The sequence below is a fragment of the Nyctereutes procyonoides genome, unplaced genomic scaffold (genome assembly GCF_905146905.1).
Source record: "Nyctereutes procyonoides isolate TBG_1078 unplaced genomic scaffold, NYPRO_anot_genome, whole genome shotgun sequence".
Lineage (NCBI taxonomy): Eukaryota > Metazoa > Chordata > Mammalia > Carnivora > Canidae > Nyctereutes > Nyctereutes procyonoides.
This window is the reverse complement of record NW_026575125.1, coordinates 37,048,927-37,121,015: the sequence shown is the minus strand read 5'-3', so window position 1 is coordinate 37,121,015 and position 72,089 is coordinate 37,048,927. Positions and strand designations below refer to the sequence as shown.

Here is a 72,089-nt window from a genome sequence, read left to right as displayed (position 1 = left end):
AGGAGATAGGGCAAATATTTTAGGAAAGATTCAAGCATATTTTGTACTGTTGGAACACCTAACTGACTAGTTACCACCTACACAGAGAAGATACACAACAAATATTGTTTGTTGACTGACAAACCACTGGCTGATCTTGGAAGAAGTGTTTTTTTTTTTTTTTTTTTTTTTTATTAAGCTTCTAAACAAAGTGAGCTAAATGCCTGTGGTAGGCAACCTCTAAAAGGGTCCCCTGTGGTCATGCCTCCTGGTATTCATGCCTGTTGTGTAATCACTTCCCCTTGAGTGTAGGCTGGCTCTAGTAGCTTGATTCTGATTAGGAATCAAAAAGTCACAGGATATTCCTTTTCAGATTGGGTTACAGAAAACTCTCCCTCTTTCTCTCAGAGAGTCCTCACCATGGAGAAGGCAAACTGTCATGTTGTCAACCGCCCAATGGATATGTCTATGTGACAAGGAATTGAAGGAGGCCCCTGGCCCACAGCCAGTGAGTACTTAAGGCCCTCAGTCCAACAGTCCCTGCAAAACTGAATCCTGCCAATAACTCTGTGAGCGAGCTTGGAGGCTGATCTTTCCCAAGATGAGACTTGCAGTCCCAGCTGGCACCTTGATTGTGGCTTTGTGACAGATCTTGAATCTGAGGATCCGGTCTAGGTGCTCCCAGAATCCCGACCCACAGAAACTGAGAGATAATAAATGCTCATGATTTCAAACCACTAAATTGTGGGGGTACTTTGTTATGCAGCCATAAATAACTAATACAGTACAGCTCTATTCTTGTAACCAACAAAGGGTGGCAATACGTAGAGGTTTCCATTTGAGAAAGTCCAATGGGGGAGAGGGGTAAAAAAAAAAAAATCTCACACGAAATCCTGTTGCCATGGCAACAAATTACTTTTTTTTTTTATGCCCAGTGTAAACATGGGCTAATAATCCTGAGGGTTCTGAGCTCACAGATTTCTTCAATTAAAAGAGGAAATCAGTGTTGAGGGAGACATAGTCAGTGGGCCTCTCACATGGCCTTTGGTCCAGGGATCATACCACAGTGGCCTTTTTGATAATCCATTGGTTGCTTTCAGGACTGAGTAATTTCTGGGGGGTAATTACTAAGTATGGGGAGTAATCTCTCTTCATCTTTGGCAAGAAAGATGGTGGTAAAGGCAGGCCAGCTAGGTCCCCCGCTTCCAGCCAAATGGCAAGGGCATCACTTGGTTTTCAGATACTTTCAGAAGGAGAAACAGTAATGGGGAAACAAACTGAACACTTTAGCATTTGTTAAACACTCCCTTCTTTTCAAGAAAAGCACTGCCATGATATTATCTTACCAGCATCTCACAATGACCTCATCAGATAGGCAAGGAAGGCACTGATTTATGTTTGGTGGAGTAAAAGGGTGATTTGTGTGTGTGTGTGTGTGTGTGTGTGTGTGTGTGTGTGTGATTCTTGCCTTGGATTTAAAAATGCCACGTGAGTGACTATCAGAGAAGTGAGTCGCCTGATATCATAAGACCACTGGGCAGCAGAAGTGGGCTGAGAACCAAATGCCCCTTTTCCCAATGCTGAACCTCTTCTTCCCCCTACCCCTCTCCTGCTGGTCAGACATCCTCCCTTGTAAACACTTCATTTTTGCTCTGGGAATATACCAGCCCTACTTCAGAGGTAGTATCCCGGAACCACCAGCACAAAGCTTATATGTCTTTTCCAAGAGTCATGGAAGGCCATTTGCACTTTCACACGTTACAAGTTGAGGTCATTCTTGTAACTTGTTTATATAGCAGCACTTCTGTCAACTTGACATGTGCAGAGTCATCTAGGACCTGAGTTCATGTTCAGATTCACAGGCCCTACCTCCCAGGGATTCTGATTAATTAGAGCTGGAATGGGACCCAAGACTTCACTTTCTTCCAAGTGCTTCCGTGGAATTCTGATGGAGGTGATACATAGCCAGCTTTAATAAATGCTGCCTAACCACCTCCTTGTCATTGGTACTGTGCTGTAGCAAAGAGCTGGAAGGCACATATGAACACACACATGAATACACCCACAGAGGAATCTCTGGCGTTACGTACTAAACTGTTTTCCAAAAGATGGTATGTTTATCACATTTTATATATCACTTCACATGTGAAATACTTCACATTCACGAAGTGTTTTTCTTCGGGGTAAGGACTATACCTTAAAGGTGCTTTTATCCTAAGCACCTAAGCACAATGCCTGGTACCTAGCTTTGATCAAATCAGATATTGGTCCAATGGCTGACTGTCCAATTTCCTCAAAGAGGGGGTAGGCCTGCATAGAGCTTGATGACGGGTCAAAGACTCATTCAGCATACAGCAGTACATCTTAACATCATTCACTCTTAGCTCCATTTAATGACTGTAAAGCACTGCTCTTATCTGGCGATTCGGGAGGGTGAAATACAAAATATAACATGGATACTGAAATAGCTTTCTAATGAGAAACATGGTTACCTTAGTCTCAGGGTCTTTCTAACCTTAAAAGTTATAAACCTCTGCGTTGCAAGGAGGCTTTATGATCTATTACATTTGTAACTCCAAGAGGAGAAGTGACATGATAAATGGAACCAACATGAGGTCTCGGATTCCCCTTTCCCAAATAACAGAGAAGATGAGCTTTGTTCCTGAATCAACGAATTACAACACATTATTTAGCCAAGAGAATTAGAATCTCCTCAAAGGCATGACACAGAGGTACATATACTCACTATGAGTAAGTATAGGCGAGATTTGGCTGGCGAGGGTTTGGCTGGCCCAACTTAAGAAAACAAAATACAGCAGAATACTGGCTTCAGTATGCCTCTGGAGCAGGCATTTTTGATGAGCTGCTAAATGAAGGTTTTCGGCTGATTTGTTTATGTGACAGCTTGCCTGTTAACAGAAAAATATTGATTCTTCTGGTTTAGCAATGAGGCTCCTAAAACATTTCATCCCTAAACTCATAAATTGGTAATAAAAAAAATTAAGCTTTCCCAAGGAGTTTGCTTGGCCTCAAATGTTTGATTGGACAAGGCACAAATATTTTTCCTGATTCTGCAGTTAAGAGCCAGACTTCCTGCTTTCTCTGGTTTGACTTATTGGATAAGCCTTTTAAAAAATGGAACTTGTACTTAGTATATTTTATTTTAACTTCAATGATGATATACATCTCAGCAGTAAATTTTTAAATAGCTGCGTAATATATGCTGAATAAATGATGAACCCAATTGTGCTTTCAGCTATCCTTCTAGAGCATCTGGAAGGTAATCAGGGTCAAGATTGAGAGACAGCAGGATAGGGAGGGAGAAAGATTTAATGTATGTCATGTTCTGACAAGTGAAGAACTCTTTATTTATGCCAAACTAGGCTTAAAAAAAAACACAAAACCATTATTTGTGGTAAAATCATGAGGGACACACTCACCACACACCAAGAAGGGTCTTGTGAAAATTTGTGTAAGTAAATGTCATCAACACATAACAAAGTTGATAAGATACAGACACAGATCATAATAGGGGCTCACATTGTACACCGTTTCCAAAGCCCTTGTCCCATCTCACTATCATGATAGTCTTTTCCTGTAAGAGTTATGATCCTTTTATTTTTTGCTTTTTAGTCTTCAACAGCTTTATTGAGGCATAATTGACATCCAATAAGCTGTGTGTATTTAAAATACATAATTTTATAAGTTTTGACATACGCATACATCTGTGAAACCATTGCCATGATCAAGACGGTGAACATATGCATCACCCCCAAAAGTTTCCTGGTGCCCCTTTATCATCTCCTTCCCACCCCTCCCACCTTGCTCCCAAACAACCTGGTGACACTTGGTATCTGCCTTCTGTCACTATAGGTGAGTTTGCACATTCTCAAATTTGCTGTGAATGGAATCATACACTATGTATTCATTTTTGTTGTTGCTGGGGCTCTTTCACTCAATGTAATTATTTTGCATCTCATCCGTGTTGCAGCATATATCAAAGTTCATTCCTTCCATTGTCAAGTAGTGTTCCATTGTATGGGTATACCACCAGGTTGATGCATTCACCTGTTGAGGACATTTGGGTCGTTTCCAATCTGGGCTTATTACAAATGAAATTGCTGTGAACCTTCACGCACAAGTCTTTGTATGAATATGTGCTTTCTTTTCTTTTGGGAAGTGCTTCCATGTGAATTGCTTGGATCATATGGTAGGTATATGCTTAATTTCTTAAGAAATTGCAAAAATGCTTTTCAACATTTTCATATCATTTATATTCTCAGCAGCAGTGTATGAAAGTTCCAGTTTCTTTTATTCACACCAAATCTTGGTATGGTCAGCCTTTATCATTTCAATTTAATTTTAATTTAATATAATAGATGCATAGTGGCATCTCATTGCGGTTTTAATTTGCATTTCCTTACTGACTAATTATGTTGAATATCTTTTCCTGTGCTTATTTGCCATCAGTATACATTTGGTGAAGTGTCTGTTAAAATTTTTTGCCCATTTATTAGGTGGTTTGTTTTGTTATCATTGAGTTTTGAGACATTTTTTTAAAAATATATTCCGAGCGCAAGTCCTGTATCAGACATATGCTTTGCAAATACTTTCTCTCAGTCTGTGATTTGTCTTTCCATTCTCTCAACAGTATCTTTCGAAGAGCAGAAGTTTTTAACTTTGTTGAAGTCCAGGTTACCAATTTTTAAATAGGTGGTGCTTTTGATATGTCTGTAAGAAATCTTTGCATCATTCAAGATCACAAAGATTTTCTCCTGTTTTCTTCTAGAAGTTTTTAGTTTTTGCTTTTATATTTAAGTCTAGGATCCTTGTTGAGTTAAATTTTGTATATGGTATGAGATATGGACTGAGGGTCTTTTGCGGGGGGCACATGGTTTTTCAATTGTTTCAGCACTTTTTGTTGAAAACTCTCTCCACTGATTACCATTACACCTTTGTTTAAAATCGGTTGCCCATATGGATATGAGTCCATTTTTGAATTCTCTATTATTTCCTTGATGTATTTGTCCATCTTGGTGCAATCCTATATTGTCATGATTTCTATAGCTTTAAAATAAGTCTTGAAATCAGGTAGTGTCTGTCCTCCAAAATTATTGTTCTTCAAGGTTGTTTTAGCCCTTCTAGGTCTTTGCATTTACATATGAATTTTAGAATTTGATTTTCATTTTCTACAAAAAAGTCCTGTTGAGACTTTGATTAGGATTATATTAACTCTATAGATCAATATAAGGGGATTCATATTTTAATTATATTAAGTCTTCTAACTCATGAACGAGGCATACCTCTCCATTTATTTAGGTCTTGTTTAGCTTCCCTCAACAATGTTTTGTAATCTTTGGTGTACAAAATCTCTCACATCTTTTGTCAGATTTATCCCTGAGTATTTCACATTTTTTGATGTGATTTTTAAATATTACTGCTTATGTAAGTTCAATTTCTGATTGTTGCTGGTATTTAGGCATACAATTGATTTTCATGTATTGATTTGTATCCTGCAATTTTGCTAAATTTATGTTTTAGTTCTAGCAACTTTTTTTGTAGATGTAATCAGATTTTTTACATAGATGATCATGCTAAGAATAAAGAGTTTCACATCTTCCCCTTCTATCTGAACACCTCTTATTTATTTTCCTTGTTTGATCATACCAACTGGACCTCCAATCCAATGTTGAATAGAAGTGGTGAGAGCAAACATCCTTGTCTTGCTGCTGATCTCAGGGGCAAAGCATTTAATCTTTCACTATTAAGAATAATGTTAGTAGTAGATTTTTTTGTACATGCTTATATTTATTTTCTGTTGCTGCATAATGAATAACCCCAAAACATAGCAACTTAAAGCAACAAACATCTATTTTTCTTGTGATTGTATATATTTATTTGAGAGAGAGAGTAAGAGAAAAAGAGAGAAAGGAGGGAGGGAGAGAGAGAGAGAGAACGAGTGGAGGGAGGGGTAGAGGAAGAGGGAGAAGTAGGTTCCCTGCTCAGCGGGGACCCTGACACGGGGCTTGATCACTGGACCCTAACATGATGACCTGAACCGAAGGCACCAGCTTAACCAACTGAGCCACCCAGTAGCCCTTGGCAACATTTATTATCTCACAATTTCCATGGGTCAGGAATCCAGACATGGCTTAGCTGGGTGCCTCTGCCTCAAAGTTTCTTATAAGACTGTGCTCAAGGTATTAGCTGTGGCTGTTGTTTCATCCAAAGTCTTCCAAGCCTACTCATGTGGTTGTTGGCAGGATTCATTTCCTCACAGGCTATTTGATCATGGATGTCAGTTCCTCTTTAGCTATTGACCTGGGGAATCTATCAGTCTTTTGCTACATGGGGCTTTCCATAGGCAGCTCAGTGTCCCTCAAAACAAGCCAATGAGAGAGCATGAGAGGCCAAGCAGGATGAAAGTCACATTCATTTTGTTAACTAATCTCAGAAGTGACATCTTATCACTTTTGCAGAATTCTATTTGTAAAAAAGTGAGTCATCACTAGGTCTGGCCCACACTGAGGGAAAGGGCTTATAGAGGAGGTAGGGAACATTGGAAGCCATGTCAGAGTCAGCCTACCACAATGCCCTCTATCAAGTTGAGGAAATCACCTTCAGTTCATAGCTTGCTGAGAGTTTTTATCAAAACTGTATGTTAGATCATGCCAAATGAATTATACTTCATGTGTTTTTTTTTTCAGTTTGTTTTTATGGAGACAAAAATTTTTATTTATTTGAGAGAGAGCAAGGGAATGTAAGAGAGTGAGAGAGAGAGAGAGAGAAAGATGGGGAGGGGTAAAGGGAGAGGGAGAGAGAATCTCAGGCAGATTCCACACTTAATGCACAGAGCCCAATGGTGGGGTTCCATCCATAAGATCATGACCTGAGCTGAAACCAAGGGTATAGGTCGCTTAACTGATTGCACTGCCCAAGCACCCCAGTATGGTGACTTTTTAAGGTTTGTTTACACTGATTTAATTTTCAAATGTTAAACTAAAACTGAATTCCTGAGATAAACATTATTTGCTCAAGATGTATTATCCTTTTTATATATTGTTTGATTCCACTTGATAAAATTTTGTTTATAATCCTTACACCTATGTTAATGCTATAGGAGAGATATTGGTCTATAGGTTTTTGTTTGTTTGTTTGTTTGTTTGTTTGTTTGTTTGTTTCATAATGTGTTTGCTGGCTTTGCGTTTGTGTTGGCTTCATGAAACCAAGTAGAGAGTAGTCATTTTCAGTTTTTGGGAAGATTTTGTGTAATATTGGTATTATTTCTTCTTTCTATCTTTTGTAGAATTTATCAGTGATGTTATTTGGGCCTAGAGTTTTCTTTGTGGAGATGTTTTTAACTACAAATTCAATTTTTCTGGTGGATGTAGACCTATTCAGGTTATCTATGTCTCGTTAAGTAAGCTTGGTAGTTTGTCTTTCTTTTTTTAAAAAGATTTTATTTATTTATTCGTGAGAGACACAGAGAGAGTGAGAGAGAAGCAGAGACACAGGCAGAGGGAGAAGCAAGCTCCATGCAGGGAGCCTGACATGGGACTCGATCCCCGGTCTCCAGGATCAGGCCCCGGGCTGAAGGCAGCACTAAACCGCTGAGCTACTCAGGCTGCCCTTGGTAGTTTGTCTTTCAAGGAATTTTTCCATTTCATATAAGTTGTCAAATTTATTAGCATCAAGTTGTCCATATACAACATTTCCTTCTTAACTTTCCAATATATCGTTTCTTACGATCTGTAATGTCACCTCTTTCATTCCCAATATTGGTAATTTGTGTTTTTGCTCTCTTTTTCTGGTGAGATGTTTATCAATTCTGTTGTTTTTTTTTTCAAATAAAGAATTATTGGTTTCATTGATTTACTTTTCTGGCATTTTGTTTTCTATTTCATTGATTTCAGCTTTGACTTTTATCAACTTCTTGTTTCTGCTTACGGTGCTTTTATTTTCTAGTTTCTTAAGAGAGAAGTTTGTCATTGATTGAGACTATCTTTTTAAAAAAAGATTGTATTTACTTATTTATTTAGAATATGAGTAGGGGGAAGGGCAGAGGGGGAGAGAGAGAGAGAGAGAGAGAGAGAGAGAGAGAGAGAAAGAATCTCAAGCAGACTCCATGCTGAGCTCAGGGCCCAACAGGGTTTCAATCTCACAACCCTGAGATCATGACCTGAGCTTAAATCAAGACTCCCTTGCTTAAGCAGCTGAGCCACCCAGGCTCCCTTGAAACTAATATAAGCATTTAGTGCTATACATTTCTTTGTAGGCACCACTCTGGCAGCAGCCCATGAATTTTCATTTTCATTTTGTACAAAATACTTTATAATTTCTCTTTTGATTTCTTCTTTGATCCATGGGTCGTTTACAAGTGTACTATTATTTAGTTTCAAAATATTTGGGGATTTTACAAATATTCCTGTTACTGGTTTTTAATTTAATTTCATTGTGGTTAGAGAATCTAATTTGTATGACTTACATACTTTTAAATTATTGACACTTGTCTTATGGCCCAGGATATGGTCTATCTTGATAAATGTTCCTTGTGCACTGGAAAGGGAGATGATTTGAAGCTCCTATTGAATGGATAGTTCTATAAATGTCAATCAAGTGAAGTTGTTTGATCACATTGTTTAAGTCTTCTCTATCCTTGCTGATTTTCCATCTACTTGTATCAATTATTGAGAGGGAAGTATTAAAATCACCTATGATTATATATTTGTCTATTTCTCCTTACAGCTTTATCAGATTTTGCTTCATGCATTTTAAAACTGTTTTATTAGGTTAATAAGTGATTAGGATTGTTATGTCCTCCTGATGCATTGATCTTGTTTTCATTATGAAATGGCCTTTTCTCTCTCTGGTAATATTCCTTGCTCCAAAATCTACTTTGTTGTTAATATAGCTACTAAAGCTTTCTTTTGACTAATGTTAGTATTACTATCTTTCATCATTCTTTTACTTTTTACCTATTGATGCTATATTTGAATTGTATTTCTATTGGTAGCATGTAAGTGGGTTTTGTTTTCTTTGTCAATCTGATAACCTGCCTTTTAACTGGATTGTTAGATCCTTTACATTGGTTCACATCTACCATCTTGCTGTCTGTTTTCTATTTATATTTTCTGTCTGTTCTTTGTTCCTATTTTCCCTCTTTTTCTGCCTTCTTTGTATTGAGTGTTTGTAAACTTTATTTTATATCCTTTGTTGACTTATTAGCTATAATTTTGTTTTATTGTATTAGTAGTTGCTTTAGAGTTCACACCAAGCATCTTTCACTGATCATAGACCACCTTCAAGTGATACTATATCACTTTACACATAGTATATAAAAATCCTACAATTGGGACACCTGGATGGTTCAGTGGTTGAGCTTCTGCCTCTGACTCAGGGTGTGATCCCAGGGTACTGGGATCAAGTCCCCCATCAGGCTTCCTTCAGGGAGCTTGCGTCTGTCCCTGCCTCTCTCTCTGTGTCTCTCATGAATAAATAAATAAAATCTTTTTAAAAATCCTACAATAGCATAATTCTATTTCTCCCCTCCCAGGTTTTATGATATAGTTGTCATATGTTTATGTTTAAAACTCTATTATACATTGGGTTGTTAAAATTTCTTTCTGTTGTTCTTAAGCAATCAGTTATCTTTTCAAGAGATTTAAATCATAAATAAAATTCTTACAAATTTACCCAGGTAGTTAACCATTTCTAGTACTTTGCAGACCTTTGTATAGATCCACATTTCTTTCTGGTATCATTTTCCTTCTGCCTGAAGACATCATTTAATATTTCTTGTATTGATAGTATGCTAGTGATTAATTCTTTCAATGTTCTATCATAAAAAGTTGTTATTTTGTCTTCAGTTTTGAAAGATGGTTTTGACTACACATAGAATTGTAGGTTGACAGGGTTTTGGGTTTTTTTTTTAGTACTTTAAAGATGTTTTCCACTGCCTTTGAGTTTGTATTGTTTATGATAGAAAATATGATGTCATCCTTACCTTTATTCCACTGTACATAATATGTCTTATTTTCTCTGGCTGCTTTGAAGTTTTTCTTTTTATCACTGATTTTGATCAATTTGATTATTATGTACTTTGGAATAATTTCCTTACTATGTTTGTGTGTTTGGGATTCGTTGAGATTCTCAGATCTCTGGCTTTATAGTTTTCATCACATTTGGAGAAGTTGTACCTGTTGCTTCTTTAAGACCTTTTTTCTGTCCCCCCCCCACCTCCTTCAAGGACTCCAATTACATACCCTTTGGTGTTGCTTGAAGTTGTTCCATAGCCCATTAATGCTCTTTTCTTTCCTTCCTGCCTTTCTTTTTTCCCTTCCTTTTTTTCCTGTCAGTCTTTCTCCTTTTTTTTAGTCCTATTTTCTCTATGTTTTTCATTTTGGATAGTTTCCATTGCTGTGTCCCAATATTCACTGGCTTTTACTCCTGCTCTTTCTAATCTTCTGGTAATCCCATTCAATATTTTGTTTTGTTTTTGTCTCAAACATGGTAGTTTTCGTGGTACTTTCCATGTTTTCTCAGGTATGGAATTTTGATTTTTTTCCTGTTTCTACATATAAAATACAGTAATAGTGGGGCACCTGAGTGGGTCAGTGGTTAAGCGTCTGCCTTTGGCTCGGGGCATGATCCCGGGGTCCTGGGAACAAGTCCCACATCAGGCTCCCCGCAGGGAGCCTGCTTCTCTCTCTGCCTATGTTGCTTCCTCTTTTTCTGTGTCTCTCATGAATAAATGAATAAAATCTTTAAGAAATAAAATACAATAATAGTAACTATTTTAGAGGTTTTAATCTGCTAATTTTAACATCTGTGTGCCAATGCTGGGTTGGATTTGATTGAGTGAGTAAGTGAGTGAGTGATTATTCTTCTCATTATGGCCGTTTTGAATTTTACTTTGTTGGGTTCTGGATATTTTTATATTCCTTTAAGTATTCTTCAGTTTTGCTCAGGGATGTAGTTACATTATTTGAAAATAGTTCAGTTATTTCAGGAAGTGTTTTTATAATTTGTTACATAGGTCTAGAGCTATTTATTACCTACTAAGGAGAAAACTTCCTGAGTACTGTACCTATGCCCCATGAATTACAACTTTTCCCAGCCTGGCTGGTGATAACATATAATCCTGGCTCAGTGTGAGTATTAGGCACAGTTATCTCTGATTCTTTCTGATGGTTCTTTCCCCAAACTCAGATAGCTTATTCACACACATGATTTGGTCAATGCTCTCTTAAGTACTTGAGTTGAACCTTTTAAAGATCTTCACAGAGCTCTCTTTGTGTGCCTCTCTCCTCTCAGGTATTCTGACCAGCTATCTCTAGTTGCCTTGGTCCCCCTGACTCTCAGATTTGTCTGCCCAACTCAGGGAGACCAGGAGGCTCTGTCTGGGTTCCCTTTTTTGCACCACAACCTGGAAACACTCTCAAACAGTAAGGTGGGGTTATAATAGGTCTCATCTCATACCTTTTCTTCTCTTGGGATCACTGTCCACTGTCTGATTTTCAGTGACTTGAACACTGGTTTCAAATATTTTGTCTGGTTTCTGTGGTCGTTTTAGCCAGGAATATAAATCTGGTCCCTCTTGCTCTACCCTGACTAGAAGTGGAAATATGATTATTCCATTTTAAAATGAAGAAATGATCTCAAGAGGACTTAGTGCTGTAGTAAATGGTAGAGCTGGAATTCGTGCCTAGTTCTTTTCACTCCTACTTCAAAAACAACATCTTAGAATAAGTATTTGTATGGCTAGAGAAACTGCAGGGGTTTCCCCCTCCCCTCCCCTTTGCAACCTATTGCTTTTAATAATTGTTCATTTATGTTTAATCCTTAGTTTGGTTTGTTTGTTTTTAGGAGTAAAGGTGAGCAACTATTTGGGACTGTGTATCTACTCTATCTCTCTTTTCAGGATGAATAATGTCCTTAAAGAGCTGCATCCTCTGATGCCTGGTATTCGTTGTGAATCAATAGAGAACCTTTCTGCCTGTGTTTGAATCTTGGATAAACGTTCTGCTTCTGTTCTTATTTCTTAGACTCACTTATAGGTCATGTACTTGCCCAGTTCAGAACCTTTGTTTCTTCCTCTGGAAGAGTACTGTTCTGTCATTCTTTCCATCAAATTGTGTCCCTCATTTCAACCCCATCCCAAGCTCTATTTCTACTAGGAAAACTTCCACACCTATGCAATTTCTACCTCTATAAAGTCATGCTAGGTTTGTTTGGACAAGATGCTCTCAAGTTCTCTTGCAACTCTGAAGAAAGTTTTGTGGGGGCTAATACTACTCTCTCCCCTTTCTAAATTACACCATTTGGCATAAATTGATTCTGGATTATATTCTAAATTTGTGTCCTATATCCTCTGCCCTGTGTCTGGCAAGTTGCCCATCATCAATAAGTTCCTAATAAATCTTGTTGAAAGAAAGGATGAGCGGCATTTTTTTCCTAGTCATTCAATGACCTAGTCATTCCTTTTTAACCAGAAAATAAGTTTCCTGAGGGCAGAGCTAATGTATTTTTGCTTATTTGGTATTACATACAGAATCTACACTATGCTAGAGGCATTGTTGAGTGTTTGTAAGGATTCTGATTCCAAGAAACCACCAGCCACCTGATCTTCCAGAATCATGGTACCAGGCTCAGGTGATAATACATAGTCTCAAAGTAAATATATGTTGAATGAACAATGAGATGGCTCTAGAATAGAGAGTTTAGCAACACATTCATGCTTACACAGAGAAACAAAGATGCAGATAGTGCAGACACACTCAAATTTTATTGTTTGTTTGATACATCTGCTGCTTTGAGGCTTATACTTAATGTGAGTCTGTTGAATGATTTACAGGTATACTCATGCACCGAGATGAAGGGCTTTATTATAAATCTCCCTCCTTGTGCTGTAGGATACTGTGCATTTTTCAATGCTGTAAACATAAATAGAAAAGTGTTTTGTCTGTGACAAGGACAAATGTCAATTGGCAAAGCCCTTAAAGATGCAGACTTTTGAATTTGAGTTCTCATTATTATACTGCCCTGATTCAAGAAGTAAGCATAAAAAATGTTTTATATTTATAAATTTTATTCCATAAACCTTTGTAATAAGGAAAAAACAATAAAAGTTATTACATAAAAGTAATACATGTAGAAAATAGTGTTAATCAAAAATAAGAAAATAAAATCCATTCGTATCTCCAACATAGATAACCACTGATAACATTTTAGAGCATATTCTCTCAGTCTTTCTATGCTCACATTTAATCCAAAAATGTAATTATACTGAACATATTATTTTTACATGCGTTTTCATTTAGTGACATGGATACTATTGAGTATATATTCATAAAAATTCTCTAGATTACTATTTCTCACTGCTCTTTAGCACTTCAATGTATGGGTCTACTGTAATTTATTTATCCAAACTCTTAATTTGGGTCATTTTTGTCATTTTCAGCATCTGTTGTCATGAAATTACAGGAATCAGTGTCCTTGCAGCTAAAGCTTTATGTACATCCCTAATTATTTCCCTAAAATAATTCCCTCAAAGTGGAATTCTTGGGTAAGGAAGTGTATAAAATTCAAAGGTTTCTGATACCAAAACTATCTCCATTCCAATTTAATCTCCTAACAATGCATGCAGTACTTTTTCAATGAGATTTCATTGGTACTTATAACCTTTATGCAGGAAAAATTTAAGGCATCCATATTTAGCAGTTGAGGAAATTAGGGTACAGAAAAATCAAGGGCGTGTAGTGTTAACAACAGAACTATAAGCCTGCTTTCTCCATTCCTTATGCTCTTGGAACAGTGCTCATTGCATCATTGCATACCAGTGGTGGTATTTGGAAAAAATGAGTCTCGAAGATTCCTTAATCAAAATTAGGATTTATTAGTCAAACACTTATTGAAAACAAAATTAAACAGGCTACAAAGCTTATAATGGTAAAAGAATGAGTCAAACCTTTAGGCTGGTCTTTGCAATTTAAGTTATTTGCCATCAGGAGGCAACAGAAAGTCACTCGCAACCCCTCCAAGAATGAAGGGTGGTTTTCCTGAGAAGCTAGTCTCTCTCTCTCTCTCTTACTCACTCACTCACTCACTCACTCACTCACTCACTCACTCACTGTCTGTCTTTGTTAGACAGGAAGTAGGATTTGTCAGTGGGCATGAATAAGGAGGGGACAGTGCCAAGGTTCTCATGAGTGCAAAGCCCACCATTTGTCCAGGGGAGACATGATTAGGGATGTATTTGACCCCACAGCCATCTAGGAAGAGCCACTTTTCGGCTATCATGTCTTCAAATTCATCTGCATTAAACTTAGTTAAGCCCTGCTTCTTGGAAGTGTGGATCTTTTGGCAGCCAGGGACCTAGAATTTGGCTCTGTGTCAGGCCTGAGTCATATGCTCCTTGTTCTAGAGCTTCATACAGATGGGCATGATGACTTGACCAGTGTGGATCCTGGCCACTGTGCCCTGAGGCTTTCCAAAGGCACCCCACATACCTGTCTACAACCTGTCAGCCCCAGCATAGGAAATTTTGTTGATAAGGATGAAATGGAAGGGGTGGAGCCACACTCAGACATGAAAACCATCTTTGCTTCATCTTTTCACCTTGTACTTGTTGGCACAAATACGGACAGCCTCCATGGCTCCAGAGGAGAGCTGCTCATATTCATCTGGCACCATGTGGCCACATAGCATGCGCTCATCCACCTTTGCCTTCTTCCACCCCAGGTCAAAGATGCAGATCTTGGCGTCAAGGACACCTCTGTAGGAGTGAGGTTTTGGATATGGCTTGTTCTTAACAATACCAGTAGCATTGGCCAGTGCATAGCCCATGGCAACACACAGAAGGAAGAGAGAAGATAGTCTCTTTTCTACTTTGCCACTTGTTGCATAATCACAAGCTATAAAACTTTGCTTTGTATACAAACTGAAATTATCAAATTATGACTTCCACTTTGATTAGTTCAAATTAAGATGGAAATTAGTTTTGTGAGACCCCTGGGAGGCTCAGGCAGTTAAATGTCTGCCTTTGGCTCAGGTCATGATCCCTGGGTGCTGGAATCCAGCCCTACTTCCAGCTCCCTGCTCAGCAGGGAGCCTGCCTCTCCCTCTCCCTCTGCTGCTCCCTCTGCTTGTGCTCTCTCTCTGTCAAATAAATAAATAAAATCTTTTTTAAAAAAGTTTTGCGTATTTCTTCATGAAATCTCAGCTCTTCTTCAAACTTTTTTTTTGACTTATAAAGGATTATCTCACTATATGCTTTGAGTTAGACTTGGAGAAGTGGGTTTCTTTTTTAAAACACAATTCTAGGGGATCCCTGGGTGGCGCAGCGGTTTGGCGCCTGCCTTTGGCCCAGGGCGCGATCCTGGAGACCCGGGATCGAATCCCACATCAGGCTCCCAGTGCATGGAGCCTGCTTCTCCCTCTGCCTATGTCTCTGCCTCTCTCTCTCTCTCTCTGTGACTATCATAAATAAATAAAAATTTAAAAAAAATTTTAAAACACGATTCTAACTCCACTATAATTTCTGGCTCTTGATCAAGTTAATATTGTGATCTTTAATTTTCTAGGATGCCACTGTGAAAGGAGAAGAAAAACCAACAGAGACATAGCTGGATGCAATTCTTCACTACCAAACAATGCTTTGGTTCTTTCCAACCTGGGAGACACTTCCTTAACCTGATACCTGCTTTTAAAATTTTAGGCCTCCTATTGCAAGGTAGATTGATTGTAAAAATGGCATAACTTTCCATGCTTCTCTGAAACCATGCCCTTTGCAACCTGATTTTGAAGCTTCTCCCATTAAAGGTGGAGTTTGTACCCCATCCTATGAAACTGGACTAGCCATATGATTTGGTTTGCCAATAAAATACAGTGGTGTTGCAGTTCCAAGACTAAGCTTCTTAAGGTCTTGTGCACTTCTATTTGCTCTCCGGGACCCTGGAGATCTATGTGAACAATGCCGGACCAGCCTTTGGGGACACAGCGATCTCGAGGAGGAGAGTGCATCTCAAGCAAGGCCAACATAGACCAACCAGTGCCTGGCTGATCCGCTTACTAACAAGTGACACAGGAGTGTTTCTAAATGCAATCATCTGAGCCTAGCCCAGATCGGAAGAGCCACCCAGCTGATCCACAGATCCATGAGCTATGGTTTTATTTTTGGGGGGTCAGGGGAAATAAATTGTTATGCAGCCATTATTTCTGACAATAGAGATCTATTCCTTTGGGTCTAAAGCAATTGAGCCAATAATGATTATTACCATTCCCCTGCCTGGGATTCAGAATGAAATAAGTCTAGAAGAGAAAAGATTCTGTTTCTGATTTGGCAGGTTTTGTGAATACAGATCAATGAAGTGGTCTGGCTGTATTTATATACACTGATGATTTACTTCCTGGTATTCTTTCTGATTCTCACTAGTAATGCTTCAGAATTAGTTGAAGAATATTTCATTGGCCTGGTGTCCAGCCACTCCCAATCATACATTATGACCACATTAAACCATTCCTTGTTCCCCAAACACACCTCAAACACAATAACACTGGCATGCCTTCACTCACACCTGATAATCTTTCCTTCCTTCTCTCTTTATCAAAATATTTTGGGTAGTCTGTGAGCCAGCTGATTTCCTTAAAGTTTCTCTCCCCTGTGAAACATTCTTAATAAAAGGTCTTTATCCTCCAGTGTAATAAATTTCTCTTTCTTCAATGCTTATTTTAATATTCATTTTGTAATGGTTCAGCTTGACTTACAGCCAAAATTCTAAAATTCTGTCAGTAATATCTAATCGTGAAGATTAAGAAAAAGTAAGGCAAGTTTCAGATAGTGTTTTAGGTATTTTTCTTATACAATATGGTTATGATTTTCTGCTTTGGGGGGAAAAGAAGCAAAAGTCATTCTAGCCACATTGAGAGTTCAGAAAGTGAATATATTTTGGCTTAAAATATGTCTTGGAATCAGAATTAACTTTGCACAAGCCGTTATGCCATAGCCAAATAATTGTTCTTATTTTTACTATTAAATTCTATTTTTTTTAAAGAAGAAAAATGGAGGAGACCTCTACTCCAGAGAGAGAAACAAGAAAGGCCTGGCCCAGTTCAGATGGAGAGGAGTAATCAGTGGGGAATCTCATCAGCATTCTGAATGCTACAGCCGGGATTCTATCCATCTTGTTAAGGGACCCAAACTCAAGCCCCTGACCCTCTTTCGTGCAAGACCAGCACAGCTAAGCCTTGATCTCACATAAGACTTGAATATCTCCTTTTCTGTAAGCCACTTATATGCCAAGAGGAAAAGGCAACAGTTTATAAACATTTGTATTGGTCATATTTTGGCCAAGAGGGCAGAGTTAGGGGAGGGATGTTTGATGCTGGTTTGTTTAAAACACATACCTAAGTAGGTTTCTTTTCCACTGTTAAAGAGCTATTCATGATAATACTTCATTTAATTGAAACTGAGCTGAGAAGTGAAATCAGTTTATGAATCAATAAGCAAAGCTAGAAGCCATTTTGCAGTGTGGAGTCATGGCCATAAGACATTCGATTCCAGTGGCTAGCATGATGTCTCAGCCATAGAATAAACTCAGAAAAGATTTCTGACTGCAAAACAAAATGGGTACAATTGAGTTAACAGAGGTTTAAATGATACTGAATGGGAACATCAATAGAAAGAATAAAGAGAAAACTGATTTTATTACGAAGTCATTGTGGATCAATAATACATAATAACATGAGCACGAGAAGCAGTCAGTGACAGAAGACATTCAATGATTCATGAGCACATTGAGTTCATGAAATAATAAGCCCACACTGTTACATACTATCTTTTTTTCTGAATCAATAGCTACGGAATTGAATAAGAAAGTGGGATCTTTTCAAAAGGTGCAATAATAAGGGTGACAGAACTGCGCAGAGTTGATTATCCAGAGGATAGCTCCAGTATGTAGCTACGTAAGAAGAAAAATGTTCAAAGGTTTAGCATGGAATAAACCCAGACATGTTCACCATGACAAATTGAGTAGACACATTGGTGGATCGTGATTAATTATCTTGTGTCAATGACTGGTTCTCTGCTCAAGTATCTCTTTTCTAAGATGGAAAAATCTTATATGCTGACTTCGTTTCCTCCTCCCGCTTCCACTGGGTCTTGAAGGGAGCAGTGTATTAACAGCGGTGCAAGCACCCCAAGCCCCATCCAACTGCAGGATTCTGACTAATGTGAGCTGAGGACAAATAGATGACCAGGATATCTAAGAAGAGGAACAGCAGTCAATGAAATCTATTTTTTGACCCTCCTCCAGACAATATCATGTTGTCTCTTTCAGCAACCAAATAAGTTTGCAAAGGGATCCATTCAAAATCTCAAAACAGGGGCAACTGGGTGGCTCAGTGTTTGAGCGACTGCCTTCAGCTCAAGTCGTGATCCTGGGGTCTGAGGATCGAGTTCTGCATTGGGCTCCCCGCAGGAAGCCTGCTTCTCCCTCTACCTATGTCTCTGCCTCTCTTTGTGTGTCTCTCATGAATAAATAAATTAAATCTTTTAAAAAAATCTCAAAACACTATCTAAAATAGTCCTTACTCTGAACAAAGGTTCTTATCATATGTTTTGTGCCAATTCCTTTAGAGTCATATTCTCTCTCTTCGTGTTTCTCTCTCTCTCTCTCTCTCTCTCTCTCTCTCTCTCTCTCTCTCACACACACACACACACACACACACACACAGAAGTGGAGGTCTCAGAAGTAAAAAATGAAACATGATTAAAAAAAACCCTCTTTATTAGCTTATTCTAAAACACGAAATAGAGATTCTAAGCCACAGAAAACTTTATCTGGGTCTTTATTCCAGAATATTTGTGTGTCCATGTGGGTTTACAGATGTGTTTCTGTATCTTCTGTTAGAGCATCTGAAGCCTCTTCCAGTCCATCTCCTCTCTCTCTCTCTGTCTCTCTCTCTCTGTCTCTGTCTCTCTCTCTCTCTCCCTAATCTTCTTTCTTTCTTATTCCAGTAACTAGGGATAAGAGAGAATGGAAGTGCATATATATATTATTTGTTCTATTTATTGAATTTTTTATGTTCTCTATTCCTCTTGTACAACTTAGAAAAGTCTAATTGATACTTATCTCTTTTAAAAACAATAAAAACCTAATTAAATTGCCTTTTTTGTATTGATTGCCAATGGTTTCTACCTCCTTCGAGCCACTGATCCTGAAAAGAAGCAAGCTTCACCTTCATTCTTAGCTTATTTTTATGAAGTCAGAGTTTTGTTTTTGTTTTGTTTTGTTTTTGTTTTTGTTTTTTGTTTTTTGTTTCAGAAGAAAAGGAAGGAAGGCTTCCAATTTTTCCTTGCAGTCAGACTTTTGGTTGTCACTGCTTCTGGACTTTAATTCTTGACTTTGCTCTGTTAACAATGAGAACTCATGTTTTTACGTCTCCATAATTTTGTGCATACATCTTTGTATACGCCTGGCCTAAATTCCAGTCCACCTCTGGCACACCTTACCTCACTCTTTTAAGTGAAGGATCCTGCTTAGGAGACATTCTTTTTTTCCCTCTCTCTCTCTCTCTTTCTCTCTCTTTTAACATTCTCATGTAGCCAAACAATTATCTTGCTTTAGAACCTCATTCACTTCCTGATTTAGGCAGAAAACAGCACGTTCTAAAATTACAGCGACTTGGGGATAGAAGGGATTAGTCAATGTATCTAATTTAACTTAGTCAGCTCCCACTTGCATTCTCACTGGTTTAAAGGATAAGGCAAGAAATAGGGCTCGTTAGTTGTTCAACTCTCTAAACATTTATAAAGCCAGGCATTGGCAGACACCAGAGGTTCAGAAATGAACATGTGGTTCTTGTCTTCAGGAAGCTCGTAATCTAGTGGGTGGAAAAGAGAAGTAAACAGTTACCAATGCTGGGAATCATTTGTGTGAGAGGGAGATACGGAGAGAGCAGGAAACCCAGGCTGGGGGGGAGGTGTTTTTAGGAACAAGATGCCTGATATGGACTCTGAAGGACGAAGCCTCAGAAATCCTCGAACTCTGGAAAGAGTCTCTCACACAGAGAGCATGCTATTTCAAATGCAGTTGCGGTCGGAGAAGTTACTATCAGAATAACTGTAAAAATGTCACCTTTATACTCAAGGTAGCGCAGCATGGTGTCTGTGTGGTTTATCGGCAATGGCAGGCTTATTACTTTTAATGTTGTGATTTTCCCAGGGTCACCGTTCTACTTTCCCTGTTATATGTGTTACATAAAAACTCTCCTTCTTCGTCTCTATTGGAAAAAGCAAAAATGCCTATGGAGGAAGTCGCTTTTTGATAACAGCGTATTTTCCATGAAGAAGATAAAACCCTTGCACATTCACTTCATTGTGCTTGGCTCCCTCCTACATCAGCTCCTTCCTTCCTTCTCCCCTTCCCCCCAACCCGTACCCAGCCGGTCCCTCCTGTTGCTCTGGTGCGGTGACCCTGGCCAGACTAGGAGGACCTATCTTGTGCTCTTGTTAAAGTTATGACTCAAAGCATAAATTGATTATTTTCTTTTTTTTAAGATTTCATTTATTTATTTGAGACAGAGAGAGCATGAATGGAGGGGGGTGGGGGAGAGGGTGAAGCAAATTCCCCACTGAGCAGAGAGCCTGCCCTAGAGGTTCCATCCCACAACCCCAGGATCAGGACCTGAGGCAAAGGCAGATGCCTAATCGACTGAGCCACTCAGGTGCCCCTAGATTGATAATTTTCTTTTTTTAAGATTTTATTTATTTATTCATGAGAGACACAGAGAGAGAGAGGCAGAGACACAGGCAGAGGGAGAAGCAGGCTCCCCACAGGGAGCCTGATGCGATACTCCATCCCAGGACCCCAGGATCACGACCTGAGCTGAAGGCAGACCCCTAACTGAGCCACCCAGGCGCCCCTAAATTAACACTTTTCTTTTTTTATTTTATTTTATTATTATGATAATTTTCTAATTATCTTTGGCTATTGGATAGTTCAGCCAAAATAAGTCTGTCTTCATTTAAGGTCATTAGAAGTGTCTGGAAAGCTAAGCTGCTTCTGGTGTCCCTGTAGCCAGAGAGCAGGGACAGCCTCGCTCTGGTCAAATCTATTCTCTACCTGGAATGTTAAGGAGCAGGAACCCATTCCAGGGGCCAGGAGAGAGAGGAGGAGTCGTGGGAACAACAGAGTGAAACAGGGACCAGAAAACTGAGCCTGACAGGCCAGAGTGCCACGTTTGCTGCAGTCTGGTTCAGAATAGAGGGACTGGCCATGGTAAGAGAGCAGAAGTGGGCACTAGGGGCACTTGACAACAGGGTGTGCTAACTTGGGCTCTCTGGTACACCACACATGCCCATGCAGGCTGCAAAAGCCAACTTGCTCTAAAGAGTGCCAGTTTTGCAGCCTCACACCGCCCCCCACCCCGCTGCCAGGGCCAGGCCTTGGCCCTCATTCAAGCATAATGGGAAGGTTTCTATAATTATCACCCCAGTGCTGGCATTTGCACACAGCTGTGTTATCGCACACACAGGTCTGCCCAGTCCCTGAGAGGGAGTTCCGAAACAAGAGGACTGCTGTCCTTGACACCACCTCCGCGGCCTCCAGAGAACCTCAGACCTCAACCCAGGCCCCACTGGGACGCTGACCCAGGGCCTGAGGGCTTTGCCTTTTTTAAATTTTTATTTTATTTTATTTTACTTTCTGTAGGGTTTGGTTTTAAAAGAAAAAAAAACCTTCAAAACTGGTGAAACCATCTAATATCTAGCCCATAGTGCCAACTGTTGCAGGCCTAAAGGTCGGATGCTGGCAGAGCAGTGCCCGTGAATTTGCCATGGCCGGTGTCTCTCCTATGTGTTCAGTGGGAGCTGAGAGAGTACAATCATTAGAGCCCTGTGTGTTCCCAGAGGTTCGATGCCTGGACATGTATTCTTTTTTCTTGGCCCAAGGAGGGAAGCTGGAGCACAAGACAATCTAGCTTTGGATGACAGTGAATGCATCCTCCAACTCTGGTGCCCTCTATCCCACTGTGAAGCCCGGGGGCCCCGACCAGAGGAGTCTTAGAAGTTTCAGAATTAGGAAAGATGTTTGAGAGTCTAACTTTCCACTCCATGTGGCTTCCCCCTGGGAGATATCCTGGAGCCATCATCTAGGAAGAAGAAGGCTCTCCTTGGCTATTTCCAGGAACCCGATCCTCATTCCTGGGAGAGGCAGCTGGATTTATATCTGAACAGCTCTGGTCCTTGGCCATTCTGGCTTTCTTGCCTCTACAATGGGAAGAAAAAAATCACACTTGGGGCCTCCATGGCTTAAAACCTATCAGGGGCTCCCAGGACCCTTGGGATCAAGCCCACATTCACAGCAGCTCTGCACCCTTGGCCTCGTCCTTGATGACAGTCTCTTATCCACCTGACAGAGAGAGAGAGACACTCAACATCAGGTTTCCATTGATCTTCTAGAACAAACCTCTCTCTCTCAGCCCTTCAGCCCTCTCACCTGTAAATTCCTCTTCTGGAAACAATGCTGCCTAGGTTGTCCTTTCTCTCCCCTGCATTCTCTACTCATCCTGCAGGTCTTTTTTCTGGGAGGCCTCTCCAGCTTCCAACCTACATGAAATCCCTTTGCTATGAGCTTTTGAAGCACTGCTGAGGGGTTAACACAATGCTTGGCACGTGGCAGAGGCTTAATAGGATTAGCTAAAGGAGTACATGAACCCAATCTTCCTGTAGCTTCTACTGTCTTGTGTTAATTCCACTCTCCCTCTTCCATATGACGGCCCTTGAAATATTCAAAGGCCATCATCCTAATCATTCCAGCATCAGTAAGAATCTGGTCCCAGCAGGATACAAATCACACACTTGGGCAGGGTAATTGGGGACAGCAGGATAGAAGGGGATTTACAAAGATGGGAGCAGGGCTGAGTGAATCTTAGGAGCACCCCAGAGCTAATAAGAGCAGGATCTTAAGCATGAAGGGTCAAGGGGAAAGAAAGCTTACCTGAGGCCAGAGAAGGCAGCTGAGCTGGAGAAGACCACCCAGCAACCCAGTAGGGAGGCAGCCAAGGGAATAAATACCCACTTCGCACTCCTCCCACCTTCTAATCTTCCCTGTGCCTCCCACTGGCAGATAAAGGGCAGGGAGCCTCCTAGGATACAGAGCTCAATGGAAAAAGGTGGAGAATAAATGAATAGGGAGAAATCAATGAAAAATACCCAGAACCATCATCCAATTCCAATAGCTACCCCAAATCTACTCTTGCCAGGCTAAACAGCTTGAGTTGTTTCTACTATTGGACCAAAGGTGGTGTCTGCTGGATTCCTTATTATCTGAGTCAGCACCACCAGGGTAGGTTCTGGATTGCCATTTGTTGCCTGTCCTGAAGCCTGTTGCCAGGAATACCACGATGCTCCACACACTCTCTGAGTGGCACAGTGGCCAGGGTAAAGGATACCAATCTCCGCCACTCTGAATGCTACCTTTGTATTAATAATGCAGGTTTAGAACCGGAGTTCCTTGCTTGTTTTTTTTTATTTATTTATTTATTTATTTATTTATTTATTTATTTATTTATTTATTTTATTTACGATAGTCATACAGAGAGAGCGAGAGAGGCAGAGACACAGGCAGAGGGAGAAGCAGGCTCCATGCACCGGGAGCCTGACGTGGGACTCGATCCCGGGTCTCCAGGATCGCGCCCTGGGCCAAAGGCAGGCGCCAAACCGCTGCGCCACCCAGGGATCCCTCCTTGCTTGTTGAATACATTTCAATTGCTTTTTAATTGGGCTTATGATCAATTAAATCCCCCAGGCTTCCTCATGCAAACTACGGTGAAATCAAGCTTTCTCCTAAATTGTACTCATGTCATTGATTTTTCTTTTAACCTAACTGCAAGATTTTACATTCATCCCTGTCAGATCTTATCTTATTTACCTCTGTCCATTGTTCCAGATTATTAAATCCTTATTTTGTTACCTAGTGGAACAGCTTTTCCTCTCCACTTTGAGTCACTAGCTAATTTCATTAGGTTGTTCTCTTTGTTTTCATCCATATTGATGATGATTGAGCAGAATACTGGATAGCTAGGTGCTGAAGACCTCCTCTCAAGTAGTATGGTGTGGTTTTTTACATTTTACCAAGTGTGAGATATAGAACACTATTTTTGCAGTGAGTTGGTGGTACAGAGCTGTTAATATGCTAATATCTATGGACTATGTCTGGAATCAGACATTCAAGTCTCTGCCACATTGATTTGACTCTGGAACACTCACATGTGTTTGTGTGTATGCATATATTTGCACATGAGTGTATATGTAGTATTGCCCAGGATAGTGTTTCACAGAGTGCATCTTGGGAAATGTTGACTGTGGAATCTAACAGACCTGAGTTTCACTCCCAGTTCCACCACTTACCAGTTTGGAGCAAGATATTTCATCTCTCTAATCCTTGGTTTTCTTATCTGTTAAGAGGGAGTAAAAGAAGATCTTACCTCAACAGTTTGTGCTGAGAATGAAATAAGATAATGCATGAATGAATCAGTAATTTTTACCACCCCCAGATAGTAAATACTCACTATGTGTTAGCCAACATTAAACAGTATTTTTATAATTATAATAATTACTAATGTTATTTTGACATTGATCCACTGGTTAGGCTCTGTACAGCAAATACATCAAAATATAATAATATAAACAAACTAAAAGATACACAGGAAGCTAGAAATATGTTCTAGTTTATGTGACTCATATGACTAATAGAGGATGAATATTCTAAATAAATGAGAAAAATTCTCACAAATAAGTAAGAAAAAAAATGACATCCTAACAGTCAGTAAGAGACATGAGCAGATAATTAATAATAGAAGATACAAGTGGTCTTAGGTTGGAAATTTTTATTTTTATTTCTTATTTTGTTTTTTAAAAGATTTTATTTTTTTTATGAGAGAGGGAGAGCAAGATCCTGCACATCCAAGCACAAGCATGAGGGGAGGGGCAGATGAAGAGAGAGAAGCAGACTCTTTGCTGTGGGGACCCTGGGGCTCAATCTCATGACCCCCAGAGATCATGACCTGAGCAGAAGTCAGACACTAACCAACTGAGCCACCTAGGTGCCCCAGAAATTTTTATTTTTATTTTTTAAATTTTTTAAGATTTTATTTATTTATTTGAGAGAAAGAGACAGAAAGAGAGCACCAATAGGGGAGAGAGGGAGAAGCAGGCTGCCTGCTGAGCAGGGAGCTCAACGTGGAGCTCGATCCCAGGACCCTGGAATTATGACCTTACCGCAAGGCAGACACTTAGCTGACTGAGCCACCAAGGTGCCCTGAAATTTTTATTTTTATTGGAAAGAATTCACTACTGGTACCTGTATAAAATGACAATGACAACAACAACAACAACAATAATAATAATGATAATGAAAATTTAGCATTTAGTATATACTGGCCACTGTCCTAAGTATATTGTAAATATTTACTCATTTAATTCTTACAACGAAAACTGTGAGGTAGATGCTTTTTAAATCATTTTTACTTTATAGATGAGAAAACTACAAAAGATTATATCATTTCTGGAACAGTGTTTGTGAAACTGAAATTTTTGATGGTATCCATTAAGAGCCTTAAAATATGCATATGTGTTGACTCTCTATAGTAGAAGCTGTGACGCATTCCCCAGATTCTCTTCAAGGCTTATTCCTCCAGCTGCTGCCATGTGATGGTCTTCATCTCTCAGGCCTCTCTAGATATTGTCTTCAGCTGGGGACATCTGCCTTGTCAACATGTGCCTTCGGACCAGCCCGTGTGCAATGACCAGATGATGTAGAAATATAAAGGCCTAGCTTCCTCACTGTGTTTAGGACAACTCTTTAGGACCATCTCTGCTGCAGAGCTTCCCATGGGGTCAAGTGAACCTTTGTTGCACCTCTACCACAACTGAACCTCTCCCTTTATCCAATCCTCCTTCTCCCCCTCTCTCTTCCAGAAGTTTTGATTCCAAGGGTAATTTCTAACAAACTTCTGCAAGGTAATCTTCATCCTAGAGTCTGCTTCCTGGAGAAGGTACATTGCAACACCCAGTAATTTGATGTCTAAGAATATATCCTATGTTAAAGCCTACTGTGATTGTAAATAATTATACATGAGCCCTAGTGGATGGTAAAACCACAAGAGGAAGGAACCTAGTCCCTGAATCAATGCATGAAAAGTTTCATCCACCACTTTCAGCTTGGATCTCCCAGCCATAGAAAGCCGGAAAGAGCTTTGCTCTCATCCTTTCTACAACAACAACAAAAAGGTAAACAAACTACAAAGAAATGGCTTTTTATTGAACACAAGAGAAAACTGAGGTCAGAGGGCAAACAACTATCCTGAAATCTAGAGAGAGAGAGGTGATGGTAGGGAAGAACAGAATGTTAGCATTTAGTTACCTGGCACAGAGCCTGCCAGAAGCCACATAAGCTGAGAAGAAGATTTAGCTAGATTAAAAAAAAAATCAAATTGCAAAAGGCTGAGTGTGTGCTAGTGTGGGAGAATAAAACCCCTTAGCTGAAAACATAGAAAAGTTCATATCTTGCAGGATTTTCCTACTGAGACCCACAGGCCCTCACAGGGTGGGGTAGGGGGGAGTTCTAAGAAAGTTTCCCCCTTCCCCGTGGTGCTGACTGGTGGAAGAGAACATCTGCCACTGCTAAAACTCCACCTAGACTCCATGCCTGTCTCTCATAAGAAACAAAAACAATCTGCTAGGGGCAAAGGAAACTGTAGCCTTATGGCACTGGTGGAAACCAGGGATTATCTGGGAGAAAGAAATGCAGGGAAAAAACCCTAAATTTCTGCTCCGGGGATAAGATAGGAATCCATAAGTGGCCCAGAATTATGTTTGGAAGAAGGGCAGGGATACTTGTGAAGGCTACAACCCCTAACCCAGGTTTATAGCACCTGCTCAAGACTGAAGCTAAAGCAGAACATCAGAGAATGCCACCCCCCTCCACTGCCAACAACATGCTAACTAGTGCCAAGTGAAAATAATAGTGGAATAGAACTGGGGAGCTACAGAATAAAAACTGTCTTTGAGGAGCATGACAGTGAGAAGACCCAAACCAAGTGGAAAGCAAATTTCAAACTCAACCCATCTCCCAATTATGTTATTACAACCTTTCATACTAAAAGCATGGTAGATGGAATAGCATGCTCATTTCCAAGCACTAAAAAATGTATACCATAGTATCTACTGTCTGACATAACATGTCCAGCTTTCATCAAAAAAAAAAATGGAAAGGCAAACAAAAAGTCAAAGAAGAACACAGTCTGAAGAGACAAAGCGATTTTCAGAAACAGCTCTAGTTATGTCACAGATACTGGAACTAGTAGGGAATTTACTATGATTAACATGTTAAAGGCTCTAATTGAAAAGGTATACAAGGATAGTTGATTTCATCAGAGAGATGAAGACAATAAGAAGAAAGAAAATGGAAATGCTAGAACTGAGAAGCACAGTAACAAAGATGAAGGATGTGTTCAAGGGGGCACATCAGTAAACTCAACACACAGCCAAGGATATAATCAGTGACCTTGATAATAACAGATCAGTAGAGATTATCCTACCTGAAATACAAAGAAAGAAAAAAAGAGCAGGAAGAAAAACTGAAGATCCAAGAGATATGGGACAATACCAAATGATTTAACATATTTGTAATGAAATTTCAGAAGGAGAAGAGAGAATAGGGCAGAAGAAATATTTAAAGAAATAGTGAAATAGTGGCTGAGAATTTTCCAAAATTGGTGACAGACATCAAATTATAGATCCAAGAGGCTCAGAGAACACCAAGCTAGGAAAAAACAATACCTAGGTGTATTGGTTTCCAGTGGTTGCTATAAGAAATCACCACAAACCTGGTGGCTTAAAACAACAGTGATGATTTTGTCTATTATAGCTCTGGAAGCCAGAAGTCTAAGATCAGTATCATGGGCAAGAATCAAATCAAGGCATACTTTCTTTTGAGGCTATAGGGTGAATCTAGTCCTTGACTTTTTCAGCTATGGGTCGCTGCTAACATTCCTTGGCTTAGGGCTGAATCACTCTAATCTTGAAGACCAGCATTTTCAAATCCCTCTGTTCTCTCCTCACATTGTCTTTTTTTTCTGTATGTGTATCAAAAGCACAAGGGATGGGAGGATGAATTAAAAATATACTGTTATATGGTTCTGACATGACATGTGAAGCAGTGTAATAGTCTTTGAAGGCAAACTCAGATTGTAAACCAACAAACATGTTTTTAAAGAGATATAAATAATAATTCAATAGAAGAGATAAAATGTACTCATAAGAATGTTAAATTATACCTAGAGAAAGCAGAAATGAGGAAATAAAAAAGAATATATAGAGCAAATAGAAAACAGCTAAAAAGATAGTAGATTTTAATTCAACCATGTATAATCTCATTTAGTGTGAATTGTCTAACATACCAGCTAAAAGAGATTTTCATATTGGATTAAAAAAATCAGGACTCAACTATGTACTGTCTACAGGAAACCCATGTTAAATATAAAGCCATACGTAAGTTAAAAATAAATGAATGGAGTAATGCATACTGTGAGTGGAAACTGGAGTAGTTATGTTAATTACAGCAAAAGTAAACTTTAGAAAAAGAAATATTATCAGGATAAAGAAGGATATTAGAGGGACCCCTGGGTGGTGTAGTCGGTTAAGCGTCTGAGTCTTGATTTCAGCTCAGGTCAAGATCAGGGTCATGAGATCAAGCACCACATTAGGCTCCGTGCTCAGTGTGGAGTCTGCTTGAAATTCTCTCTCCCTCTCCCTCCCTCTCTATTCCCCCACCCTGCACTCGCCCTCTCACAAATAAATAGGTAATTTTTTTTTAAAGAGGGCCATTACATCATGGTAAAGAGGTCAGTTCTTGAAATAATCCTATAGGTGTGTGTGAGTGTGTGTGTGTGTGTGTGTGTGTGTGTGTGTGTATCTAACAATAAAGCTTCAAAATATATGAGGAATAAAAAGGAGAGATCTGAAAGGACAAACAGATCCACAATTCTGACTGGGATATACTGATTGATATTTTGACTACAAAATATCAGTACTACTACAGATGATCTGGACGACTCTATTAACCAACTTGACCTAGTTGACATTTATGGAATGTGCCAAACAACAACAGCAGAATATGCATTTTTTTTCTAAGTGCACAGGGCACATTTTCCAACATATATTACATCCTGGGCCATAACATAAGTTATGATATTTTAAATCAAAGTCATACAAAGTATGCTCTTGGACCATACCAGAATGAAACTAGAAATCAGTAATGAAAAGCTATTTATAAAAATGTCAAATATTTGGAAACTAAACAACACATTTCTAAATAATTTATGGGTCCAAAAGGAAGTCTCAGTGGAAGTTAAAAGTATTTTGGCTTAAATGAAAATGAAAATGCAGCATTTAAAAATTTGGCTGATTTTAGAGCTTGGGCAGAAAATCACCCTAAAGCATCTTGTAGTAAAAGAAAGTAAGGACGTTCTAAAACAGAAATTAATTAATAAATAAAAGTAAATAGAAAAGAAATTTTAAAAGTTGGAAGCATGTCAAAAAGATACCGGAGCCAACCTGAAAGCGTTCCCAATGATCAAAGCTGGAATGATTTGAGTAACAAAATAAATAACATTAATTTTGGATTATAAACCCAGAGAGCAAATAAATATCCATGATTTCACACTGATATAAATAATTGAATAAAAAATAAGTGGGGAAGAACGGAAAAACTTGTTATAATACAATTCCACAGAATACAAGTCAAAGGAATGAGAGAAATAGAAAATCAGCATTGGAGCTCCACAGTAATAATTTCTTCCAGCAGAGCCCTGATGGATGCAAAAATTAATGGGAAAAACTTTGAGGAGACACAAAATATTTGCATGGCCTCAAAGTATCTCCTCCTAAATATTTATTAATTATGGTGGTGGCTTTAGCACATGTCCACAGAGTCCTGGCTACTCCTTCCTCCAGAAAATCCAGCTTACTTGGGTTGAACATGGGCTGGTCTTGGTGACTTGCTTCCAAGGAATAGAGTATGGAATGGAAAAAAATCATAACTTTATGGTGGAGAAACTGGCAAACACTGCTTAAGCAAGAAGACTGAGGCTAACATAATCAGGGATAAGTCATGTGGGTATTTTGTACCCCCTTAATATGATGTGGTAAGAAGGTATTCTTCTCTGAAATCCATAACTCCAATCCAATCACAGGAACACATCAGACTAACCTCAGTTGCTGGACATTTGACAAACCACTTGTCTTCAAAAGTGCCAAGGTCATGAGAAGCAAGGGAAGGCTGAGAAACTACCACAGATGAGAGGAAACTAAAGAGACATGACAATTGAATTCAGCGTGGTATTCTGTGTTAGACCCCGGAACAGAAAATGAATATTGGTGGGAAAACCAGTGAAATGATTTAAGTCTGTAGTTTTGTTACTAAGGCTATAGCAATGTTAATTCCAGAGCATTCCCTAAATGCACTGTGATTATGTAAGATGTTAACATTAGGAAGAGCTGGGGAATGGGTATCTGAGAGCTCTTTGTACCGTCTTTGCGATTCCTCTGTGAGCCTAAAATTACTTCAAAATAAAAGATTTTTAAGTTCTCCCCATACTAAGTACTCCCACACTGGACTTGTGTGTAAGAAATCAAATTCTATTGTGCTAAGCCTTGGAAATTTTGAGGGTTTTTCTTAATTGAAATTAGTGTCATCCTAATATACGGCTGATCATAATTATCAGATGGAATCTTTCAAATTAATTCTATTCCACGAACACATATTTGACCACTCAATCAAGAAGAGATTGCATATTTGTTATAAGTTGTTGTAAGAGATCCAGAAAAAGTTGACCAGCTGCTCTCTTTTTGTAATTAGTTCTCCAAAATTAAACTCGAAATTATTCTCTACTTTGTCCCATGTTTGTTATTTTTATCATTACAGCTATAAGTACAACAAGATGCTTGAGATGAGAGTAACTAGAGAACTCCGAACTTGAGTGGGACCTTGAAGGACAGGGAAGACCTAGCATCATAAATTCAGATGCCCTCGGGGGCCAAGCAGGTAATAGGCATGTTTGAATGGGGCCTGCTAGGAACCACTGAATGCATGTGGAGCTATTTCGGTCTACAATTTTTATGCGGACTGAGTGAACGAGGTCTAAGGGTAAGAGACTACACCTAGTGATATAGATCCTATGGGAGGAGAAAACAGGATGTCTTTCAGGTAGGAGGCATCTCCAGGTGCAAGGTAGGTACAAGCAGAGCAGGTTCAGAGGATGACGGCAACAATATAAGGACAGAAGGCAGCATGCCTAGGGCATTAGGCCCAGATGGGATTTTGGTGGTCATGAAGCTAAGGAGTATGCAGTGTGACTCTATGTGGCCTAGAGGGTCACAGAACTCTCCTGAAATTTGGGGAGAGGAGCTTCTAAAACCTACCTCCCAGATCTGTTTAATTTGATCTACATATGGTATTTCCCTGTAATAATTTATTTGAATAAATAGTTTCATATCAAAGAATAGATTTGGAAAACATTGATCCAAGAGCCCTAAGTCTTTTCATATTATGAAGAGGCCCAAGATGTTGAAGTGACTTGTCCAAGATTCCAAAGTTATGTGGATTTCCTTAGATTTGACCTGCACCTCAGTCCTCTTTCCACTAAACTGCCTTATTATGGAGGTCTGGATAGTCCTTGACCAAATTTGCTCCTTGGAAGAACCTCACATTTTATTTTATTATTTTATTTTATTTTATTTTATTTTATTTTATTTTATTTTATTTTTTCTCTCTGAGCTTCATGTTAGGTGCTGCTCTGGAATCAAGGATTTAAGAAGGAAAATATGACTTTGAATTAATTTCATCCATTCCCTAGGTGAAGAAAACATCTGAAAGCAGGTTTTAACAAAAAGTAAAGAGCAATGGGCAGGAAGAGAGACAGTCAGGAACAAAAAAAAACAATAATAGTAATGCCTTGTATCTATTGACTAGTTGCTATGTGTTCAGCACTGTCCCAAGCACCTTACAAATATTTTCTCATTTACCCTCACACCAGCTCCAGTCGGTAATTAGTATTACCCCCATTTAAAGGAATGAAAATAACACCTAATTAAAAAGGTTAAGTAATTTTCCCAAAATCTAATTATATAATTATTAATATTTTATTGGAATCTCTTTAATAGCAGCCAAGCATGAATAATTCTATGCATTCCCCTTCACTGTTTCTGTCTAGAGCTGTATTTGCTGCTATGAGAAATCTAGTCTTCTGTTGATGGGATAGTTGCTCCCAGCAGCTCCCAGCCCACCCTCCTTCAGATAGGCTTTAAAAAATGGGCTCTTCCTGAGTCCACTAAAAAGGGGTGAGCAGATGTAGGTAAAAATGTGCCTGTAGAGCTAGCATCTCAACGTCAAGGCAGTAGGACACAATAGCAGTGAGAATGAGGGAGCCCAGCTGTAGTCTGCCTCCATCAAATGACTCAGATAGTTTTCAGATGTGGTGGGTGGGATGAAGCTCAAAGCTTGTTGGACTTCAAACATTTCCCCCTCTGTTTAATACATCCTGTGTGTTCTCCAGGGGAAATGCAATCCCTTATGCTTCTGTGATTCAACACAGTTGTTTCTTTTAAGTATATTTGAAATCCCAGAGGTCCCTTGGGCAAATCCTTTTAAGTGAGAAAGCTACATTTTACTGAATCAGATAACTCAATTTTGAGTTCCAAGAAACTTGGGATGTGATTTGAAACTTCCAACCATTAAAGTATGAGCTGGCGCAAAAGGTGGAAAAGCACATCTCATCTTTGCTTGTCTGACAGCAGAAGCTGAGAATATTCCCTCACCTACCATTTCAACATATAGGAGGGCAGGGAGGGGGAAATATAGAGCAGGAAAAGCAAATTCCCACACAACCAGGGTAGAGGACTTAATTCCTGCTCTTTCCCTTTCATCCACTGGAGAAGGAAGTCACAGGATTACAACATTATGGTTGCAGCTTGATAGCGTCTGGACCACTGCTTCCCATGGTACTCTAGCAGTGGTTACTGTTTGAGTTTGAATCCAGTCTCTGCAACTTTCAAACTATGTGACTTCTGGATCCACTTAATCTCTACGTGCTTCAGTTTTCTCACATCTAAAATGAAAGTAATAGGGGGAGCCTGGGTGTCTTCGATGGGTAAGCATCTGCCTTCAGCTCAGGTCATGATCTCCAGGTCCTGGGATCAAGCCCCACATTGGGCTCCCAGCTCAACAGGGATCTGCTTTGCCCTCTCCTTCTGCTTCTCCCCCTGCTTGTGCTCTCAAATGAATACATATAAAAGTCTTTAAAAATGAAAATAATAATAGTTCCAACCTCATTACGCTGTTGAGAGTATTCAATGAGTTAATCACATAAAGAGCATAGAACCATGCCTGTCACCTTGTAAGCACTCAGTAAAGGTTAATGGTATTAAAGCTATGGTGATCTATTCCTAAGAGGTTCAGAAGGCCCAGAAGAATCCTAAGGTTCTAGAGTGCTAGACATGATTTTGGCTCCCAGCCACTCTCCAAATCACGGAGAAGGGAGATGCTAGTTTGCAATTAGACTGGCACTTTAGAGGACATTAAGAATGGTCTGACCCATTATGACCACTAGTATGGTCTCAGCCCTATTCCTCCAGGATCATTGTAGAGTCTTCTGGTACTACTTTCAGACTCTAAATATAGACACTAAAAGAAGAAATGCTGAAACACGAAGTGACACTGTAATTCAAACCACATGGTCAGTGTGGGTAAAAAGCTAGCGATGGTTGAGCGGGATGGTGATACACCCCAGGTAATGCTAATGGAAATTGCACCTGAGGAAGATATAGATGCTGAATGTGGATCACTGGTCGTGGTTCTAACTAAGATTCTGGGGGCAGAAGAGGCCCTGCATTGGATTTCCGGTCAGGGAAGGGAAGTCACACAGTATTTAATAAACACTTTCTAAACACTTACCATGCATTGGGTATGTTTTAAGACAATTATTTACACAAATATTTATTGAGCACCTGCTACCTACCAGCTTACTTCTAGGCTCTAGGTATACAGCAGTGGGTAAAATAAGCCAAAATCCCTACCCAAATGCGAATTATATTTTAGTGGAAGAGACAGACTACTAATAAGGTAAATAGCTAATATATTGAGTATGATAGATAGCAATCATAGTTAAGGTAAAAAAAATATATAAATTAAGCAGGAAATGGAGATAGAGTCAAAGATGGAGTAATGATCGCCTTTTAGATAGACCCAAAAGAAGGAGTATGCCATATGGGTATTTATAGAAGGAATAGTCTATGCCAAGGAAAGAGCAGATGCAAAGGCCCCAAGGCAGAAGTATGCCTGGGATGGTTAGAGAACGACAAGAAAGCTTTGGAGTCTCCAGTGGTAGGAGATGAGGTTAGAGATGTGGTGACTGACCAAATCATGTTGGGCCTTGAACATTATTGTAAGGACTTTGACTTTTACTGTGTGAGCTAGGAAGCCGCTGTAGGGGTATAAGCAAAGGAATGATATGTTCTGCCTATATTTGATGGGATTACTTTGGCTGCTGTTTTTAGAATCAAAATGAAGGAGACAAGGACAGAAGTAGACAGAACAGTTAGGAGGCTATGCAGCAATCTAAGTGAGACATAACGATTGCATGGGTCAGAGTCATACTAGTAAATTTGGTAAGAACTGGTCAGATTCCATATCTATTTTGGAAAAAGATCAAACAGGATTTTCTGATGAATTTGTTGTATAGCATGAGAATGAGAGGAGTCTTCAAGGATGCCTTCAAGATTTCTGGCCTGAATGACTGGAAGATAAGAATTGTCATTAACTGATTTTGGTGGTGTGAGGGAGACTTCAAGAGGAAGAGGTTTGGAGAAGATCAAGAACTTGGTCAATTTGCACATGACATGCCTATTAACACCCAGATGGAGATGTCAAGTGGGCCCTTGGCTGTATACATCTGAAGCTCAGCAGAAGGTCTGGGGTGAAGATATAACTTAGGGAGCTGTGAGCATACAGAGTCTAGAAATCTAGGAGATTGAATGAGTTCATCAAGATAGTAAGTGTACCCAGAAAAGGGAAAACGTTCAAAGATGAAGTCCTGGGACTCAGTGGGATAAGAAGGAAGTAGAAAGGGATGGAGAAGCAACTAATAAAGTAGGAAGCAAGCAGGAGGGTATGGTGTCCTGGAAGCCAAGTGAAGGAAGTGTCTCAACAGGAAGAGTGATCAATTCAGTAAAATGCTGCTGATCTATCAAGTGAAATGCAATCATAGAGTGGACCACTGGGTTTAGCAATATTGAGACCATCCAAGCTGTGTAGTTTTAGGGAGGAATGAGGAAGAACGACCTGGAAGAGATAATGAGAAGGAAGGTACTACCTCACATCTAGACTCAATGATATGAAAGGTCTGGGAGAGAAAACAGCTACTCTTTGAGGAGGCTGCAAGGAAAGCAGGGGTCTCTGAGGAAAGGTCAATTTCAGTTAGAGCAAAAAAGTGAAGACAATAGCCAAGGAAGTGTGAGGGATTATGAGGAATTTGGCTGCTGATTGATATATGCTTGACAGAAAGTTCCTGTTCTTTCAGGAGATAGGACAGAAGGAGGGGAGATGGTTACAGAAAAAGCAATGCTTAGAGTCATAAGAGACTAGAGGCCAGGGAATAGGGGATTGCTGGAAGCCTGAGATTTCTTCCAGTGACTGACATGGACAGGAATATAGGACATGATATTCCAAAGCAGACTGTGCTATTAAGTGTTGGGCAGTTTGAGAACAGTGATGGGAACACATAGAATCTGGTAGCCATTCCTTGGCTTCTACTGGTGGAGGATGAAATCTGCATAAAGGAATCTTTGCTCTTCCTAGCCTGTGGGCTTCCTCTTTCTGATGGAGGACTAGGAACTAAAGGAGGGGTGACCTTACATTGAACTTACAGGAAATCACTTGACCTCTGATGATAGTCACTTGCCCAGCCAATGCAAGAAATATTCTTTCAGGGTTGAGTGTAGCCATCGCAGCCTCCAGCATATACCTCTCCACTCTAGCTGGGGAGGGGTTGTCATCACCATTGGCACTCTGGGTAACCACTTTTGTCACCCACTCCCAGGGTTCTGTGACCAAAAGTCAACCCAGAACCACTCCCTCGATCACTGGATCATTCTTAATTTATAGGAACATTTCCTGTGGTTGTTCTCTGCTAGCTTTGTTCCAAACGTGTCCAAATGTATTTTCATGTGGCTGAAAGTGTTTAAACATTCTGACATTTCAATCATGTAATACGGCTGAATGAACTTCCATAGTATTTGGCACAGCAGTGTTGCTTAATTCTTTTCTAACCGTGATCACCAAGCAAGAACCTAAGAAGTGGCAGGTATTCTCCAGGGAGGTACAGATGGCATATGTCTGCTCATGATTGCAGAGCATTGTTGATGCAAAGATGTTCTCTTGAGTCCAGTGGCAAACGGTGGGCATTATTTTGCCTGAAAATCAGAAGAGACTCAGAATTTTGAGAATTCTGAAGTCTTGAGTACCCTCATACAAGTTTTTTTTTTATTTTCCCTAAGATGTTGCCAAATGCTTTTCAGCTAATTCTCCTTCCTTGTGCTTCAGCCCTATCATCAATGTACTGACAACATATCAACGTATAAAGTAACTGATCCAAATTATATTAGAGAACTTACATGTGTCTACCACTTCCTAATTTAGTGATTAAAGGCCTGGAAGTATATTTTCTGATTTGGTAATATGGCAAGATATCATCATCTTCATTTTACAGATGAGCAAATGTCTCTCTAACTCCTCAGGTGGGATTTATTTTCACCAAACTATGCCATTTATTTGCTCATTCATTCATTTATTCAGTATACCTTCATTTAGCCCTAGTAAGGGCTCTTCAGTATTTTCACAGCCAAGACTTCTGCCTAAGATTTGAACATTTGAACATTTTAAACAAACAGCTACTGAATTCTTACTATATGTGATACTCCTTCAATAACTATTTTTAGGAGGATACAAAGATAGCTAGAATATAGACTCTGCCCCAAAGGAGCTCGAAGTCACATTTACAATATTTACTCTGAACTTCTCAGAGGAAACCCAAGCTGAGATGTATATCGGTCCAACAACTTTTCTTGGTGTCTGTATTGCTTAAGGTAACCCTAGATGCTGCAACATACAAATCCCAACATATATAATGCTCCAAAAATAATAGACATTTATTTCTTGCTTGGGTGAAGTCCAAAATGGGTGCTCCAGCTGGTGGGCAGCAATCTTCCAAGTAGTGATTCAGGGACTCAGGCTTTTTCCATGATGTTAGATCCATCTTCAGCACATAACTTCCAAGCTTGTTGGGCTCATTTGCATCAAGTCAGTAGAATGGGAAACAACATGGAGGGTAGCATGTGGGAGGTTCTTATGGGCCTGATGTGCCAGTGGTACACAACAGTTTGCAATTCATTCTATCGGCTAAGACTCAGTCACATGGCCACACCTAACCTCAAGAGAGGCTTGAAAATGTGATCTAGTTGTGTGTTCAGGAAGATAAGAAAAAAGGTTTGATGAGCAGCTGCCATCCTCTGCCATTTAGTGTGTGTGTGTGTGTGTGTATGTGTGTGTGTGTGTGCGTGCAGCTTTGGACATGGGTTTATCTGGAGCAAGATGGATCTAAGTAGGGTGGCAGAAAGCTAGGCAGGTGAGCTCCCCAGTAGGCTTCCAAGGTGTTCTGAGAGAGATGAGTTCTGGTCCTTTCCAAGGTGTATCTCTTCCTCATGAGGGGGATTCACCTTTGAGCTTTAGCTGCGAGTTCTTGCCCCTGGTGCATTCATTCTTCTGACGTTCTTGTCTACCCATACGATTAATCCAATGATCTCCTGCCCTCTAGCTTTGGTACTACTTCTGGCTCCTGAAGGCTTTTACAGAAAGGACTTTCCTTGACTCTTCTGATCTTGGATCACATGCTGTCTTATCCTTCAGATCAGCCTAAGCCTATGGGCCTGAGGGACGGAAAGAAATGCTTAAATTGTGTCCTGTCATATGTTCGTTAACAGGCATAGTCAGTTGGTTGATCACACAAGAGTTTTTCTCAAGTTCTAACAACCTATTACTGTCTCCAGGAAAACCACTTCCTGTTTCTATATTCTAGTTCTTTGGGGGTGGGGTGGGGTTTGAATGACATTTTACACATCATGGCTATCTTGAGGGCACACAGTGGTTTCCCAATAAATGCTGCCAACATCCTAGCTTTCAGTAAAAGTGATTCTGAAGTCCTCTGCAAATTCCAAAATACCAACCAAGGGTTCCTTATTGCTGAGTCTGTGGGCACTTCCAAGTTCTGGCTGAGGTGAAAAAAACAACTTCCTCATACTTTTTACTTTGTAATTGGATGTTAAAATAGAAATTTCCGCTGAGACACTAATAGATACTAATACCAAAGGGACTTGTGAGATAAAGTTTCCTATAGGATTTGTGGAAAGAAGTGGTGAAAACCCAAAATTATGAGTTTTGTGACTCACTCACAACTGGGGAGGGGGGAAGGGTTGAGGATTAAGAGTTTAGATGTTTTTTTAGACGTGATTTATTTGAGGAAGCTCTGTTGAGGTGGCCAGGAATGACTTCTCTCTTTACCTCAGATCATGAGAGAGGGACTTCACAGAAACCATTTGGCAGGGCAATATGTGTTGCCCATGGTTGGAGGGGAGATACAGTAGATTAATATCTACATCATACCTGGAATGGATAGACTAACTGCTCTAGTGGGTGGCTACACTGGGTGGACAATGACCAAAAGTTCTGGAATCTACTGGAGAAAAGGATGCATAAGCGTTTCCTGTGAAAGAGATTTGTGTGTGTGTGTGTGTGTGTGTGTGTGTGTGTGTGTGTGTGATTGAGAGAGAGAGAAAGAGAGAGAAGCATCAGTAGGATCAATTTAGGAACTATGCAGCAGGGCTCACTTAAAACAGTGAAAAAAAATCTTTGGAGAATAAAGCTAACAGTAAACCCAAGGGGACAGCCAGCAGCCAAGAAAACAGCAGAGATGAGACAGGAGACAGTCCATCACCTGGAACAAGAGAACTGCAGGTGAGAGAGCCCCAGCATTTGGTGAGGGGGGGGAGACACTCTAGTTACAGAAGGCCTGTCTCCCTGCTGCCCCCAACTACATACTTTTCCCTCCTCAAACACTGGGTGCAGGACTGAGGAAGCAGGTGAATAACTGGGAGAAGAAAAAAGAAAAAAGCACCATTTCTTCTCCAGATCAAAAGCTGATTACGTCTCTCCCCACCCTATGCCTGCTCCAGGCTTCCTACCAGCACCAGGTCAGGTTCAAAATTTTGATCATCACACAGACCTGGAAATTTAGGTTACTTATAATTACCAAAAAAAATGTATCTTGGACCAGAAGTGACCATAAGAATTTTTATTACCTAAGTACTCCAGAAAAGAAATGGGACTCCCCAGGATTTTGTCGAGGGGCTGGGGAAGGAGTTATCCTTCTGAATAAATGTAAAGGAGCAGTAGGAGACAAAAAATATATATAAAGTTACCTTGTACTTAGGTGGCCACGGGGTGACAGCCCCTTTGGAATACATTGGGAATGTTTGTGATCCCCCTCCATGACACATATCCTAGAAGGAGGCAGGTGATTGCTTTCTTTTATGGACATATTAAGTACCTCTCCATGTGCAATTGTATCCCTTTTCTTCACCCTGACCTCACAGGAAAGGGAGAAACCCTCATTTCCATTACCTGCATTTATTATTATTTTGCACACAATGCTAAAAAGGCATCATCTTGGAGTCTGTTTCTAAATTTTGAGATGCTTAATTAATAAATGCATGTAAGTTTTAGGTGCATTTTTTTTCCTGCTTACACACACGGCCACAAATTTATTGTTTCAAAATTGTGCTTCGCTCCAGCATTTAGCCAGAGTTGTGAGCATATTAGCATTGCACTCTGAAATGACATAATCATTTCAGCATCAGGCTCCGTTTCAAAAGATACTTCAGATGCCAGGAGGTCTCCAAGGGATTGATTTCTTCCCTCTCCTTATTTACTTATTTTCTTTCTTGGTATTGCAGTAAAATTCAAGGCTGAGGAAGAGCTAGCTCTCTGAATCCCAGGCTGGGAGTAAATAATTCAGCACAGTGTGGCACAGAAAATGCTTCCCTCTAACTCATTTTTTAAAAACTTGTGTCTGTGTGGATTCAAGATCATGCTGAGTGCTCTGATGTAGAGCAGGGCAGATGTCCTGGCAGAGTCGAGAGATACAAACTCAGTGAGGTGTAAGTCATGGGATGATTGACTGTTCTGAAACTTGATGGAAAATGACACCACTTTGAACCTTTTGTTTTCCAGTGGAGTAAGGGCTCTTAGGTGTCCTTTGCAGCCAGGTCAGAGCAACAAAGAGACATACAATGCAAAGCAGGGGGAATGTTGTCTGGCAACTTTCCTTACCTACTGTGTTCCTCTTTTGCTTTTGGATTGACAGCGCAGAGTCCTGGGTGCAAATCATTGGTTAACTTCCAGCTGATATGTTAGCTTCACTGATTACCCCACCAATCTGGCAATATGTCTTCCCCACAACCTTAAAAAATTATAAAAATTCACTCCTGTGTTTAACCACCAATTCCACTGCCCAATATGGTACTTCTCCAACAGTGCTATACATCCTGGCTTGATTTTGTACGCGATCAACTAGAATTCTGTTTGGACGCCGGGACACCTGCACCCCGACGTTTGTAGCAGCAATGTCCACAATAGCCAAACTGTGGAAGGAGCCTCGGTGTCCATTGAAAGATGAATGGATAAAGAAGATGTGGTTTATGTATACGATGGAATATTCCTCAGCCATTAGAAACGACAAATACCCACCATTTGCTTCGACGTGGATGGAACTGGAGGGTATTATGCTGAGTGAAGTAAGACAATCGGAGAAGGACAAACATTATATGGTCTCATTCATTTGGGGAATATAAAAACTAGTGAAAGGGAATAAAGGGAAATGAGAGAAAATGAGTGAGAAATATCAATAAAAAATAAATTTATATATAAAAAAATCTGTTTGGACATAGCAGTTTAGGGCACTGTATTAAGTGGGTAGGGACCACAGAGCTGATGAGGAACATCCTGGAAATGACAATATAGCAGGTGTTGTTGAGGCCCCACCCACACTCGGTTCATTGCACTCAAAATGGCTTCCAACTGCCAGCATTTCCATCTCTGGGTCAGGAGGCCATGTCCCAAACCATGATGGCCACTCTGCCTGTGCGTGTGGCAGGCCGGAAGTGTCAGAAGTTAACATTCCCCAAGAGAAGCCCTCAACCAATGATGCTCAGGAGTCACTGGACCAATGTTCCAAGTCCTTTGCCTTCCAAGTGGGATGCTCCTGAGATGTGCATATTACCCTGGTTGCCAGAATTTACCCCAGCAATTAAGTGCCAGTTGCTCACTGTGAGAGCTGGATTGCTAATACCTCCTTTCTTGGTTTTTCTCCCTCACTTCACTCTTTCTCTGTTGGGGTTGCTCGGACATCCAGAATAAAGTCTGAGTCTGCTTTTCAGGAACCCTAACCAAAACCAAAAGGCCAGTCATAACCCACTTAAAACCTGAAAAGGTCTTCAAACTCAATATCGAATATCCGAGTATATTAGGATGATTCTTTTACACAAACATATCCTAGGAATGAAGGAGTGACACAGCCTGATACAACTCTCATGTGTCTGTCTTTGCCCACTTTGCTCGGGGCCACTGCAGTGTGGACAGAAATGGAAGATGTTCTAAGTTCTACACCATCCTTCAAACTCATTTCTGTGCCTCCAACTTCTCCCTCCCATCTGCATTGGATCATACTGGCAGGCCAGTTCTCTTCACACCCCATTTTCAACTATTGCTCCCTGTTCAGAAATCTATAGCAGCCTCCCAGTCGGACAGCCACAAAGCAAAATGTCTCGACCTCATCCTAAGCCTCCCTCGTATTCTGGGGAGAGAAGCTGGCTGTTTATTGTGTCAACCCACTTCCTGCTGGTCTGTGGGGTGGCAGTGTCTGCATTCGGCCACTGAAGGCCACAGCTCCTATTGGACACCCTCCTATAGTGACGGCGGTGACTCTAGCTCTCTCTTCAGGTTACCTAACCACTCTGTCACCTCTGAGCCTCTGGGCTACCTTCTCATACTGGAGTACTTCACTGTCACTTGTTAGTTCTCTTTGGTAAGCTCTCTCCAGTTATCATTTTGACTGTGCCATCTTTTCTACCAGCAGCACCAGTGCTGATGGAGAAATCAGGAGTTCTGGGTTCCAGACTTGCCTCTGTCGTTTTCTGTCTTGTGTGACTTTGGATCATAGTTATCTGAGTGTCTTTAAGTTCTCTACTCATTAACTTTTAATGAGAACAATTAGGCATCCCCAGCATGCCTCATAGGGTGGCTAGGTTAATAAAATTCAGCTTTGTGCTGGAAAAGATATTGTTTTATAAATGTGGAGAACCCCATAAATTTAAAGGTTTCATGATTATCATCTTAGAGGGAAGAATCTTGAGTGAGACTCAAAAAACACGTTCCCAGAAAAGGAAAAAAAGAAACAGGAATAGGGTCACAGAAGGAAGCAGACAACTCGAGAGAAACATTCGTGCCACTTATAAGTCACTTATGTCAGTGATTCATCTGGGGCCGTCCTCACTCAGGGCCTCAAGCACAGGGCAATCCTGTGTGTGTTGCCATAGCAACCGCCAGCCAGAATCTGGAAATTCCAGCAGCTTACGATATCAATCATCATGAGAAAAGGGGTCAGAGCAAACTGCAAAAAATGTGTATCATGGAGGCCATAAGAAAGAAGAACTATAGTAGAGATGATCCGTGGAAGTTGTTCTCAAAGTACTGGCTCTGGACCCACAGCATCAACATTACTGGGAACTTATTAGACACACAGAGTCCTGAGCCCCACTCAAGACCTACTGAATCAGAAACTCCAGGGGTGGGACCCAGCACTGTGTTTTAATAAGTTCTCTAAATGATTTCAATGCATGCTAAATTTTGAGAACCACTGCCCTAAGGGTTGAGAAGTTTGGCTTCCCCTCCCAGGGTCCAAACACGCAGAGTGTGAATAATGAAGAGACTGAAATAAAAGTCGAAAAATGGAAGGCAACTATGATCTCATAATTTCCCTGTGGTTTACCTGAGTAGGAATGGTTAACAGCAGTGGAAAGTCTGATCTTATTCATTTTTCCATCTCTGCATGACAAATGACCTCAAATTGACTAGCTGCAAACAACACACATTCATTATCTCACAGTTTCTGTGGGTCCCAAGCCTGGGCATGACTTAACCGGGTCCTCTGTTTTAGTATCTCACGATGTTGTAATTAAGGTATTGGGCAGGACTGGGTTCCCGCCAGAGGCTTGACTGGGGAAGGATTTGCTACCAAATTCCCTCACATTGTTGGCAGAACTCATTTCCTTGTCACCATAGGATTTGTGGAAGTTTGCTTCATCAAAGCCAGCCGTGGAGAGAGAAACCTTGAGCTAAATGAAATCTTATGTAACATAACACAGTCATGGGAGTCACCATCCATCACCTTGACGTTTTTCTATTGGTTAGAAACAAGTCACAGGTTTCACCCACACTCAAGGGAGGATAGGGGATGATACAAGGGTGTGAACAGAGGGAGATAGGGATCATAAGAGCCGAGTTAAAGTCTTCTACAGTCTGCCCTCTGGCCCCCAATGATTATTCATGTCTCTCTCACATGGAAAATATATTTACCCAGGTCTAAAGTTTCCCAAAAGTCTCATGACATTATAGCATCAGCTCAAAGTCCAAAAAGATCAAGTCCAAATATGAAGGAGGCTCCTGGGTGGCACTTAAGTGCAGCTCTGGGGCCCCAGGCCCCTGAAACTAAAGAAACACACTATCTGCTCCCAACATACAATGATTGAGACACTATCTGTATCCAACATACAATGATTGAGACAAGCACAGCCCAACAGCTTGGACATTCCAGTTCAGAAAGGGACAGAATGGAAAGGAAAAAGGAGTCAACGGTCCACAGCTATTCTGAAATTGAGCCCAGCAAATTGTGAGAGTTGCTTAATTAGATTTCAGTGTGGGAATCACTCTTCATGGCACTCAGCTCCACCCTCTGGGCTCTTGGTTCTGGGTTGATGGTCCTTCCGTTTGCATGAAAGGTAGCCTGTGTTTGCTGCTTACTAGTTTTATCAGCCTGCTTCCTGCCAGTGTAATTTGGGGGATCCGACAGCCTCTCCATTTTGTACTCTCTTTGTCCTTTTCAGTTCAAGCTGGCAGTGTCTATCATGGGACAGTTTTCTCAGAAACTTTGTGGGTGTTCCATGGATTTCAATGGGATTTACTCCATTAGACAAAAGCCACACCCACAGACTTTTTTTTTCCCCAAAACAATCCCTTCTCTATTTGGACCTTTTGTTGAGAGGGCGTAGAAGCTTTCTAGAAAGGCTACAGTCTGATTAACAGGATCTATGAAACACAATCTCTTGAAAGGGTCCTTTGTATGACTGAACCCTTTGACTTCTTGACCTTTCTGATGTTTTAGCAAAAGCTTATAGGGTTACTCTTCCTAGACATTCCTTCTCTCTAGACCGAGCTGTCTTAATTTTAGCATCTTTTTGCCATCTGAAAAGACTGTATTTCCGAAATCACCGAGTCCTCTTTCTTTTTTCTTCTTCCCTCAATTTATTTCTCTCCTCTCACATTTCACTCCAAGCAACAAGAAACTAGGCAACACTGTTAACACTTCACTGGCAAATCTCCTTAGTTAGATAAGCAAGTTCATTGCTTCTAAGTTGTGCTTTGCCCAGAACAGCAGGAGATCCTTTTTCTAAGCCTTCTGCCCCTACATAACAAGGATTCTCCTTCCTTCCGTTTTCAAAAACATATTCCTTACTTCATCTGAGCCCTCACCAACAGCATCCTCCAACTCCAGATTTCTACTAGCAGTCTGTGCAAGGCAATTTAGGCTTTCTCTATAATGTTCCTCCAGATTCTTCCGGAGTCTATCTACGGCTAAGTTGCAAAGCCACTCCCGCATTTCTAGGTATTTGCTACCCAACATCCTACTTCTTGTACCAAAATATCTGTTAGTTTTCTATCACTGCATAACGAATTACCATGAAATTAGCAGCTTAAAACAAGATTCATTTGTTATCTCAGTTTCTTTAGGTCGGAAGTTATAGTATTGCTTAGTTCGGTCCTCTGTTCAGGGTCTCACAAGATTGAAATCAAAGAATCAGCCAGGAGTCAGAGGCTTGAGTGGGGAAGAATTTGACTCCTAGCTCCCTCAGGTTACTGGAAGAATTCATTTTCTTGGGCCTATAGGATTCATGGAAGCTTGCTTCTTCAGAGCCAGTGAGAGAGAGACAGCTAGCAAGATAGACTCTTACATAATGTAACATAATCATTGGGATGACATCTCTCACCTTTGCCATAATTTATTGATCAGAAGCATGTCACAGATTTCACACACATTCCAAGGGATAGGATTATATAAGGACATGAACACAAGAAGATGGAGATTAATGGACCTCACCCTAAAATCTGTTCAGCATGCTGATATTTTTTCAAAATAAATAGAACAAATGGAATTTTCAGGAGGAGAATCCCTTTACTTTAAGAACATGTATAAATTAAAACCCAGGAGCTCAAAGGTGGGTGGAAAGAGAAAGGCAATTAAATATGGAAAGAATTTTTTAAAGATTTTATTTATTTATTTATTTATTTATTTATTTATTTATTTATTTATGAGAGACACGGGGAGAGAGAGAGGCAGAGACACAGGCAGAGGGAGAAGCAGGCTCCATGCAGTGAGCCTGACGTGGGACTCGATCCTGGGTCTCCAGGATCAAGCCCTGGGCTGAAGGCCGTGCTAAACCGCTGAGCCACCCAGGCTGCCCAAGATTTTATTTATTTATTTGAGAGAGAGAGCAAGAGTGGCAGGGGGAAGAGGGAGAGGGAGAAGCAGACTGGCCCACTGAACAGGGAGCCCAATACAGGGCTCCATCGCAGGACCCTGGGATCATGACCCCAGCTGAAGGCAGATGCTTAACCAACTGTGCCACCCAGGTACCCATGAAAAGACATTTTTTAAAAAAGTTTCACTATAGATTGAGAGGTGTGGAGGTTGTTTTGCTATTAAAGATGATGGAGAAAGAAAGATCCCGAAGGGTAAACTGGTTAGGGAAAGAGATGTCGGTGAGGTAGGAGTTGAAATGTACATCAAATAGTGGATAGTATTTAGACATGAAGAGAGAACATTTCATTACACAGTGAAAGCCTGAAAACTAGTTGGAGTTGGTAACCAGTATGGAACATAGAAGGGACAGCCTGGAGAGAGAAGTGATTCTACTGTGGCAACGCATTAGAATCACTTAGAAACTTTAAAATACTGATTCCAGGCTGATCCCAGGTGTGGTGTTCTAACTGGTAGGAGGGGAAGCCCAGAAGTTAGTGCTCAAGCTAACGGCACTTTGATCTTGAACTTGTAGCCATTAACTGTGAGAAAATAAATATCTGTTGTTTAAGCCAACAATACAAAAAATAAAAAATAAAAATGGTTGAGGTAAATGTAGTGTAGAGCAGGGCCGAGTGCTGCAAGACTGACTAAAAGAGCATACTCACAGGTGCCTGGGTGACCCATTTGGTTAAGTGGCTGCCTTTGGCTCAGGTCATGATCTCAGGATCCTGGGGTGGAGCCCCATGTCGGGCTCCCTGCTCAGCCAGGGGAGTCTGCTTCTCCCTCGCCTCCTGCCCCTTCCCCTGCTTGTGCTGTCATGTTTGCACTCTTTCACTCAAATAAATAAATAAAATCTTAAAAAAATAAAAAATGAAAAAGCATACTCCCGTGAAACAAGGCAGTAGGTCACATTATGTCAAGTAGGATGAACCTTAGGTTACCCATATCATCTAGGACACAGAATAAAAAACTAGTTCAGACTCACCCCAGTTCTTCAAAACCATAGAGCACAGATGTGTCAGTCATTTCCGATCCTCTTGCCCTCTGTTTCATTTGTTTTGTTTCCTTTTCAGCTGTTGTGGTGACAGGCGGTGTGATGAGAGCTTTCTCCTACCTCCCAATCGAAGTGCCTCCCTTCCTGATCGTACCTGATGCTTGTCTCCTTGGTACGCTGCCTGACTCCTTCACCCTGGCCTGCTTAAAGCAGAAGTGTAGGCTGGTTAGCATCCCAGGGAGTAAACCTTTGGCCAATGGGATCCAGGAACCAGTGGATAAATCTCTTCCTCTTTATCCACACACTGTCCTCAGCGGAGTCCTTGAGTGCTTTTTATGGCAATATTTTCTTGGGGGTCGAGTGCCACAAATCTAGCATTCAGTCGCACTAACCACAGTGGGCTCAACAACACAATTTTATGTTTGTTCTACAGTAGTGGTCCCCCTGTCTGTTCCTCTCCTGCTTCCTGGAATAGGATCTCTGATAAAATACAAGCACCTGAGCTTCAGGAGCCTCAGGCACTGACTTCTGCTGAACTCCAGTTACAAATGTAGGTACCTTGCACAAGATCATTTTGAATTTATATTTCTATAGTAAAAATTGTATTTAAAACTGTTTTCACATTTAAACATGACATTTTAAAACATGATACTATGTGGGAGAAATCTTAAGTAGCATTCTAAATACGATTGGTAGAACGTCATAATATGTGGAGAAGACACTTTGAAAAGGGACAACAAAGTGAATGTAAAGCCAGCGTGCTGCCAGTGCTACGAAAAGCTAAGTAACCGCAAATAAAACAATACTTAATTTTTAAAAAAATTTTTAAGTTGGCTCCATACCCAGTGTGGGGCTTGAACTCGCAACCCTGAGATCAAAAGTCACATGCTCTACCAGCTGAGCTAGTCAGGTGCCCCCAGAACAATTACTTTTTTTTTAAACAGCTTTATTAAAAATATAATTGACATGCAATAAACTGCACTTTTTAAAAGAATGCTATTTACAATTTTTGACATATATAGATATGCTTGAGACCACACCACAATGAAATAATAAACATCTCCATCACTCTCAAAAGGTCTTTTGTGGGCGGCCCCGGTGGTGCAGTGGTTTAGTGCCGCCTGCAGCCCGGGATGTGACCCTGGAGACCTGGGATCGAGTCCCACGTCGGGCTCCCTGCATGGAGCCTGCTTCTCCCTCTGCCTGTGTCTCTGCCTCTCTCTCTCTCTCTGAATAAATAAATAAATATTTTTTTAAAAAAGGTCTTTTGTGTCACTTTGGAAGAGCTCCCCATTGCCCTCTGAGCTGTAACTTCACTTCCCTGGGAAACTTCTGATCTATTATCTATCATTATAGATTAAGTTGCATTTTCTAGAATTCTATATAAATGAGTCATACTATATATTATATATATATATAATATATATATATACTCTTTTTTGGTCCAGCCTTTTTATGCAGCATAATTATTTTGACATTTATGTCACATTGTGCATCAGTAGGTCATTTCATTTTATTTCTGAGTAGTATCCCATTGAGTAACTACATCAGGATTTATTTACTCCCTTGCCAGCTGATGGATATTTGGGTTATTTACAGTTAAGGGCTATGTCTTAAACAGTTGCTGTGGACTACCTGTACAAGTATGTGTATGGATGTGTACTTTTGTTTTTCTCTTGGGTGATTACTTAGGGTGGAATGGCTGGGTCATATATCACAGATGTATGTTTCACATTTTAAGAAACTGCCAAAGTGTTTTCCAATGTGATTGTACCATTTTACGTTCTCACCAGAAGTGTATGAGTATTCTAGTTCCTTTTAAATTCTTGTCAACACTTGGTATGGTTTATCTTTTCAATTTGAGCCATCAAATAAGTATGTAGTAGTATCTCACTGCAGTTTTAAATTGTATTTCCCTAATGACTGATGAAGTTGAGTATCTTCTCATGTGCTTGTTTACGGTCCTCTATTTTACAGAAGAGTTTGTGAAGAATTGAGGTTATTTCTCTGGAACATGTTAGAATTCTCCAGTGAAGCCACCTAGGCCTGAGGATTTCTTTGTGAGAAGGTTTTAAACTTTTTATTTCTTTACTTATTTATTTTGAGAGAAAGAGAGAATTGGGAACGGGCAGAGGCCAAGGGAGAGAGAGAATCTCAAGCAGACTCCACACTGAGCATGGAATCCAACACAGGGCTCTATCTCACAACTCTGAGATCATGACTTGAGCTGAAATCAAGAGCCAGACACTCAACAAACTAAACCACTGAGCCACACCCCACTACATATTTAATTTAAAAAATAGATTAGTAACTATTAAGATTATCTTTTTCTTCTTGAGAGAGCTTTGGTAGTTCATGTCTTCCAAAGAATTTATCCATTTCATCTGTTATCAAATTGACTGGCATAAAGTGATTTACAGTACACCATTTTTATCCTTTTTATATCCATGGAATCTGTAGTGAGGTTGTCTCTCATTCCTGATGTTGGTGATTTGTGTTCTTTCTCTCTCTCTCTCTGCTGATTAGTCTAGCAAGAGTTCTATCAATGTCATTCATTTTGTCCAAGAACTTATTTACAGTTTTATATTTTTTCTCTTGTTTTTATCTTTCCTAATCCATTGATTTCTGCTCCAAACTTTCTTTTTTATTTTTACTTTTCCTAATTATTTTCTTTTTTGAGTTTCTTTTTTTCTTCCAATTTTTATTTAAATTTCAGTTAATTAATGTACCATGTAATATTAGTTTCAGGTGTACAATTTAGTGACTCAACACTTATATACAACACCAGTGCTCATCATGACAAGTGCCCTTCTTAATCCTCATCACCAATTTCATCCATCCCCTTCACTCACCTCCCCTCTGGTAACCATCAGTTTGTTTTCTATAATTAAGAGTCTGTTTCTTGGTTTGTTTCTTTTTCTTCCTTGTTAATCTGTTTCTTAAATTCCACAAATGAGTGTAGTCACATGGTATTTGTCTTTCTCTGATTGACTTACTTCGCTTAGCATAATACTCTAAAAATATGGAACACTTCACGAATTTGTGTGCCATCCCTGCTCAGGGGCCATGCTTTTAGTATATCATTCCACTTTTAGTATATGTGTTGCTGAAGTGGGCACTCTTTTTCCAGTTTCTTAAAGTTAAAACTGAGATCATTGATTTGAGACCTCTCTCCTTTTCTAATATAGATGTTTAGTGCTATAAATTCAGAAAATATAAATATTTTCTGAATATTGTCTAGTGACATCCCACAAAAAGTTGCATTTTATTTTTTATTTGTTTTAAAATACTTTTAATTTCTCTTTTTATTTCTTTTTCTGACTCATGAGTTGTTTTTTGTTTTTTTTTAAGAAGTGGACTATTTAGTTTCCAAATATTTGGGGAATTTTCCAGAGATTTTCCTATTATTAATTTCTAATTTAATTCCATCACAGTCAGACAACATACTGTGAACCCAGCATATGCCTACCTTGGTAAATGTTCCATATGCCCTTGACAAAATTGTCTTTGGGTGGCACGTTCTATTTAAACATCAATTTGGTCACATTGTTGTTAGGATTTTCTCTATCCTTAGAGAATATCCTATATTCTGTCTACTTGTTCTATCAATTATTGAGAGGGGGATGTTGAAATCTTTTACTGTATTGGTGGATTTATCTAGCTTTTCTTGACATTCTATCAGTTTTGTTTCATGTATTTTGAAACTCTGTTATTAGGTGCATAAATATTTTGGATTTTTATGTACACTTGACAAAGTGATCCTTTATCATTGTGAATTGGAGTTCTTTATCCATGGCAATATTCTTTGTTCTGAAATCTATTTTGTCTGATATTCATATTGCCACTAAAGCTTTCTTCTTACTAGTTTTAGGATGATATATATTTTTCTATCCTTTGAAGCCACTTGCGTATTTATATTTGAAGTGTTTTCTTGTAGGCAGCATATAATCAAACCTTATTTTTTAAATCAAATCTGGTATCTATGCCTTTTAATTGGGACATTGAGACTAATTACACTTAATATGATTATTGGTACATTTAGGTTTAAATTTATCTTCCTGCTCTTTGGTTTTTATTTGTTCTATCTGCTCTGTGTTCTCCTTTTCCTCTTTTTTCTGCCTTCTTTTGGATTGAATATTTTTGTGATTCCATTTTCTCTTCTGAGTTGGCTTAACTCTTTGATTTCTTATTTAGTGGTTGCTTTAGAATTTATAGTATACAACTTTAACTTATCACAGTTTACCTTAAAATGATATTATACCATTTAACATATAGTATAAGTACTTAACAATTGTATATTTCTTGCCTCCCAACTTCTGTATCATTCTCTACATTTTACTCTAACATAGGTTATAAACACCAAATTACATTGGTATTATTTTGAACAGTCCATTGTGGCTTAAAAATCATTAAATGACAAGATAAATCTAAATTTATCCATATGGTTACAATTTTCAGGTCTCTTAATTTCTTTGTACAGATTTCTTTCTTTTTTTTCTCTTTGAGAGTGCTATCCTCCCAGTTTTTAAAGTTTTATTTAAGTAATCACTATAGCTTTCTGCCCTGGACGACGCGAGTAAGCATCGTGAAAAAGTCTCCCCTCCCACGCCGTCATGTCTAAGTACGAGTTCCAAAGAGCACCCGAGCAGCTGCGGAAGCTATCATCGGAGGTTTGAGCTTCGAAACCACCGATGGAGAGTCTGAGGAGCCATTTGAGCATTGGGGGACGCTTCGGACGTGTGGTATGAGAGACCCCTAACACAAGCGCTCCAGAGGCTTCGGGTTCGTCACGTTCGCCACCGTGGAGGAGGTGGACGCGGCCATGAACGCGCGGCCGCACCAAGGTGGTCGGAAGAGTCGTCGGAACCAAAGAGGCTGTCTCCGGAGAAGATTTTCAAAGAACGGTGCCCACTTACTGTGAAAAGATTTTTTGTCGGTGGCATTAAGAAGAACAGAATTGAACATCATCTATGAGATTATTTGAAACCGTATGGGAAAATTGAAGTGTTGAGATCATGCTGACCGAGCAGTGGCAAAAAGAGAGGTTTGCTTTTGTGACTTTGTCGACCAAGACTCCTGTAGACAAGATTTGTCCTTCATACATACCATATGTGAATGGCCACAACTGTGAAGTGGGAAAGCCTATCGAAGCAAGAGATGCTAGTGCTTCGGTCCAGCCATAGAGCCGAAGTGGTTCTGGAACTTTGGTGGTGGTCGTGGAGGTGTTTTGGTGGAAATGGACAACTTTGGTCGTGGAGGGAACTTCAGTGGTCGAGGTGGATTCGGTGGCAGTCCAGGTGGTGGTGGTTTCGGTGGCAGTGGGGTTGGCTCTAACGGATTTGGTAATGACGGTGGTTATGGGAGGAGGCGGCCTGGTTACTATGGAGGAAGCAGAGGCTTGAGAAGTGGTGCGACAGGGTTATGGTAACCAGGGCAGTGGTATGGGGGAGTGGCAGCTATGCAGCTATACAAGGAGGAGGCGGCAGGCGCTATGGCAGGTTGAGTAGTGAAGCATACTTTGGAGGGGCGATGCTTTACGATTTTGCAATTTCAACAATTCATTCCACAAATTTTGGTCCCATGATAGGAGGAAATTTTGGAGGCAGTAAGTCTGGCCCCTATGGTGGTGGAGGGCCAAATCTTTGCCAACCACGAACCAGGGGGCTTGGCGGTTCCAGCAGCAAGCAGCAGCTATGCAGTGGCAGAGGTTTTATTTACTGCCGGAAACAAAGCTTAGCAGGAAGAGGAGAGCAGAGAAGTGACAGGAAGCTACAGGTTACAAAGATTTGTTGACTCCAGCCAAGCACAGTGGTGCAGGGCCTAGCTGCTACAGAGAAGACATGTTTCGTAGACTATACTCATGTGTCTGGGCAAAAAACTCTGAGTGAGACTGTATTTGTGACTAATTGTATACAGGTTATTTTAGTTTCTGTTCTGTGGAAAGTGTAATAAGCATTCCAACATAGGGTTTTTATGTAGCATTGTTTTTTTTGCACCATGCTGTTGATTGCTAAATGTATATAGTTGATCTTGAGTTGTATAAATGTGTCTTTTTTAAATGTGCTGTGTAAGTTAGTCTACTCGGAAGCCATCTTGGTAAACTACCCAACTGTGTGAAGTTTAGAATTCCTTCAGGGTGATGCCAGTTCCACTCGAAATTTATTTGCTAACTGATTGCGGCACAGAAGCAGTGGTTCCACAAACCTTGGTGTGGTTGAACTGACAGTAATGTGTTGTCGACTGGAGTTCACCGTTAAAAGGGTCACCAAGCAAAGTCTGGTGTTTATTTGGTTATGATGGATTGTGGCACATCCTATGCATTTTATCTAAATTGAATTTATGTATCGGATAAAACTATAGATGGGGATATAATGCTTGTGTATCGTCCATTATCATGTGTAATCAATAAACGATTAATATTCTTTGAAAAAAAAAAAAGTATCATGATACCACTGTGGCACTCAAACTCAGAGCTCCAAGAGTCACAGGCTCTACTGACTGAGCCAGCCAGGAGCCCATTTTTATGTAGATTTCTATTGCCATCTGGTATTACCTTTTGCCAGAATGAGTTCCTTTAACATTTCTTATAGTGCCTGTGTACTAGTGATACATTCTCTCAGCCTTTTCATCTGAAAGATTTTTATTTTGCCTTCATTTTTGAAAGATATCTTCACTGGGTATAGAATTATAAATTAACCTTTTTCACTTCTAGTAAAATGTTGCTTTGTTGTCTTCTCACTTGATTGTTTCCCACAGGAAATTTGCTGTCATCTTTATTTTTGTTCCTCTGTAGGTAACACATTGTTATCACTAATTTTTAAGATTTTCTCTTTACCACTGATTTTGCAAATTTATTTTAATGTGCTTTGCAGTAGTTACTTTCATCTTTCTTGTGTTTGGGGTATTCTAAGTTTCTTGAATCACTGGGTCTATATTTTTCATAAAATTTGGATTTGGAGGCCATCGTTTTTTTCACGTATACTTTATTCCCCCATTTTCCTTTCATGAACTTCAATTATATGTGGATTAGTGTGCTTGCTGTTGCTCACAATTCATGGGTGCTCTTTTTTACTTTTTAAAGCTAGTTTTTCTATGTGTGTTTTATTTTGTATAGTTCCTTTTGCTATGTCTTTGAATTTGCAAATAGTTTCTTCTACAATGACTAATCTGCCATTAATCCTATCAAGTGTATTTTGCATCTCTGACATTGCAGTTTTATTTCTAGAATTTCAATTTGGTCTTCTATTGTATTTTCTATCTCAACTTAACTTTTGAACATATGAAAGACAGTTGTGTAAACAGTTCTAATGTCATTGTTTACTTATTATAATCAGTGTACCTATTCTGAGTCCCGTTTTGATTGTGTGATTATTTTTGTCATTATACATCAGGTTTTCTGCCTTTTTGTAAGCCTGGTAATTTTTTACTAAATGCCAGATATTCTGAGTTTTGCTTTTAAAATGTATTAGTGGGACTGGAACAGTGTTGTCTAGTACTGATTATCCTTCACTTCTGAGGTAAAATCCTTCTGTGTACTCTGATGCTTCATGAATCATGAGGTTTTCCAGTCTAGTTACTTGGATTAGTCTCAATTCACTATGAGCACCAAGCATTATAACTTATAGTCCTTTTGGGTGATTCTTTCTCCAGCCTAAGATTTTTCACACTTGCATGCACTGGTCAATACTCTGCTAAATACTCAAGAGTGATCCCCCTGTAAATCACCAAAGTTCTGTCTGTGGGAAGCTATCTCTTCTCTGATACTCTGTCTTGCAAACTCTACCCATAGTCTTCTTTCCAGACTCTCATACACATCTCCTTAACTCAGTGATTCCTCTTGGTTCTGCCTCAGTTCCTCTTCTCTGCACTTCAGCCTGTGAATTCTTCCAAATCACTAAACTGGGTTAATCATTGGGTTTACTTCATTTGTTTTTCTTTTCTCAGGAAAAGACATCTTTTGTCACATGATATACAGTGTCTTAAAAAAATCATTGTTTCTTAGGTTTTGTACAATTTTTGGTTGTTTTTGTTGGGTGGGTAAATCTGGTGCCTATTACTCCATTTTGGTTGGAAGTGGAATTCCAACTATTTGTTGCTAACCACATTGATTGTTTGCCTGTTAGAAAGTGATAGTTTGAGCATTTTACATCTCAAAACAATTTATTGTAACTTACATGTTGTCATTTAACTATGTTTCCATTATGTTTTAAGAAATTCGTGAGCTGCTTTTGGTTGACATTTAACCTGTTTTTTTTTTCTCATTTAAAATAATGGGAATTAGGTTTCCAGTTAGCATTTTTATGTAGCATGTCTTATTTTCCGTAATGGATTATTGATGTTAATTAGAAAATGCCTATAAATATTACTTTTAGGCTTAGAATTTTTTCTCTTGCATGCAAATTCTGGAGGTAGCCTGTCTAGAGCTGTCATGGCAGCTCCATGAAGTCTTCAGAGACAAGTGCCTTCTGTCTTTCTGCTCCTTAGTGCATGAATTTCATCTCCCTCAGAATTACCAGATGGAGCATTAGTCATCAAGCCCACATTCTAACTCCTCCTAGCTAAATCAGCCTTCTTTTAATAATTATTCTAGGGGCCTATCCCTTGCTTTTCTCTTACTGTGATGGATAGGTCAATCATATCTTCAAGAAACTGCTTACAAATGTATTCTTTTTCAGAAGACTGGCTGTATCAGTTGGTAGAGCATGCAACTCTTGATCTTAGGGCTGTGAGTTTGAGCCTCATGTTGGGTACAGAGATTACTTAAAAAATAAAAATAAAAACAAACAAACAAATAAATAAATCAAACAAATGTAGTCTTTTCATTAGGCATCTTGTTGCCCTGGATAAAACTAGAGTTCTGTTGTTAAGCCATAAAGAGAAAAAGGACATGTATAAGCTATTAGGAGTGTCTACACATTTGACAATGGACATTAATGACAGGCTAGGTATTGTGAACTCATTTTGAACATGGACATGACATAGATTGAAAGAATATTCTTCTGGTAGTGTAGGGCAATATATTGTAGAATGAAAGAGGCTGGTGACACTCTCTTATTTGGTCTTTCCATGACAATAATCCAGGAAGGCAGCCCTGAAAACCAGCAATGGAAAAGATAAAGGAAACACTCCAAAATACCTATCTAAGGAAGAAATCTTAGAAAGTACTTAGTGATAGATGGGTTGTAAAGGGCATGTACAGCAACAGGAATGTGTAGCAAAGAAAGACAAAATTATGAAAGGAGTGTTGGAAAACTCATGGAAGCCACTATTCTATATATCTGGTAAGTTCAGCCCTGCCCAGGACTTGAGACAATGATGTCTGCATAATGCACTGAAGACTCTCTATTGGTGATAGGAGTGTTAAAATAGTCTGGCAGTAACACATCTGGGGTCTGCAACAATCTCAGATGGGCAGAGTACAGCTTGATATGTAGAGTAACCCCCATCAAAGATGGCCAGATCACTGACACCATGAATGTCCAAGCCTTTGTTTCCATGTCCCTGCAGGAGTTCCTTCTAAGACAAGGAGCTAACCCTAAATCTCAGTCCTGAAGTCTTTAGAGACTGTCAGTTTCTGTACCCAAAGTCAGTTCTATATTTTGCCATATCAAATATAGAATAAGAAAATAATAAACATGCTGTAGTAAAAGAGTAAATAATCTGGCATCAGACAGGTCAGGACAGAATTATTGATCAATATTTTGTTAGTTGGGTGACCTTGGGCAGGTTACTCTTTGTCTCTGAGTCACATTTACTGATCTGAAAAAGAATTATTATAATACCTGTCTTATATAATTTTTTGTGAAACTTAGTTGTGTTTGTCACAGAGCATGGCAGTTGGAGAGCTCATGCTCTGGCCTTGGCTCAATCTATTTACTTGATGTGTCACCTTTCAAGTAACCCCTTTGGGTCTTGATTCTTGATCTGTCTTTTATAGAGCTTCAAAACCAGTTTTTGGCATATACTGTCTACTTAATAAGTATTTATTTAAAAATTCTGTTGGATCTATAAAATAAAGGGTTTCATTTAAATTAGCGTTTTCCAAAGTATGTGTCGTGAGATACTAATAAATTGATAATGCACATTGTAAATGCTTGTGCTTGAGATGATACAGCAGGAAAACCCAAGAAGATAGTGTCATTGATGACACTCATGAATGCAACATACCTACTTTTTTTCTTGCTCTAAATTTAATGTTATCTGAAATGAAAACAAACCCCCTATCTTTGATAAGCTATTCTTTTATGGGTGTCTATTATTACAGCCAAACAGAATTCTTTACTGATCTAAACTATTAATATTTACCCAGTAGTATTTTACAATAGAAGCCACTATTCCCCCTCAATCCTTGCCCATTTGTTTCTTTCAATTTTCAATCAATTCATCAGTGAAAATATCCTCAGACACTTATGTGAGCTGTGTGCTAGGTGTTACCCAAAAGATGTACAAATCCCAAATCTTGCTACTGCAGTGTATTTGAATATCAGACATCGACTTAGCTACATCATAATTAGATATTAGTTGATGGACCTAAATTGGGCAGAAATTTTTCTGAAGGAAGGAACTGATCAACCTGTGGACATATCCTTGCCCCTGATGTGGAGTATAATGGGAGCCTGAGACATGCTTTCTCCACAGATGGTTTAATTTGTACACCTTGTAGGCCAGTTGCTCAACCATTTGGCTTCCTTATTGAAATGACAGCTAATTTAAAAGAATAAATGGCTATTTAATAGAATGGAAAACCATTAAGCTCAGATCCTTCTAATAAAGACTGATTCTTATGTAAGTTCTTATGGAGTGTTAATTGCTGGTTCCTGAGAAAAGGGAAAAATGAAAAATTGCTTGTTACCTCACTCTGAACTCGGACTCTACTCTGAATAATACTGACAGTTCTAATAATAATAAAAATGTTGCTGCTGCTTCTCTATTTTTCATTAGTACTTTGTGGCTTAGAAATTATGTAAATTTGGAGAGGTAATTGAATATAAAGCAAAGAGAATAAAAAATAGCCCCCTAAAAATAGAAAAAAAGGAAAATAAAGTCATGTCTGAGAATTAAACTTAAACATCAACACCATGACTTATTGCCCAGTAGCCCTAAAAATACAAAATGGCTAGAAGACCTGGCAGCAAATTCAATTAAAATAGGAGCTGCAGGTCATTATAGAAACATAGTGGAACATTACAAATACAATTGTTCAAATATTGGGAAATGGAGACAGAATGTAAACCAATAAATTTTGGGTGTTTCCTGTCCCACAGGAGATAAACTAATATAGAAATAAAGGTGCAGTAGATTGAAAGCTCCTCCTATCAAGAGGTAAAGTCTATTCCTCCACACTTGAATCTGAGTTTATCCACATGACTTGCTTTGGCCAATGGGACACTGGCAAATATGGCACAAGTGAAGATTTGAATAGTGCTTACATAGTGAGGCTTAGTTTCTCTTGCTGCTGATAACTCCTTTCCCATTATGTAAACAAGCCTGGGCAAACCTCCTGGAGGATGAAAGTCTGTCTGTAGAGAGGCTTCAACTGTTTGGCCATCTCAACCATCACAACTGAGGCCTTATACACATGAGCAAGGCCATCCTGGACCCTTTAGCCTCAAACAAGTTGTCAGCTCAAGAAAACTATAGAACCACAGCTAACCCACAGAATTATGAAAAATAGTTGTTTATTGTTTTAAGTAACTGAATAGTAGTGACTACTACTTTTGGGGTCGTTTGTTATGCAGCACTAGACACCAGAGACTTTTTAGTTTTCAGTATTCTGGTCCGAGGGGTGAGGTCATCCCCTCTGCATGCATGTATATGGATGTATCAGGCAATCTTACATTGATGTCATCAATGACTCCATTCTCCTGACTTCCCTTACTCTGAGACAATGCTCACCAACAAATGTCTACCCATGGTCTGTCCTGCCACATAGTTTGCCTACAGTGGCTGTGTTCATAGACTGACCACATGAACCCCAAGGATTCCTAGGCCTTGGTATGATAATATTTATGATAAATTAATGAAGTTGCTTCTGACCAAGGTTTGGCTTAGGGAGCAAGTATTCTGTCTCTAAACACTTACTCTCCATTCATCTCTACCCTGCTCTTTACTCCAGAAAGTGGATATGTATAGATTGCCTCAAGGAACAATCTTGTCTTGTGGCTTCTTGTTGGGCTACACCAATGGGAAGCTCTACCTAAAGACTGGAGGAAGGAGAGTGATTTCAGAGGATTGATCCCTACAGTCTCTCCCTATAAAATTGGTTTGGGTAAGCTGAGTCCCTGGACTGAAGACTGTGGCTCCTGTTAAGGTGATCCTTTCTCTGAAACTCTTTCTTTGAAACCAATCCTTCCTCTCATCTTTTCAGGCCTAGAGATAAAAATGGAACAATTTTTATTAGCTTCCAGTTCTGCACTATCCTATGTGGTTTCCCTACTCCTGCCCACACTTTTGTAAATAACTCTTTTATTAAACCCTTTCCCAATTATCCTGATTTCAGCACACCATCTGTCTCCTGTTGAGCCCCTGACTGATACATATGCTAAGCATGTGGGTTTGAATATCTGATTTGTCTGATGGTGATTTCTCTTTGGCTTATGATTTACCCCTGAGAGATGGCTCCACATTCACTGAGCCAATATAGTCAAGTTTTTAAGCCCATGAGTCTGAGAGTCAGGCTGAAATTCACAAAGGTAACAAATTCCTCTAGGAACTAGCCAGCTGGCCTTTCCCCTTCTGGAGTGGAGAACAAGAACTGTGCTTTTCTATATTTCCACAATACCCACTTTTCAGGGTGGCTATTAGGATTAGATAAACTACATGCAAATTGCTTTATATCTTTGTACCTGCCACCTTATAAATTCTCAGCATGTTAAGAATTGTTATTGTTTTGTTTAATGTTCCTTTGGCTGTATAATACGGTCTTTGCCAATTAAATGTCGTGTAACATCTTTCTTGGACTCCTTTTGTGGATGCTTTTGTTAATGTGGCACATTGAAATTATGGGGGTTAGGATAAAAAAAGAGAGAACATAGATGAAGCATGATTTACACATGATGCACAAAGCTTCTAAAGTCTTATGACAAGCCACCGAGTGGAAAGGATTTTGAGCAAATGTCACGTAAACAAGTTCAATGAGTCAAACGTGGAGTAAAAATGGCACTCTAAGTAGAACATTGGAATTAAGCATTCATGGAGTGCTTGATTCGCTTGTATGAATCCACAAAAGGTGGATATAAAACAGTTGGGGATGGCAGGTGGATCCCCTCTGGGACATGGCATGGTGGCAAGATGTGTCAGTTTCCTTGTTATTTACTAAGAAGTAAGGAGAGTCAAGTAAAAAGACTCCCTAGCATTCTTTCCTCCTCAGAAAAAGCCAGCATCCTGTGTGCCAAGTAGAGAGGCAAAGTAAAGAAGGCCCTGGTAATGTCGCTCGCATCTCTTCCCATTATGGGCTCAGGTTAGCCTCTACATTGTGAGGTCCTGTCTCTATTTCTCTTCAGACAGCAAAGATTCTCTTACTCACATACACACATGCACATGTCCTCCCCCCTCCCCAAGTATAGAGAGCCATTCAAAATCAATCTTAATCTTTTTATTCTCTACAAATGTCATTCTCTGATGGATGTTTTCACTTAGACTTGCTTGTTTATTTTAGATGATTTGTTTGGGGGCCTCAATTTCATGTCCCTACCATTCAAAATAGAATATGACCTCTGAGGAGCTCTAAGGTAGCTCAGGAAAAGGCTGCTGAGGAGCCATCATGAATGGGCGCAGAATGAGCAGAAATTTTCATGAAAATGGGACTATAATTTGCATAGGACCCCAAGGCGAACATTGATAGGAAGTGTTCCTGTGGAATGGCCAGTGGACAGAACATAGAAACAGACAGTAAATCGTAAGGTGGAGGATGATGTGTAAGATGGAGTGTGAGCCTATGGGAAGTAAATAAAGGAATGGTGTCTCAATCTCATAAGAACCTCAACAGTCAGGGAGATGTAGAATGGAAATTTGATTCATAAATTCTGAGACAAGATGCAACTACTTGAACTTGAAATCAATGAGCACCATAAATTAAGAGGAAGCTAATATAGATAGGTAGTTAAAATTTGCCCATGTTGAGGGGGCAAGAGATTTTAGCAATAATGGTAACTTTAAAAAATCAGATTACATCCCAGTTGGAAATGTCCAAAAATCGTGTGAAGAGTTGACTGGAGGCTGTGTTAACTGGGGCTGGAGAAAACATGAAAAAAAAAAGATTATCAGAATTCACATAGACTTATCCAGCTTATATGACTTAATCAGCGACCTACCAGAAGAACCTTTGTTTGGGGAATAAGAAGATAAGGGGATTCGGGCCACGGGTAGGTAAAATAATCTTAGCTAGATTTCTTGGGTGTCTCTTGAGCCTGAAAAGTATCATCTCACTCTAGAGTTTAGTGTCACAATCAAGTTAAGTGAATCCCCTGGTCTGTCTTTTCTGGACCATATTAATAACATGATTCGTTCAGCCATTTAAAAAGCAGGGTTTCTTTTCACCTTTAAAAAACAGGCTGTTGTTTCTCTCTGCTTGCTCTTACTTCTGACACTCTGAGCAGCAGCCCCAAAGCTTTGGATGAGCCAAATTGCTGACTTGGGAAAAGGAAAGGAGAGTGCATGGCCAGTTCTCCCAGAAGCAGAAAGCCATGCAGAGGAGGAAGGCCTTTGTCTCTTGTGTAATTTGATGGAACCTACTTGAATAAGAAAGAACTGGAGGCTTCAGAGAAATTTTGTGCTACTAAGTGAACAATAATCATAGTGCAAGAAGAAAAAAAGGGAAGAGGGGAAAAAAGTAAGAGGGAAGAAAATAAAGTGGCTTTTTTTTCTTCTCAGCTGAGAATGTCTAAGGTTTCAGTAATGAAGCTTGGCTCCTTTCTCACCAAATGAGGTTCTGACTTGCTGGCAAAAGGCCTGTGCAGAAATATCATATCATTAATAATGCCTTGAAGGGAAATGTGCTTTCAGGTGTTTTGTTATTTTTTAATCACTTACTGTGACTTTTAGATTATTATTTGTTTATGCCTGCATTGTTGCAGACTGACTTTAGGGTGACTGATGTAAACACATGTAATAATATAAGGTAAAAAAAAGATTAATAAGAAGCAAATAGGACAATCAAGGTGAAGGAAAAATTCAAGTAGTTATTATAAGATGGAGCCAGGGGTAATATTGTTATTAAAATGTGCATTCTAAGTCCTCGTCAGTCCACTAAGAACCTGAGATGTGAGAGACAATACCAGATACATGATTTACAACGTCGTGAGATAAAAATCAAACGTGATGCACAGGAGAGCCAGAGTGAAATGTCTCCCTTGGGTCCTCACAAACAGTAGCATAATGGACAACTTCCTCAACAGCATCCCTACAGTAAATACAGAAACCAGCTTCGTAGGGCAGTTTCTTATACTTCACTTGGTGCCACCACATAAACATTGTCCAGGAAAAGCAATTCAGTGTGCGACTCTACACACATCTCTGATGGTCTGGCTTGCACCTGGCGACTATTATTAGCATATGTAAAAAAAATGGGTGGATGCATGGCCCATCACCACATTCAACTAATCACCTCAAAGTATCTGATTTTTTGCCCAAGCTTGATAGAAGCACTGAGTTCAGGTTGATGCCTCAGACAAAAAGCTGGAGAGGAACTGCTCTGTGTTGCCAGCTTTGCCAACTTGGAAAAATAAGGATGATTTCTCTTAAAAAAATTTTTTTAATTTATTTGAGAGAGAGAGAGAGAGCATGAGCAGAGGGGAGGGGCAGAAGCAGAGGGAGAAGCAGGCTGAGTGGGAAGCCAGACTCAGGGCTCCACCCAGGAACCCTGGGATCATGACCTGAGCCAAAGGCAGACACTTAACCGATTGAGCCACCTAGGCTCCCTCCAAAATAAGGATGATTCCTTGTGAATGCTGAGGAGCTCCAACTCCTGGGGCAATTTCCCTTTATACATGTAAGAAGTTGCCCCCTTTAGTCACTCCAGAGCAAGCCTGCACAGTAGAGCAGTCTGAGGGGCTCCCAGTTCAGGGGTCATCTAGATTTTACTGCACCTACAACTTACACCATCTTGAGAGTCACTTTAAGACATAAATACAAAATCAACTGCAAAAGTTGATTTTTACTTAGAATGAGAAAACACGAAACAATTACAACTTTTAGAAAAACTTGTCAGGTATCACGAGAATCTCTAAAAATGAATACTGTTTGTGAATTAACTGCCTGACCTACCTCAACAATAGAGCTTTCCTAATTTGGGGCCATGAATTACTGGATCTTTTCTAAAAATCGTTTCCTATATAAAGAATAGAAAGATCATTCAGACTTCCTTCTAGAATGGATGACAGAACATTTGTTTTTTTCTTTTTGACAGCTTAGGACAAATTTTTTCCACGTCACAACCTGTTATGGATAGTGGCACGTGCATTTTTAGAATTGTTTTTCATTTTAGGAAAACCGCTGTGGAATTTCTTTTATAGATATGTGGTGATATTTAGAATAATTTTTCACATATCAGTTTCAGGCTCCTTACATTTGTCTTTCCTCCACTACCTATCTACATACTTCTTTTTTTTTAAGTTTTTATTTAAACTCCAGTTGGTTAACTCTATATACGTCTGATCCCAGTCCCTGTGGGGCAGTTTCATATCACAATATGGCCCTGTACCTTCATGTTACAGTATGAGATGAGTCAACCCCTTGGGAAGTAGGGTAATTCTATCAGGGTCGCTAGCAACTGCTTAACTGTGCAAGGAAATGACTGCAAGCTACATAGATGTATCCCACCAAACACAACTCAAATGATTCTAGTAGGTTGAATAATGGCAACCCAAAGATATCAGATCTTAATCTCTGGAACATGCAGCTGTTGCCTCATAAACAAAAAAGAGTGTTGGGGGTATATTAAGAATCCTGAAGATCTTAAGGACAAAGAGATTATTCTGGAATATCCAGGTGGAGCCTAAAAACGGTCACAGGTATCCTTATAAGAGCCAGGCAAATGGAGATGACACACAGAGAGGAGAAGGTGATGTGAAGGCAAAGGAATGATGTGGTCACAAGCCAAAGAACATCAAAGAATGCAGACAGCCACCAAGAGCTAGAAGAGGACAAAAATGGATTGTCTTCCAGAGCCTCCCAAGAGAGCCCTGCTGACACCTTAATTTTGGACACCTGGCCTCCAGAACTATGAAAGAAGAGATTTCTGTTGTTTTAAGCCACTGAGTTTGTGATACTTTGTAACATTAGCCCTAGGGAACTAATACAGTTTCTTAGTTCCACTTCCTTATAGTCAGATCCAACAGAGGGCCATAGATCTTCCATGACCACTTTATATTTGGGGAAAAATGAAAGAGGAGAAGTTGGAGGGAAAGAAGACAGTTATCCTACCCAATTGCTGTTGAAATAACTGTTGTAAACTGTAGAAAACCATATGACAATGTGAGTTTATCACCTAGGCCCCTCCCATGGGCTAAGGAGGGCCCCAAGTGATGAGGGGCCCTGAAGCTTAAGACTCATTAGCTTCACGGTAGATCTTCCTCTGCCTCAAGGCAACCATGGTGGTTGTGTTGAGGAAGGTCTAAAAGGAAGATTTTACACCTCTGTGGAAAGGAAGGACCAATTTGGGAAAAAAACAGGATCTTCTGAGCATGATTACAATGGGAGTACTGGTGGCAGAGGACATGGAAGGAATAGAATAAGACTGATAATCGAATTTTCAACAAATGCTACATGACTTCTATTCCTGCTTTTTCACTAGAAGAGGTGGAAAAGTTTAAGCTTGTTTCTTGTCCGTGATTCCCCAAAAAGCATCAATTTCTCCTTTTCCCCTAACAATTGCACTTCATGTATTTACATTTTAGACAAATATTCTATAATTATTTCTTAATATATCTATTCCCTCCCCCATGGTTTTGAGCTCTGTAAGAAAAAGGACCATGCCGGATTTACTTTGTAAATCGGTCAGGTTAAAAAAAATTATAAGAGATCAGGAAAACCTGGGGAAGGAGCCTGCAGCACAGACTCAGACCATTCCAGCTTTTACCTGCATGTCCTCTTCTCTCTGCTACCCTGGCAATAGAATCTTTATCAAGTCTAAGGAAGGAGAACCGACCTTCTCAGCATGTGTTATCACCAGTCTACTGTTTGTGGCATAAATATTGATTTTTGTTACTCAAAACACAGGCTGTTGGGATTTAAAACCCATTCTTTCAACCCACTGTTTGTGCTATGAGTTTGAACCATCTATTTTGAAATCTCCAAGTCTCCACCCCAGCTGAGAATTTATTCTGTTACTGTGCTATGTCTTTTCTTCACTAATTCAGTGAGTCCTGGATGCTCAAGGAGATGAGGGGAGAGAGAAACTATGGGACAAAGGTACTTAGAAATAATGGAAAACATACCAATTAATAGTAAAATATTACCCCACTACAATTATGTCTATATTAGTTCCTCTCTCCCAAAGCCTCCTGGGTCTGACTGGTAGGAAATGCTATCTTAGTCATATTTTGGAAGCTCTACAATAGAAAGTTCAGGTAGTTTGTGATCATGATTATTGCTCTTCACAAATATTCCATGTTTTTCTCCTTCTAGTGCACTTGGCAGGACTTTCTTCTGCCTTGAAATTAGTTGTGCCCATTGGGCCTTATGTGCCCATGTGCCCATTGACCAGTGAAGTGTGAGTGGGTATAATATATACCTTCAAGAAGCGAGCTCTAAGAGTCATAGTGTGATTCACTATGCTTTCTTCTTTTGGCCTGATTACCAGAGTGAGGAGATAGAGAAGAGCTCTCAGCTGACCCTCAATGGACTCAAAACACTAGTGAGCAATCAGACCTTTATTAGTTAAGCCACTGTAATTTTGCATTTGCATTTGTTTGTTAAGGTAGCATAAACAACTAACCTCTCGTGATTATTACAAACATGAGAACACAGCTCTCCCACCAAAGAGTGATGGCCTCAGAGTCCCCCACATTTAAGTCAAAAGAAAGATATCTAGAAAGAACTGTGTATGGCTACTGGCATCTACACATAACTGGAATGAAATAGATTTTAAAAAACAATGTTTTAAGGGAGCTGTACTGACAAAGAAACCACGGGTCTGGCTGAAGAAAGTCTGTGACAGTTTGTCTTGACTGAGCAAAAGTAGACTGAGGAATAAGTGGCTTAGCTCCGAAGGAGAACATAACTAAGAAATAGAACTGGGGCCGAATAATTAAGCATTCTCCATTCCCTTGACAGAAGACCCTTCTAATGTCTGTCCAGTAGAATAGCTACAGACCAATGTTGTCCATTTTTCTAATTTTAAAATAGAAGTGCTATTGCTATTAGCCTGCCTCAATTCTACTGTGAATGTTATATTATGTGGAGATGCTTTCAGGTGTTAGTCTGTAGGTCTCTGGATGAAGAGAACTTCCATCCAGACCTGATGTAGTCATTATTACATATCACTCTGAGATGTAGAGACTACCATGCGTGACCCAGAGTCATTGGACTTTGACTTTGATGCCAAGATGAGACAGGACTTTCAGATTGCCTCCTTTGAGTTGACTGTTTTCTGAATAAAAGTGAGAAAGTAAACTGAGCACTCAGTGATCAAAAGTGTAGGATTGTTCACAGTATTCCATTCTCTTTCCTTCCAGGCACGTGATAGGATTGAATTTCTACCCACATGAAGTTGGGTGCAGCCATGTGACTCACCTTGGCCAGTGGAAAGTGAGCTGAAATGATGTGTACCACTCTAGGAAGAAGCTCTCCGAGAACCACTGCATGCGTTGCAATGTTTCCAGAGAGTGTTTACTCTCTTTGTCTGGGCCCCAGAGTATGGATGTCAACAGTGTGGAGCAGAGTCCCTAGTCAACCATGAAGGCTGTGAACAATAAATAAACTTCTTTCATTTGAAGTCACTGAGATTCATGAGTTCCTTGTTTCCACAGTAAACTTTGCCTATCCTGGCTCACAGAGGTTCTTATCGCATATTCTGGCAGGAGCCTGTTATCTTAGCTGATGCTTATTGTCCAAACTTGAAAGTGGTCCAAAGATCTATATCTGAACTCTCAAGTTCATATCTCTTAGCCTTCAGGCCTCTGGCCACCTCTTGTGCATAGTAAAAGTCATAGACATCTATCATACTATATAGGATACCTCCTCTAAAATAAACTCTCTGTGGCGTTGGGGAAAATTGTCCTCCCACTGTGAGATTTCTCTTCATGTCTTTTGCCCATTTCATGATTGGATTGTTTGTTTCTTTGCTGTTGAGTTTAATAAGTTCTTTATAGATTTTGGAAACTAGCCCTTTATCTGATATGTTATTTGCAAATATCTTCTCCCATTCTGTAGGTTGTCTTTGAGTTTTGTTGACTGTATCCTTTGCTGTGTAAAAGCTTCTTATCTTGATGAAGTCCCAATAGTTCATTTTTGCTTTTGTTTCTTTTGTTTTCGTGGATGTATCTTGCAAGAAGTTACTGTGGCCAAGTTCAAAAGACATGAAGAGAAATCTCACAGAGGAACACATAGACATGGCCAACATGCACATGAGAACATGCTCTGCATCACTTGCCATCAGGGAAATACAGATCAAAACCACAATGAGATACCACCTCACCCCAGTGAGAATGGGGAAAATTAACAAGGCAGGAAACAACAAATGTTGGAGAGGATGTGGAGAAAAGGGAACCCTCTTGCACTGTTGGTGGGAATGTGAACTGGTGCAGCCACTCTGGAAAACTGTGTGGAGGTTCCTCAAAGAATTAAAAATAGACCTGCCCTACGACCCAGCAATTGCACTGCTGGGGATTTACCCCAAAGATTCAGATGCAATGAAACGCCGGGACACCTGCACCCCGATGTTTCTAGCAGCCATGTCCACAATAGCCAAACTGTGGAGGGAGCCTCGGTGTCCATCGAAGGATGAATGGATAAAGATGTGGTTTATGTATACAATGGAATATTCCTCAGCCATTAGAAACGACAAATACCCACCATTTGCTTCAATGTGGATGGAACTGGAGGGTATTATGCTGAGTGAAGTAAGTCAATTGGAGAAGGACAAACAGTGTATGTTCTCATTCATTTGGGGAATATGAATAATAGTGAAAGGGAATATAAGGGAAGGGAGAAGAAATGTGTGAGAAATATCAGAAAGGGAGACAGAACATAAAGACTTCTAACTCTGGGAAATGAACTAGGGGTGGTGGAGGGGGAGGAGGGTGGGGGGTGGGGGTGAATGGGTGACGGGCACTGAGGGGGACACTTGATGGGATGAGCACTGGGTGTTATTCTGTATGTTGGTAAATTGAACACCAATAACAATTAATTTATAAAAAAAAAAAGAAAAGAAAACTGTCCTCCCAGACACCCATCTCCTTGTGTGCTCATCTATGCCTGTCGGGGCCCAGAATTTCTAAAAACAAAAACCTGATTGGGGAGATTTTCTCCATTCCTCAAAAACTCTAGCTCTGCAGTACCCAAGCCAATAACAATTTTATCAACAAAGAGTTCTCAACTCAAAAACCAAAACTTGGACTAATCCTTTGGAGTTTATGGTAGGGGGGAGACTATCACACACACTTTTCACAGCAATAGGAAGAGGATTTTCTAATACACGTGTCATTGACAAAACAAGGAATTCAACTCAGGAAACTGGACTTGCTCCTCTGTAAGAACTTAATATGATTCTTTTTAATCAAATGTCATTCTGCAAGTTGAACAGAGGAAAAAGAGGAAAGAACTGGCATTTCAGGGATCCTCCTATGTGCCAGGTACTTCACATTCAACCCTCTCAGCAGCCATATGAAGGAAGTGCTATCATTTTCTCAGTGAAGACCCTAAGGTTCAGCAAACTGAAGTCACTTGCCTAAGTTCACAGAGAAAATAAGTGGCAGAGCTGGAATTGTAATCAGATGTCTCTAACTGCAAAGGGATCACAGTTGTAGTCTTCCTTCTCTAGCTGTTGCTACATCCAAATGAAATTGCAAGAGAGAAAATGTTTGCCATGGCAGGGTAAGAGAAATATAATGCATAATTAAAGAAATTTTTTCTTAATATAAATAAAATTTACATTTTTAAACATTGTAACATTTAATCTAAAATCTCTCCATTAAACTACCACTCAAAAAGTCACTATATTTATATCCTTTATTTAGGAAATCCTGCACTACTGACCTTTTGGATGGAAATACAATCAATATCATCATATTTAAGACATCAGACATAAAGGATACTTGAGAAATTCCTTACAGCTGTAGTCTGGGAAACGGATCATGCCCCCTTGCTGACCATTACATTTATAGCTTGCCTCTGTGCCCATGTAACTTTCACCTAAAGGAAAACTGGGGAGAGTAATTTCACAGAATTTTATTTGTTTCTAAGATTTATTTATTTATTTTAGAGGGAGACAGCACAGAGGGGGAGGGGCAGAGGGAGAGGAAGAAAGAGAAACCCAAGCAGATTCCATGCTGAGCATAGAGCCCGATGTGGGGCTCAATCTCAAACCCTGAGATCAGACCAGAGCCAAAACCAAGAGTCGGATGCTTAACTGATTGTGCCTCCTAGGCACCTCCCAATTTCACAGAATTATATATATATATATATATATATATATATATATATATATATATATATATATAATATAAATTGCAATAGAACAGTTTTTGGCTAAGACAGTGTTTGATGTGTACAGAGCTTAACACAAAGCATTCCACCTAATACAAGAGTAACTAAATTAAGGGAACAACATGGGCTTTTGAGTGATGATGAGGATTTAAAGCTGGGTGAATTCTCCTGTCCCTCCTTTGACTTACCATGGTTGAAATGAGGCTTCATCATCTATAAAATGGAGAAAATAGGGGATCCCTGGGTGGCGCAGTGGTTTGGCGCCTGCCTTTGGCCCAGGGCGCGATCCTGGAGGCCCGGGATCGAATCCCACGTCGGGCTCTCGGTGCATGGAGCCTGCTTCTCCCTCTGCCTGTGTCTCTGCCTCTCTCTCTCTCTCTCTCTGTGACTATCATAAATAAAAAAAAATGGAGAAAATAATACCTATCTTACAGGATGCTTGTAAGCATTGTTCAGGAGATTCTTGGGCAAATTCTACTTTAGAAGCTTAAAACCCCTGACCCCTGTCATGGACTTATTAGTCTTCTCTCAAGAAAAATATGGGAATAAAAGATCGTGTCTATTAGCTCTTCTTAAATTAGTCCAACAAAATTCTGAGTGTTCCTTTCTCAGAAAGATAAATTTCCTGCTGTTGCAACAAATGGAACCTCTAATGCTTGCAAAGTCTCTGGCAGGTGTCTTTGTCTAGAGCTTGTGCCAGCTTGACATTCAACGTTGGTTCTAAAGAACATGGAAGGATCTGCCCATTGGCCCACCTTAATAAGGCCAGGGAATTTGGTTTGAATTTCACCACAGATAATCATTTCTGCCCTAGAAGAAATTATCAAAGGGGCGGGAATCCTTTGAAACAGATGCCCAGTATGAGAGTGAAAGTTCCTATTTCCGTCCACCCGCTCTGCTCCCACACCATAATTAAAGATGGGCGGATGCCAATATGCTTACATATGTGAAAGCTAGAAGAAATCTTACAGGCAAAAGGCTGAAACTAGTCAGGGTCAGAGCTGCTGCTGTGTAATATTGTTTGGAGGAGATAATAAGAGACAGTACACACAGCCATTACCCGTTACCTCAATTTTTATCTTAAAATGTCTACCTCTTTGCTTAGCTTAAAAATCAGCCAAGACCTGCAGTCCAGATGAGATTTCCTAGACCCCTTTCACCCTGCTACTCCTCACTAAGCACAACTAAGAAACCCTGGCAATTATGAAAGAAACAACAAAAGGAGAAGCTTGAAAGATTGTAAGGAGATGAACTCTTTTGAGATCCAGGACAACCCAGCAGCACAGCGTCTTGTGGGCTCCCATCCAATGGAATAAGACAACTCAGACCCAGCCCTTCCCTGCCCCTGACCGAGCAACAAAAGGCCACCCAGGCGGGTTCATTCCTCCCCTGGATTGAATGGGAGTCCTTCTAACAATATCAGGCAAGACATCACTCAACAGGAGGGACCAGTACAGAGTTTCATCAACAATAAACAGCTAGAAGTGCTTCTTATCTTGGTGGAGGCTTCCATAGGTCCCCCCTACCTCACTAAGAGATAATTGAGGCAGGTGGACAGAACCAACAAAAGGGAGTTCCACTACAGTAAGAGGCCCCGTCCAGGAAGCCTCTTTGTGCCCCTGGGCCTGAAATTCTCTTCTCTCACCCAGAGACCCTGCAATTGTACTGTCAAGCATTTATCCTAGAGAAATGAAAATATGTTCATGCAACAACTTGTACACAAACGTCAAGAGTAAGAAACAAAAACAAAAAACAACAAAAACACAAAAGTCAAGAGTAGGTTTTAACTGTTGATAGGCAAAGGCTAGAGTTAGCCTAGATAGCCTTCAACAGGATGGCTAAGTGAACATGATACATAAATACATGCTCAGCAATGGAAAGGAACCAATGATCGATATATACAACAATTTGGATGAATCTCAGGAACTACATTGAGTGAAAAAGGCAATGCTGGAAGGGCATATACCACATGATTTCATTAATGTAACACCTTTGAAACAGCAAAAGTTTTAGAATGGAGGTCAGATTAGTTGTGGCCAAGGATTCAGGGTAGGGAAGGAGCTGGACATGCTATAAAGGAGAACAAAACAATCTTTGTGTTGATGGAACTGTTTGTTCTGGGTCTTGACTGTGGTGGCAGATACACAAATCCAGACATATGATAAAATTGAACAGAACTGTAAGCGTGCACACACACACCCTTTTTATTTTTTTTAAAGATTTTATTTATTTATTCACGAGTGACACAGAGAGAGAGAGAGGCAGAGACCCAGGCAGAGGGAGAAGCAGGCTCCATGCAGAGAGCCTGATGTGGGACTCGATCCTGGGACTCCAGGATTATGACCTGGGCCGAAGGCAAGCACTAAACTGCTGAGCCACCTAGGGATCCCACACACCCTTTTTAATTCCCACTTAAAATCATGGAAGCTTGTCCCATTGCACTCAAGAA

At 39.9% G+C, this 72,089-nt stretch overlaps 1 non-coding gene and 2 pseudogenes across 1 annotated transcript; 1 reads left to right on the top strand and 2 right to left on the bottom strand.

Annotated features, from left to right (window-relative positions):
- Window positions 1-14,180: 14,180 nt before the first annotated feature.
- Window positions 14,181-45,081, bottom strand: LOC129517891 (60S ribosomal protein L10-like; annotated as a pseudogene).
- A 4,931-nt stretch (window positions 45,082-50,012) lies between these two features.
- Window positions 50,013-50,115, bottom strand: LOC129518956 (U6 spliceosomal RNA). Its single transcript, XR_008666291.1, has one exon. It is a non-coding gene; the product is annotated as a U6 spliceosomal RNA (small nuclear RNA).
- A 1,494-nt stretch (window positions 50,116-51,609) lies between these two features.
- LOC129517890 (heterogeneous nuclear ribonucleoprotein A1-like) lies at window positions 51,610-52,424 on the top strand (annotated as a pseudogene).
- The last annotated feature ends 19,665 nt before the right edge of the window (window positions 52,425-72,089 follow it).